The 72,089-nt window shown below is 37.0% G+C and overlaps 4 protein-coding genes across 4 annotated transcripts; 1 reads left to right on the top strand and 3 right to left on the bottom strand.

Annotated features, from left to right (window-relative positions):
* Positions 1-36,262: 36,262 nt before the first annotated feature.
* LOC110936469 (leucine-rich repeat receptor-like serine/threonine-protein kinase At1g17230) lies at positions 36,263-38,385 on the bottom strand. Its single transcript, XM_022178861.2, has one exon. It carries the CDS (start codon positions 38,118-38,120, stop codon positions 36,348-36,350), a length of 1,773 nt encoding a protein of 590 aa, XP_022034553.1. The 5' UTR covers positions 38,121-38,385; the 3' UTR covers positions 36,263-36,347.
* Positions 38,386-49,738: 11,353 nt separating this feature from the next.
* On the top strand, positions 49,739-53,418 carry LOC110933432 (KRR1 small subunit processome component-like). Its single transcript, XM_022176654.1, has 6 exons — positions 49,739-49,879; positions 49,980-50,018; positions 50,124-50,168; positions 52,968-52,975; positions 53,080-53,158; positions 53,263-53,418. Exons 1-6 carry the CDS (start codon positions 49,739-49,741, stop codon positions 53,416-53,418), a joined length of 468 nt encoding a protein of 155 aa, XP_022032346.1.
* A 2,075-nt stretch (positions 53,419-55,493) lies between these two features.
* LOC110936468 (60S ribosomal protein L7a-2-like) lies at positions 55,494-59,249 on the bottom strand. The gene is made up of 6 exons (XM_035989323.1): positions 59,246-59,249; positions 59,096-59,129; positions 57,380-57,413; positions 56,429-56,630; positions 56,057-56,090; positions 55,494-55,512 (listed from the first exon to the last, which is right to left on the bottom strand). The coding sequence occupies exons 1-6, from the start codon at positions 59,247-59,249 to the stop codon at positions 55,494-55,496; spliced, it is 327 nt and encodes a 108-aa protein (XP_035845216.1).
* Positions 59,250-61,852: 2,603 nt separating this feature from the next.
* LOC110933430 (retrovirus-related Pol polyprotein from transposon RE2) lies at positions 61,853-62,626 on the bottom strand. The gene has a single exon (XM_022176653.1). It carries the CDS (start codon positions 62,624-62,626, stop codon positions 61,853-61,855), a length of 774 nt encoding a protein of 257 aa, XP_022032345.1.
* Between the last annotated feature and the right edge of the window lie 9,463 nt (positions 62,627-72,089).

Below are 72,089 nucleotides of genomic sequence, written 5' to 3'. Positions count from 1 at the left end.
GGGTCAACAATAATGCTGAGTGAGTTCACTAGTTGTCCAGTTTTAATTTCCAAAAACTTGTTTCACCAGTTAATTTATCCGTTTATACATGCCATGGGGAGCTACCCCATAAGTTAGCGACTAAACTGTTTTCCAATACCGAACACTAGGTAACCGAATGCGTTTCCGCAGGATGCCCCGATGTCAATGTTCTATCATCATTGACGGATGCCTGAGTACATTAGTTCACGACTGATCCCATACCATGGCACGGTGTGAGGCTGGTAAAACCTAAATAGCGCTATCAACTAATAACCCGTTCGCCTGGCACCGGCGACTAATCGGTATTATGTAGTAGGGACTTGAATGATAGAGTTGCGTTTAGTGCCGTTAGTTGCAATCCGTATAAACAGTAATTAACTAAAAGGGTTTCCCAATACAAGGGAAGATAAAGTAAGTTTGTTCCCAATAACTAGGGAAGGAATGTAGACGGTATCCCCTTTGCAAGGGGATAGGGTTGTTTTAGTCTCGTGTCCCAAACCACCGGGACGCATGCTTTTAAGTTGTGAACTCACCTTGGGTTGCTCGGTATGATACGTTACTTGGTTAGGTATGTTGGTCACCACGTCCTAGCATGGTTACCAAGTATGGGTCAAGTTGGGTACAAGTAAACACATATAAATGCAAACACTACAGTAACGGGTATACATGCAGTAACATGTAAACAGTAGCAGATCAGTAAACAGCCCAAACAATTGACAGCCCAACAGTTAAGGCCCAAAACAGCAAAACAGTCAAAGCCCAATACACAAAGCAGCCCAGTCGAAACTAAGGTGGTTGCGACTCGCAACCGAGGTTGCGACTCGTAACTGCGGTCTCGGTCCGTCACGTTTTGGTTACGACTCGTAACCGGAGATTGCGACTTAGCAGGTGTGGTTGCGACTCGCAACCAGGTTTGATGCGTGCTGATTGCGACTCGCAATTGGGAGGTTTCGACTGGTCATGCTTGGTTTCGAGTAGCAACCAAAGGTTGCGACTCGCCACCGTGATAACGTGCATGGCAAACTTCTAGAATCTGCAGTGTACTATCCAATGAAATTGCATTTTCATGTAAATGTTGTACTATTTCCACTAAAACATGTTTGTTTGTCTGATCATTAGCCAAAACAGATCAAATATACACATTTCAACCATATTTCAAAGGCATTCAAATTGTTCTTCATGTTCATCATCATCATTTTACATAATCATTCAAGCAATAAGCTGAAAATCATTCAAATAAAGACATACTACTAAAACCCAAAACCGTGCACTTAAAACCTCATAATCAAGCCCTTAATATGACCATTCAAGCAATTAGCACCTATCCGAAACATACATTTTTAATGACCACAATCTATCCAAACTTCTTAACAAACTGAGATACACACAAACCGGAATCAACAATAATTTGCAAAACAATAAGCATCTTCTTAATCATCAACATCAACAAGCACAAACCAATAACCATGCTATCTAACATACCACTAATAATAATAATCAAGAACCATATTAATCAACAAAACACTAACCGGTAGAGATTCAAGGTGTGTGGGTTCGATGAATGAGCTTCCGGTTGGTGGTTCCGAGCTAAAGCCGAGTATGTTCTTGATTTGGTTGAACCCGAGAAGAAGAAGAGGGATTGTAGTGTTGTGCTAGGGTTTTAGGGTTTAGTGAAGAAGAGAGTGAATGAGGGAGAGTGTGATGAATGTTGTAAAAATGGTTAAGGGAGGGGTGGGTTGGTTTATATAAGGTTCCGAATGGGCTTAGGGGGTTCCGGGTTGGGTTTCTCGGTCACAAGGCCCAAACCGGCCTAAGTCTCGAGTCGGGTCTCGGGTTTAGTTGTGGTTTCGGCTCGCTAATATAACACCCGTATATATATATATATATATTATACACATTATTGGCACATAACACGAATCAATCAATAGATCAAATTTTCATTCAAAACACATATACACGTAAGCTACATCAAAAAGTTTCCCGGGAAAATCCGAAGTGTCACATCGTGTCTCATCGGTTTACGAAGAAACTCATTGCCAAACAATTTAATGATCGCGTTACAAAAGAAGTGCAAACATTCACGTGAAGTTATTACTGACATAGCTAAGTATTCATCAAATTGATCGGGAGGGTTACCTGTCGCTAGTTGGCGAATGGTGGATGCGCATTTTTGTGTTGCGTGAAACTTCGTTTGCCCCTCCCGTTGTAACCTTCTTGAAACCTTTCTTCGCTTGCTTCGACATCTGCTACAATCTTTAAAAATAAATATTTCAGTAAACGAAACGGATTCCTAAACGTTTCGGCATCGTAGACCGGATTCTCCACAAAATAACCCTTCATTAACACTTCGTTGGAATGTATACGATCACGATCCACCATTTTCTTCTTTAGGCGGCTCAAAGCTTCAAGTTCGTTATGCGCCTTCTCAAAAAAATCAAGTGTGTCATCGTCGGTAGACGAAGAGCTATCAGTGTCTAGCGGAAACGAGTCGGTTGGAAATTCCATTTTTATGTAAGAAAATGGTATAAAGTTATGTATTTGTGTGGGTGAAATATGTATTTGTGTGGATGGTATATATATAGTGTTAATCTTTTAAAAAACCCCAACGTAACCCAACCCTCTCAACGGTAACTTTCAACGCGTGGTCACCAGCACGCGTGGTCACCAGGACCGGCAGCGGTGTTCCACACGTGATCACCCATAAACCACGATACATCACGGGGCACCCCACCCCTTTTATAGAGAGAGAGACAAGTGTGGTGGAGTGGTGTGGTGTGTATCATCTCACCTCATGACCAATCAAAAGAAAAAAATGATTAGTATAAATGCGAGAGGAAGTAAAATGGGAAAATAATATAGGAAAAATATTATGCTTATGAGATAAATATAATAAGTAAAGTATTTGTATTAGACTATGTGAGATAAATATAATAAGTAAGGGGTAAGATCAAATAAAAAATTTATTTTGTCTAAGTAGAATTGGAAAATAATATAGGAAAAATATTATGTTTATGAAATAAATATAATAAGTAAAGTATTTGTATTAGACTATGTGAGATAAATATAATAAGTAAGGGGTAAGATCAAATAAAAAATTTATTTTGTCTAAGTAAGATGAGAAGAAATCTTAAGCATTCATTTTTCAAATCAATTGTTAAGATGAAAGTGTAGGAGAAAAGATGAGTGAAAGGATATTTTAGGAAAATTATATTTATGGATTTTCACTCTATATGCAAGGCACATGCCTATTTCACCACAATTTTTTAAAACTTTATAACTTTTTTATACGACATTATTTTTTCATAAAAATTTCACTGTAAAATCGAGCGTTTTTTTATCGTTAATTTGAGTACCATATTGCTATATAAAATATGAAGACTAAAAAAACCCACTAAAATGTGTTGTATTTCTATGTTGTATAACATTTTTTTGTGATAGATTTTTGTGCTGAATTTTTTTGTTTTAAATTTTTGTTTCTCAATTTTTTTGTGCTGGATTTTTTTGTACTACATTTTTTGGCTGAATTTTTTCGTGCTATATTTTTTTACTAGATTTTTTTGTGCTATATTTTTTGTACTAGATTTTTTGTGTTAGATTTTTTTTTGTATTAGATTTTTTTTTGTATTTTTAAAAAACAAAAAGGGTGCCACATGTTATTTTTACTCCTATTTATAAGGACCAAAATGCCCTTCATTCTTACTTATTAGGAGTGACACATGTCATCATCACAATTCTTCTTAAGCTACTTAGGCAAAATCCACATTTTAGTGGATCATAAGTATTTGTATTAGACTATGATTAGTTAAGGACATAGTAATTATAGATATATGAGGTTTTAGTCAAAACTAGGTTAAACCATTGTTAGACAAAGAAGCCTGAAACCCACACACCATACCACCACCACGTCGTTGGCTCCCGACCTTCGCTAAACCAGTGACCGGCCACCGTGTCAGCTTCCAACCAGACTTGCGAACCGATTCTTGCTGAACCATTATGACGCCTCACCTTGTTTTGTGTGCCATCTTTCGTGGTGTTTTCTGTGCATTCAAAAGTTGATTCTAGTCCGGGTGTTCGTGAGCTCGTCAACTAGCGTGACATTTGTCGATCCACCGTGTATTTCTACGTTTTTTGTCAAAAAGTACACAATCTGTAACACCCTATGATTGTGTAAATCGGAGTACACAATAGGTAGTGATTTGAAATTAAAATGAAACTGATCAATCTACCATTCGTTTAATGCAGAAACACCACATAAACCTACACTAGGGTGAACTAAAATTGGATTAAGATACAGATACATCACTTAATCCGCAATTAGACTTCAAAAACACCATTCAAGTTGCCTAACTTAAGCTAGCATTAAAACAATTAATCACCTCATAATCCAATGTGAAAACTAACCAAATGAAACTTTTTTCATAAACTCCCAGATCTCCATTCATCGACTTGAAGGTTTACATACAGAGATATTAAATGATAACAAACTGCTACCCACATTGCTATTTCTTAGACCATAGGGTGCGGTCATGACTCTCATGGTCATCATGACCCTTCACATCAGCGTTATGTCACCCACTTCTAATCCATCATCCAAAACCACTACCCTAAGGGTGTGGTCATGAGCAAAACCACTATTATCTTATTTTAATTTATTTTTGTGAAAAGAAAAATGAAACATTGAAAAAGGACAGGAGGCCCATGGTTTAGAGCAATGGGTAAAGATGAATATCGGGACAAAGATTCGATATCTAGCAAATGGACCGATATAAACAAAACTGTCATCAGTTCCAAGAAGTCTTCCAACGTACGAAGGACAACTGGGGAAGCGGACAAAACGATGCAAATATTTTAACAAGAGCGTTGGAAGAGTACAATCAAACGAGAGGCGGTTTCACAAACTTGAGATGTTGGGAGCTTTTACGTGGAAGTCCCAAATGGTCTAACGTACCGACCATGACGTCTAGTGGTAGACGTAAAGCAAAGCGGTCCAAAACATCATCGTCGGTTGACCCGGACACACCCATTTCCAATGCTCGTAACGTCGACTTAAACATTAATTTGGAGGACAACGAGGATTTGGAGTTGGAACGACCGCCCGGTAGAAGAAGTGGGAAAAAGGGGGAAAATGCGAAGTCCTCTTCGGCTAATCCTGACATAATGGAGGAAGATTTCGAAAAGATGAACTGACGCTTACAAGACATTCGAGATCTCGGTCATAGGCGTTTAGAGACTATGCAAGAAAGAAACGCCGAAAACAAAAAATTTGTCGCGATACAAGAATCGAGGCAAATGGAGAAAGACATAGAATTTTTGTCTAAACCGATCGATTATCTCGTAGGCGACGCGTTGATCCTAGCGCAAATGCATCGGCAACAAATCCGTGAAAAATACGAACTTTAGATTATTAGTTTTTTATTTAGCAATGTAACTTTTTATTTGTATTTTTTGGTATTTTTTTATTTTTAGTAATGTAATTTTTTTATTTATTGAAATTATATTAGTTTTAATTTAGAAAAATAATAATAATTGGGTAATCATTGATGGAACATTACTGGGTATTATACCACTACACCCATTTTAGAAAAAACGTCTCATAGTGCCCCATTACTGACTGAACTGCCACATGGCGCAAAACGCCCAAGGGTGGGGGCATTATTTGGGTCTTTTACTACACATGGTATAAGGGGGTAGGGGTGGTGATCACTTATCACTCACAACATCCAATCAAGTTCCGACATATCATCAACCATTATTCCATCACTCACAACCTTTTTTAGTGGAAATGGACATCACTAGTGACGGAATTCCATCACTCGCAACTTTTTTTTTATTTTTTTAAATTATAAATTAACAATAAAACACTAAAACTATAAATTATAAATTTCATTTAAATTAAAAGATACTAGTTCAATTACACATACTAGAAACTTTTAAACTACAATTAAAAAAACATACATAAAGAAACTCTACTCCTCGTCCGAATCAGGAAATTCCAAACCTAAAGAACCTACTAGTTCAATTAAATCTTATCTCAACCGAAAGTGAATTACTTCATCACGCAAGTCTTGTTGGATATTTTCGGGAACGTAAACTTGTGTAGGAGGATCCGGCACCTAATATGGAGATATTGCACGTCCGTCTTGTTTGATTAGCATATTGTGCAATATGATACATGCATATACTATGCTATGTATTGATTTCTTATTCATCGCATGAACCGGACGGCTTAGTATGCCCCATCTACCCTTTAAAACACCAAAAGCCCTCTCAACATCTTTTCCTGCCGATTCTTGCAACTTTTTGAACGCCTTTTCTTTAGTCTCGTCAGGAAATGAAGGAGCTTTCACAAAAACAGACCATGATGGGTAGATACCATCCACAAGAAGAAAGCATCGTCTGTAATATCGTTCGTTAACATAGAATGGACATAAGGGTGCGGTACCATCCGTTACGGTTTGGAACAACGACGACGTGTGCAAAACATTGATGTCGTTGTTTGAACCTAGAACACCAAAATATGAATGCCACAACCATAAATCATTCGACGTCACCGCTTCAAGTATGATGGTTGTTCTTTTGACGTTACCCCTAACATACGCCCCTCGCAACTCATTAACACTTCATTGGCATGTATAGGATCATGATCCACTATTTTATTCTTTGGGCGGTTCAAACTTCCTTCAAGTTCGTTATACACTGAAACGAAAAATTCAAGCGTCTCATTGTCGGAAGACGATTAGCTATCGCTATCGCTTGGTCCATCGGAAACGTCGAATCCGTAGGAAAATCCATTTTTGAAATATGTAGAATATGTGATATGTGTTTGTGTTTTGGTGTGGGTGAAATGGTATAAAAATTGTGAAGTATATATAGAATGTTTAAAGGTTTTTTTATTAAATCAAACGTTCAAAAAAATAACGGTCATAATGAACAAACGGTCGAATTTTTTTGTGATTTCACGTGTGATATTTATCACGCGTTAAAAGTTCCACGAGTGATAAATGATGGTAGCGGCGGTGTGCTAAAGTTTTTCATGAGTGATGGGGGTGTATCACTCACCACCCTGGGTCCCCTAAGGGTAGTGTAGTATCGGGTGGGTGACCATATCTTACCATTACCTTAACAATATCCAGACAATCAAATAACTTTCGTGATCGTGTAGTTAAGACCATGGGGTTGTCACACCCTGTCGTTTGCGGAAGCGTATGATGTGTGACTGGTTTAATATCATTGCATTCAATCGTAATTAACAACTACATGATCAAAACGATGTTCATCCATTCATAAAATTTATGTATTACAAACATTGTTTATTCAAGTTTTTAAAACACAACCTTCGACTAGGTTACAAACCAACAAAAGTGGATGACATCTAAACTTCTAGTTACGACACCTGCGTCCAAGATCCATCTTGTTACCTGAAATACATGTAATTTTGGAAAACATCAACAAAAAGTTGAGCGAGTTCATGCGTCTAGTTTGTGTACTGTAATTGTTGTAAATCTTTGAGAGACTCTTTTGTAAACAGGTATGAAAAACGTGTATGAACATGAATGTTTTACAAGAACTTTAAGGCATGTGAGGACATGGGGAGTACTTGTCATGACTCCTTGTCAGAATACTCGTTCTGATTCCTGGTCGGAGTACTCGTTCTGACTCCTTGTCGGAGTACTCGCTCTGACTCCTTGACTGTGTCGATAACCCTCGACTGTGTCGATTAACCTCGACTGGGACTCCGAAGCACTACTAGGTACTAGTTTTGACCATGAGTGGGGTTCGGCCGTACCCGTTAGATCTAACCCTCGTCTCTAATTAATGAATGTTTTTAATGGCTTGGTACTAGTTTTCACCAAGACTTTATGGCATTTTTAGTATTTAGTCTATGCTCACATGATCTAGTATTTCATAGGCATTTCATACCGTTTAAGTATTTGAACATGTATTTCACCCCGGAGAGTTATAAAACCAAAAACAGTTAAAGAAAAGGGGGAGCATGAACTCACTGTTTTGCGTCTTTAGTACTCGTAACTCGAATCTCGTCAGCAAATACGACTACCTACAATGTGCTAGGGTCTATTAGACGAGCGGGTCGTGCCTTGTCTTAGTATTCATGTTTTGAGTTACGTTTTCTTTATGTCTTTACATCATCCAGAGTTATAATACTTTTCAAGTATTTGTTTTCGCGTTTCTTTCCCAAAGATGGGAGTATTTCATACATGTATTCTCGTATTCTTGTATTTGTAGTTTCCAAAATAATATATTTTCACTTAGAAAATATACATAGGCTTGTTTTGTCCAAAAATAATGTATCGTCAAGAAAATATATATTTTTCTTCAAAAATCATATATCTTTTGAAATATTCTAAGAAAATTTATTTTTACTTCCAAAAGTAATATATTTCCTTTTTGTCGAAAATATGATATACTTTGTAATAATAACGAAAATCATATTTTCACCTCTTTTGTTTCCAAAATAATATTTACCAAAAATATATTTGTAATGGTATTTTCTGGAATATTTTATAAGTTACGTTCTTGTTCGGTTGTCAATATTTAAGCGTGTAACTTATATACTTTATTCCTTGTAATTTTTGATATTATTTTGGTGTTGTAAGTTCTTGGTATTTGTAAGGTTATAGGAAAATTTGTTTTTAATAAACCAACCTTTGCCCCATTGGTAAATAATAATCCTACCTACAGATTTGGTAATTAATAATCCTACGTTTCAATATGTTGGTACTCAATGGACCTCCGTTAGTTTTTTTTTAACTGAAGTTAGCTTTTAAGTTTTATTTATTACACAGACAGTCCCTGTAGTTATAATTTACTAGTTGTAAGTTTTATTTATTACACAAACAGTCCCTGTAGTTATAATTTACTAGTTTTAAGTTTTATTTATTACACAAACAGTCCCTGTAGTTATAAAAAAAATCATAAAAATAAAAAAAAATTTAAAAATCAAAAAAATTCAAAAAAATCATAAAAATTCTAAAAAAATCAAAAAAATTCTAAAAAAATAAAAAAAACATAAAAAATCATAAAAATTCTAAAAAAATCAAAAAAACTCTAAAAAAATCATAAAAAACCGTTTCGAACTGTACCGTTTCGACGCGAACCGTTTCGAACCGTACCGTTTCGACCCTGACCGTTTCGACCCGTACCGTTTCGACCCGTACCGTTTCGACCCGTACCGTTTTGACGCGTACCGTTTCGACGCGTACCGTTTCGACCCGAACCGTTTTCGACCCGGACCGTTTCGACCCAGACCGTTTTCGACCCGGACCGTTTCGAAAACGGTGGTGGTGGTGGTGGTGGCGGTGCTGTGGTGGTGGTGTGGTGGCGGTGCGGTGGTGGTGGTGGTGGTGGTGGCGGTGCTGTGGTGGTGGTGGTGGCGGTGCTGTGGTGGTGGTGGTGGCGGTGGCGGTGCTGTGGTGGTGATGGTGGTGGTGGCTGTGCGGTGGTGGGGGTGGTGGTGGCGGTGCTGTGGTGGTGGTGGTGATGGTGGTGGTGGGTCGAAACGGTCCGGGTCGAAAACGGTTCTGGTCGAAACGGTACGCGTCGAAACGGTACGGGTCGAAACGGTACGGGTCGAAACGGTACGGGTCGAAACGGTATGGGTCGAAACAGTCCGGGTCGAAACGGTACGCGTCGAAACGGTTCGCGTCGAAACGGTACGGGTCGAGACGGTTTTTTATGATTTTTTTTTATTTTTAGAATTTTTTTGATTTTTTTAGAATTTTTATGATTTTTTTTGAATTTTTTTGATTTTTTAGATTTTTTTTTACTTTTATGATTTTTTTTATAACTACAGGGACTGTTTGTGTAATAAATAAAACTTAAAACTAGTAAATTATAACTACAGGGACTGTTTGTGTAATAAATAAAACTTAAAAACTAACTTCAGTTAAAAAAAACTAACGGAAGTCCATTGAGTACCAACCTATTGAAACGTAGGATTATTAATTACCAAATCTGTAGGTAGGATCATTTTTTACCAATGGGGCAAAGGTTGGTTTATTAAAAACCAATTTTCCAAGGTTATATTATTTTCCCTAAAATAATATAACTACTTCACATAATCACACACAATGTCTTTAATGTAAATATATATTCTAAATACATATTTACCCGTTTTTATTTGTAAAAACCAACCTACAATACTTGTATTTTTGTTTACAAAAATTTATGGCAAAGTTTATATGGAAAATCATAGTTAAAAATACACTTGTAAACACTTGTTTAGAAAATATTTTCTAAGTGTTGGTATTTTTTAGAAAATTTTGCCATAGTTTCCCCTGAAAATGGAGGTTTCCATGCTTTCAAGCATATCATTTTCTTTTGTAAAATCATCACCAATCATCAACAAATCATTCAACACTTACCATATGTCAAAAATATGAAATTTACACTATGTCATGAACTTGAAAATTTACAAAAATCTGTAGTAACTTACTAGTGTGTTTAGTAAGCTTAGTTACCTTTTAAAGTGTGATTGTTTATTTAAAAACATCATTTTTGAAGAATTTAGATCTTTACAACTTGTAGAATATTTTTCTAAAAATATTTCTCCTTGCATTTTTCTTGTTAAATACATGTTTATACACTTGATTAACCACTAAAAATGTGATTGGTTTCTTTAAGAACCAAGTTTATGTAAATCTTGTAATTTAACTTAGTTTCTTGAGAAAACTAGTTTTGTAATCACCCATTTACAAGATTCATAACATGTTTCATACTTCATCTTACATAAAAATAACTCCATTTTTCAAGTTCATGTTTACATAAAGGATGACCATTATGATTTTCTCAAGATCTATCCTTATACTTGCTAGATCATGCGTCTAATCATCATCTAGCAAGGTTCTTATTATGATCAACATCATAAACACAAATAATCAATCATCAAGAAGCATAATAACACTTAACAACATGATTTCTTATGATTTTTAAGCCTATGTTTAAGTTTCATGTTCAAGATTCATAGTGTTTTTCAAGATTAATTACTTATATCATTCTTTAACCAACTAAATAAGATATAAAATGGAGTTTAGATGATCTTACTACTAGCTCAAGGCTAGGGATGATCACAAGATGAAGATGAGGTGGTTAATAGCACTAGAGACAGGTCCTTCAAGTTTCAATGCTTCCACACTTCTTCATTAAGCTTCTTACACCATAGAACATGCTTAGAATGGATTGAGATTGATTGAAAATGGAGAGTGTATGGTGGTGGTGTTGGGCCGTAGGTTAGAGAAGGGGAGGAGAGGAGATGAGTGGTGAAATGTGGTGATGAGAATGATGGTCTTAACCCTTCATATAATCTTTAATCTTTTGTCCAATGTATATCATGTCTCATAAGTACCATACAATATCTTATCTCACAAGATCAATCAAGGGATCTAGGAAGATTAGGGAAAATCTTGTGAGATTTTGGTAGTCCTTATGTGACCGTCCCATATATGGTGGGGGGGGTATTAGTTTGATTTCAATTGCTAGTTACAAGATCTAGTTACAAGTTAGTGTTAAATTTTGGTGTTTTAAGTGTGTTATATGTTTTAAGTAGTAATATGATGTTTAGGCTTCATAACTAGCTTGGTAACATTAAATCAATGCTTCTAGTTAAATTTTGGTGTTTCGGGTAGTGTCCGGTTGTTAGGTTAGATACCGGTTCGTTAAAGTGTCAAACTATACCGTTTAGTGTGCTTTATGTTGTCTTTTATGACAGTTTCGACTCCCGACACTTAGGAAAGCATTCTGGACCATTAAACCATAATTCTGCTTTATATTTTGGAGTTTAAATGCTGAAAATAGCTGAATTTTGGTTATTTTCTGCAAAATTCTGCACTTTTAGTGTGTTTTAGGCACTTTCCGGCCCTTTGTCTATCACTTAGGCATGCAGTTTTGTGGTCCTTACTTCCCTGCACACTATACTAGTGTAATACGTCATCTTCAGTTCATACAGGGCCTCAAAATATTGTCTGTTTATGTACTGAGCGTCGTCAGTATCTTTTTGTTTGTTTGTCTAATAATGGTGCCAATTCTGTTCTGTGCATTATTAGCACTATATCGTGTTGCATGTAGCAACGAATATGAAATACCATTGTATGTATATAACAGTAATCAAAAATTCATTTGTCTTGTAAACTAGATCATGCACAATTATTATAGTACAGATTACTGTTTAATTAGTGTACGGAATGTACGAAAAAGTGACGGTTGTCACAGTCTCCCCCTGTTAAAAGAATTTCGTCCCGAAATTCAAGCGACGCCATTGGTCGCAGGGGAGTTGTGAATTGAATGTGGTCACTTAGGTTCGTGATTTGTATCCATGTTCCCATGTATCTCTGGGTCATGTTATGAATTCTATCATACTCAAGTAAATCAATTATGTCTTTTCTGTATCTTGTGGACTCTTGGTCCATAACCTTAACAGGTTTCTATAGTATTGTGGACTCTTGGTCCAAAACCTTAACAGGTTTCTATAGTAATTCTGTCGTTTGTTATTGATGTGAATCTTATTTGTGGGAACTACGACTGTTCCTTGAGTCAGACTCCTTTAAAGACTAGACACATGAATGTGTCGCGATCACTACTGATCTTTTTCTGGAAGTTTTCATCTTGTGCGCAATGGTTCTGATCCCTACACCGGGGATTCACCCTTTTAGTTTTCCAAATCACATAATGCCTTCTCTAGGCGAGGCTCCCATTTAAGTCATACTTCTTATCTCAAATTCTTACGGTTTCTGCCGCTCATCGACGCAATCTTTCTGTATTCTGCGGGCTGTCTCGATATGATCACGTATCTGAACGACCTTGCCTCTAGTTTTTCCTGGACCATCTCGGACCAGTAGATTGTTTATCTTCGGTCTCGGTTCAACACGATGGGGATTGACTTATTACGTTCCATCTAACGCTTCACACGTAGCGGTTTAAACGGCGGTGTGATAAATACTGTTGTAGGAAGACTCCACTAAGGGCAAGTGAGTGTTCCAACTTTTCATCAAAGTTTATCACACAATTACGTATCATGTCCATACAGTTTGCATCGTTCAGTTGCTTAGTCCATCTATGTTAATATTTAAGTTCTTACGATCAACGATGTGCTGCAGTCCTTGTGATCAGTAGAGATCGTGCAGCGTTTTCTTTCAGGTAATGGCGTTAAATTTGCGGCGTGCTATACTGTATCTAGCTCAAGGTTTCTTCTTATGATTCCTTAATCAACGTGCCGCGTATGCAATGTTGTGGTCTCATTACATCGACGTACAATCGAGACTTTGTCGAGAAGCGTCACATAGTTGCAACTCTAGCTCCTTAGCTCTTGGTTGCAGGGTTGGCATGAATCTCATTCTTTATCCATCATTAAAGTTCTTCGAAATCCGCTTTTCGTAGCACATACTGTTCTTTCTCTAAGAGTTGCAAGGTAAATTACAGCTGTTGCTCACGACCTTCCTTGGTCGTTGGCCATGTAAGAATGTAGTATAATCATGATATATCCAGGTATGGCTTACACGTTCGATTCATGAGGTCCATGAATATTGTCGATGCATGTGTTAAGCCAAATGGTACGACCAGGAACTCGTAATGCTCGAAGCGAGTCCTAAAGGTCGTTTTAGGGATGTTTCCTTCTTGTATTCACAGTTATGGACATCCTGTCCTCAAGTCGATATTTGAGTGGTAACTAGAACCTTACGATTGGTCTGTTCATGTCATCATACTTGAAACTAGGCCAAGCAGTTTCTGAAGTTCTAAGCATGCAAGGTTAAAGTTGATGCCAGTATTAATTAAAAATAGATGCATAGGGTTGGTTAATAGGGAACGTACCCGTAACCGCATCTGGATCCTGGCGTGCTTCACGAGTTTCGATTGTGAAAACCCTTCCTTGCTTGTTTCTTCCTAGGACAGTCCTTCCTAAAGTGCCCTTGTCACACCCCGATTTCCACACGTTTCACCGGTGGGCCCGGTGGGGGATTACCGTGACGTAGTTGGCAACAATATAGTCAAAGAACACAATATTTAAATGCACAGCGGAAGCATAAAGATAGATATATTTCAACCAACAAATGTAATATCCAAGTATCACAAGTAGTCGAAATAATCCACAGGGGATCAAAATAAAATAGGAAATAATGTTCAACAGACAATGGCATCCAAGCTTGCGAGACTCTAACGATGCTAAGGAGTGGCCAGCCTATTTCGTGTAGAACCTGCATTTAATCTTTTTGGGGAAAATACGTCAGTTTACACTGGTAAATATATTCAACCGACACTTTAAAAAAGAGTTTAATAAAATTGATTTGAATGCACGTGGCATAAACTTTTATAACTTGGAATAATTAATCAAATCTAATCTTGTAAAAGAATTACATGTTCGTTATGCGTTCAGTCACCCGGTTCGTGCCGAGTTTAAGGTTAATTGACACACCACATAGTATAAAACCGTGGCAAGAAAAACCAACGGTTATACCTTTATAAATATGGACACATTGTCGGGTGTACGCCTACACCCGCGTGTCAAGGTCGTGGCCATTTCGTAAAATGATGCCAAGGATATCCGGGACATGGTCATTAAACTCCCAAAAGCGTAAAACAAACAAAACAAAATTTTTAAACGGGTCATCTTGATAATACTTAACCACTAATCGATTAAGGTCAAATGCCCGACCAAGCGGTACTTTATATACCGTACCCCAAGCCCGTATAAGGGAAAATAAGTTAAAAGTATTTACCTGAGCAAGTAATAACCACAACAAGCAAATGCAAGTATCTTTTACTGGTCTCCTATTCTGGAACGAAGGTTTATAATAACCTATTAGAATCCTAACGGGTCTTTTAATTTAGCCTAAGCTTAGATCGGTTAGTTTCAAAGGATAAATACGGTTTAATCGCATGAAAGGCGAAAACCGGGAATGGAATGTGGTTTGGACCCAACAAGTTTGGAGACTTGTATATTATGGGTAAACTAAACACATTCTGGATTTTGAGATAAAAATGACAAGGTTTGACCCGTTTCGGCTAATTTATGTAAACTAGTTACATAAACCGGACCGAACGCGTAAATGGCGTAATGGGTAACCGTAAGAGTCCTACACAGGTTTCCTAAGTTAATATGCTCTGAATAGGTTGTGGTATCAGTAGGATACCTTCCATTATGCCCATAACGAGTTTAATCCCAATATACGACCCGTAGGGGTATTTTGGTCATTTTAAAGATTATAAAAGAGATTTCCAGGTTCTACAGGAAATCTGAGTTTTCTGAACAGGTTATAAAGTTCAAAATACTTTATTTATTATTTAAAATCAGTAGCAACTGGATTCGGGTCAAAATACCATGTAGAACTCATTTTATGTTCGAAAAGGGTATATTCGGTATTTACCGAATCAACGCCATAACCGCAGGTTATGAGCAGGTTAAAAATAATCAAAAATCTTTAAAAATCCCAAAATATTATTTTACATCAGGGTGTAAAAGGTTTGGTGTCGAAATTTGGGTTTAGATAGGCTTTATGCTAATTGCGCCGTTTAATCATTAAAGTTTTCTTAATTGCGCTATTTAGCATAACTCCTATTCTAGACCTCGGATTGACATGAAATTTTAGGGATATGTTTAGAAATCAGTAACTAAGGTTATTGTCCTTTCGCATATCCAAAATTCTCGTTTTAAGGTCAAGAGGGCATTATGGTCAACTTCAAGCATATAACAGAAATGTGTAAACGACTCGGACAAACAACGAACCAGCCACAGAGGGTTATACCATCATGTAACCTGGTCCTAATAGAGTCCTAAGGCATATCTAAAACATACCAAATCGGGTCAGAACTGAAGTCAAAGCAAAAGTCAAAGTTTTGCGACTTTCGGTTCCGAACCGGGTCAAAACAGTAAATGGTCGGATCAAACAAGCTTAGACCAGTTATAATACTTATTATCAAGTTATATGAGTGGTAAAACAGGTTACATGCTATCTACATTGCTAATTATGCATTAAATCGAAAATTAGCATTTTGTTGACTTTTTCTAAGCAACTTTGACCCGACATTTGGACTAGTTAGAGTGGGAATCAGAGGGTGCCCTTTTAGGGTGCCCTTTTAGGGGGCCCTTTTAGGGGTTTAATGCCCACATAATTACCAACATATAACTACCTTTTATTCGACTAATCATTGGACCATTAGTGATTAATCGTTAAGTCAACCGTTAATTACGACGGTTTGACTTCTAAGCTAAAACTAAGCAAAAACTTAACTAAGAAGGGTTAAGCACACTTACTGAAGTCCTATGCACGACCAGAGATGCTTAGAGAGAACACTTGAGCTCCAGAAATGATTAGAAGTGTTGAAAGAAGGTGTGGTTACAATGTGTGCATCTCATGGCCTTTTATAGTGAATTTGTGAGCTTAGGATCATTACAACTAAGGCTACAAGGGTTCCCTGATCACCAACAAGTGTCCCTGAGTGCTAGGGGTCGTTTAGGGGGCGCCCATGCTCTTGTAATACTGTCTAGAGTCGGTTAAAACACCAAACAGTGCTTCTGTCCGCATTTTCTGCATCTGGGCCATTGACGCGGCCCGCGTAAGAGGTCCTGCAACTCTTACGCGGCCCATATGAATCCCCTTGTCATAGCCCATATCTTTTACTGCTAGCACGGCCCGCGTAAAGCCCTTGCTAACCTTTACGCGGCCCGCCTGAGACCTGCTGTAAGATTTTTCAAATCTTTTACAATCATTGCAGTTGGCTCTTGGATTTACGGAGGGGTAACTTTGCATTTTGGGCCTTTCTTATTTACATATAAGGGCCTCGGGACTTTTACCCAACTTATTAATCCTCGGTTATTTTATTATTACCCGAAAAGTCATAACTTTCAATGTTTGATGCTTTTCACCCCTCGCATACGAATTCGATCATAACTTTCTCATTTTATAACGGAACTTGATGAAATTTATATCGTGCATTCTAGTGAGCATATTTTATCGTTACAAAGCCTCAGGTTTGTAAAAGGGTCACTCAGAGGTACAATTTAAACATGTTGACACATTTAACCCTTGTAGCTTGTAATCTCTCACTTTCTTCCACATTTCGTTCCGTATGATCCATGATTCATTCGTTCGAAGGTACGAGCATCATGTAGGGTTACTGTAAAGTATATTTATCCCTTGTTGACATCTTGAACCCTTGAATTCACATACTTTCTATGTTTGTCAACTTTAGTCCCTCTTTAGTATTCTTTACCACGTGCAAACTTATGACACGTGTCATTACTTTATAGGACGCAAAATTTCGAGGTGTTACATCCTCACCCCCTTAAAAGAAATCTCGACCTCGAGATTTACTGAAACAAATGAGGGTACTTTTCCTTCATCGTGGACTCTACCTCCCACGTGTACTCGGGACCTCTACGGGCATCCCATTTTACCTTTACAATCGGTATATACTTCCTTCGAAGCTTCTTAACCTGTCGATCCTCGATCGACACCGGTTTTTCAACAAACTTTAAGCTCTCATCGATGTGTACATCTGTATGCGGTATAACCAGTGATTCATCAGCGAAACACTTCTTTAGATTGCAGATGTGGAAAACATTATGAATACTACTGAGCTCTTCTGGTAAGTTTAACTTGTAGGCAACCGATCCGACACGTTCGATTATCTCGAAGGGTCCAATGTATCTCGGGCTTAACTTGCCTTTCTTACCAAATTGCATCACTCCCTTCCAGGGTGATACTTTAAGCAATACCTTGTCACCTACTTCGAAGTTAAAAGGTTTACGCTTCAAATCTGCGTAGCTTTTCTGCCTATCTCGGGCAGCTTTCAAACGGTCACGAATTTGGACAATCTTGTCCGTCGTTTCAAAAATTATATCAGGTCCTGTCATCTGGACATCTCCAACTTCTGCCAAACAAACGGGCGTTCTACACTTTCTACCATACAAGGCTTCGAAAGGAGCAGCCTTAATGCTCGTATGGTAGCTATTGTTATATGAGAACTCGACTAATGGTAGGTGGTTATCCCAATTACCACCTAAATCGATCACACATGCACGAAGCATGTCTTCCAACGTTTGGATTGTACGCTCACTCTGTCCGTCCGTCTGAGGGTGGTAAGCCGTACTGAAGTTTAAGCGTGTGCCCAAAGATTGTTGGAAACTTTTCCAAAAGTGTGACGTGTATCTAGTATCTCTGTCAGAGATAATAGACACAGGCACGCCATGAAGGGATACAATCTTATCTACGAACAACTGGGCTAACATATCGGAGCTATGAGTCTCCTTAATGGGTAGGAAATGTGCTGACTTAGTCAGTCTATCAACTATTACCCATATCGTATCGTTTCCCTTCCTTGTCTTTGGCAACTTGGTGATGAAATCCATCGTCACCATTTCCCACTTCCACTCGGGAAGTTCAGGCTGTTGCAGCAAGCCCGACGCCTTTTGATGTTCAGCTTTTACTTGCGCACAAGTCAAACACTTTGCCACATAGGTGGCTATAGACTTCTTCAAGCCTATCCACCAAAAGTTTGCCTTCAAATCCTGGTACATCTTGTCCGCTCCAGGATGAACGGAATAACGGGAACTGTGGGCTTCCTGAAGGATAACGTCCCGAAGACCTCCATAAACAGGAACCCATATCCTTCCATTTAATCTCAGAATTCCGTCTTTGCCATAGGATAATTGTTCTTCAGTTACTCCTAGCTTTTCGTTAGGATAGTTAGCTTCTGACACAGCTTCCTTCTATGTAGCTAACAATCTTTCATTCAGACTGTTCTTGATTTCAATGCTCTTGGCATTGATCCTTATTGGTTTCACTCTTTCTTTTCTGCTCAAGGCATCTGCGACTACGTTGGCTTTGCCTGGATGGTATCTTATTTCACAGTCATAATCGTTCAGAATTTCCATCCAACGTCGCTGCCTCATATTCAAATCTTTCTGATTGAACAGGTGCTGGAGGCTCTTGTGATCAGAATAGATCACGAATTTAATGCCATACAAATAGTGCCTCCATAGCTTTAGTGCAAATACAACGGCACCCAACTCCAAGTCATGGGTGGTGTAATTCTTTTCATGCACTTTTAACTGACGTGAAGCATAGGCAATGACCTTGCCTTTCTGCATAGGCACACATCCCATCCAGGTGTGTGATGCATCACAGTATACTACAAATTCTTCCATTCCGTCCGGCAATGTCAACACAGGAGCATTGCTTAGCTTCTGCTTAAGGATATCAAAAGCTTCTTGCTGCTTAGGGCCCCAATTAAACTTGCTATTCTTGCGAGTCAGCAAAGTTAGGGGTGCTGCAATTCTTGAGAAATTTTCGATGAAGCGTCTGTAGTATCCTGCTAGACCTAGGAAACTGCGAATCTCCGTAGGCGTCTTTGGCTCCTGCCAATTCATGACGGCTTCAACCTTGGCGGGATCCACTTGGATACCACGCTCACTGACTACATGTCCAAGGAATTGAACTTCTCATAGCCAAAATTCACATTTAGAGAATTTGGCATAAAGCTTTTCTTAATAAAGCAGTTTAAGAATACATCGAAGATGCTTCTCATGGTCAGCTTGACTTTTTGAGTATATGAGGATGTCATCGATGAAGACAATGACAAATTTATCCAAATACGGCTTGCAGACGCGATTCATGAGATCCATGAATGCGGCAGGTGCATTAGTGAGCCCAAAAGGCATCACTAGGAACTCGAAATGACCATAACGAGTCCTAAATGCAGTCTTGTGCACATCTTCGTCCTTGACCTTCAATTGATGGTAGCCTGACCTTAGATCAATCTTGGAAAAGTAGCTTGCTCCTTGCAACTGATCGAACAGATCGTCGATCCTGGGCAAAGGATACCTATTCTTGATAGTAACCTTATTAAGCTCACGGTAATCGATGCATAGACGCATCGAACCATCTTTCTTTTTGACGAACAAGATTGGTGCTCCCCATGGAGACGAACTAGGTCTAACAAAACCTTTGGCTAGCAGATCATCTAGCTGCGTTCTTAATTCTTTCATCTCTATTGGTGCCAATCTATAAGGCGCTCTTGCAATAGGCGCTGCTCCTGGAATGATGTCGATACTGAATTCCACTTGCCTATCTGGTGGCAAACCAGGCAGTTCTTCTGGGAAAACTTTAGGGTAGTCAGAGATGACTAGGATGTCTTCAATCTTGGGTTTCTCCTCACCAATGGTCACCTGTGCCATATAAATGACACATCCCTTCTTCAAACATCTGGATGCCTTTAGCATAGACACTTGCACAGGCAATCCATGCCGAGTATCTCCCTGAATGGTAAGTGGTTCTCTAGACGGAGTCTTGATTACCACTTGTTTCTTGTTGCACACAATCTGAGCTTGGTTATGCGATAACCAATCCATACCCAACACTATGTCGAAACCAGCTAGCTTAAAGGGTAATAGGGATAAAGGAAATGAGTGGTTCCTAATGGATATGACACATCCATCTAACACAGTTGAGACGGTTTCCATAGTCCCATCAGCTAACTCTACCTCATAATTCACACTCAAGGCTTTAACAGGCAATTTTAATAACTCACAAAACTTACTATCCACAAAGGATTTATCTGCTCCAGAATCAAATAATACTCTTGCGAATACATCATTAATGAGAAACGTACCGGTTATGACGTTGTCGTTCTGGATAGCCTCTTGAACATTCATCTGAAAGACCCTGGCATTGGTCTTTTTCCCTTCTTCAGCCTTCTTCACCAGCTTTGGGCAGTTAGTCTTGATGTGCCCTTTTTCATTGCAACTATAACAAGTTGCATCCTTTAGTTTCTTGCACTCAAGAGTCCTATGCTCAGAGGACTTGCAAATCCCACATGCCTTCGGCTGGGATTTCTGTTCATACCTGCACCTCCCGAAATGGTGCTTCTTGCAAACCTTGCACTTGGGCCTATCGCCCGATTGTTGGTCATTCTTCTTGGTCTCAGATCCCTTTTTGTGGTCACGATTCCCCCAATGCTTCTTGTTTGACCGACGTGAATTATCATCTTCACGTTTCCTTTTCTCAGTGTCAGCATTTCTCAATGATCTCTGTCTCACTGCATCCAGTGTGAGAGACAGAGATATATCTGCTACGGATCTAAATGTAGCGGGCCGAGAGGCCTTCATGCTAGCTTTGATTTCTGGGGCCAGACCCCCAATGAAGCGCGCGATCCTTTTGGGTTCCGGGGTCACAAGGTACGGAACCAATCTGGATAGGGTGTTGAAACTTGTAAGATATGCCTGGCAATCCAAGTTCTTCATGACCAGTGATAGGAAATCAGATTCTATCTTCTCGACCTCGTCTTGAGGGCAGTAGTTTTCTTTGATGAGAGCAACAAATTGCTCCCATGACATGCTGTACAAAGCAACCTTTCCAGAGGCTTGAACCAATGACCTCCACCACGCTAGGGCTTCACCCTTAAATGACTGGGATACAAACTTTACCACATCCCTCTCAGCACAACCACTAATGTCCACAATAGTGTCCATTTCGTCCAGCCAGGTCATGCAATCCACAACGCCTCTTTCCCCAGTAAAATCTCGGGGCTTGCAGGAAACAAAATACTTATATGTGCAACCCTTGGCACGAGGTGCATCATCGAACACTATTTTCTTGGGGCGGACACTATTCTCATTTGATGAGTGCCGATCATCATCTTTCTTAGGTTTAGACTGGGTCGAGGGTGGTTTGCTATGAGATTCAGAATGGGTTCTTGGTTTAGAGTGTGGTGCAGATCGGGTCCTACTTCGAGACTCGCTATAATCTTCATACTGCCGTTCTAAGGCCGTTTTAACAGCGTCGTATACTAACGCTTTTAATTCAGCACCCGTTATATTAATTTGGGCGTTATCATTCTCATTCTCCTTTGGATGACTGTTATTTTCGTCCGAGTCAGCCATTGAAATCTTGATCTGCTACAAAAGATAATAACAGAAGTCTTATTCGGGAGTTTATTATGGAATTACCCTTATTGGGTAATTCATCAACCATGGTAAACATAGACCATATCTGGTTAATTTGTTACTCACATTTATTTAGGATTTTAATATAACTTATCCTAATTAAAAATAATATTGTTAGTGGCACAGAAGCCTAGTCACAGGGACATTTTTATATTATAAGCCAGGATTTCAGAGAATCAAGGCATGCAGGCTTGAACATAGTTCCTTACCTTTCTGACAGGGAGTCATAGACTACAGTTGTCCTTTGTCTTATATGACAATGAGTATAGCCTGTAGGCACTACATCACTAATGGATGTTTGATAAATGATCATCTACTTGATGGTGTACACCCATGATTTATAAATCATCAATTTAGGTTTTGGAATCCTTAGAAGGGTCCTTGTGTAAAATGACACGTGTGATTTTAACGAATCACGTCTGCCAGGAGTGTTAATATGTTTACAGAGGTTAACCGGAATCTGAATCCTTTAATCAGGTCTTACCATCTTGGCCGGGTCTTATAACAACACCAGGCTAGGTTTCACCACTAAGATTCTTTATTTAATAACTGGTAGGCAGATTAATTTAAAAGGAATGATTTTTGATTTATTTATTTCATATAATTATGCATATAATGATAGAGATGAAATTTATAAACTTAACATTCCAATACATGTAAAAGATTACACACTGCCCTAAACAGGACTTTTAAAAGACGAAATATCTACGCAGAGGTTATACAGGAAAACAAGTCCACGCAGGGACCAGATATGAGGATAGATGTCCACACAGGGACTGAAAGATAAGTCCACACAGGGACTGAAAGGCAAGTCCAAGCAGGGACTAAATACACAATAAATGTCCACACAGGGACTGATTAAAATAGGAAACACAATAGTACATATAGAGACTAATGATCTCGCTTCTTCTTCCCTTTTAACAGGTTTGCTAGGCCTTTGAGGAATCCACGATTGTTCTTACGCTCTTGCTCAAAGTCTCGTTCCACTCTGTTCAAACGGTGGAGGATTTCTTCCTGTTCTGGTGGGGAAAAACGCGGCTGCTGCGATAAGTGCTGAGCCGGAGGTCTAGCAGGTATTGGATACCCATGAGTTGAGTATCCCATTCCCCAAGGTGTTTCATAAGGTACTTCAGGATGAAGGGCGTGGTAATTTGCTGCCGCTTCTATGTATGGGTCGCCACCCATATAGTTGTAGTGAGTGTGAGCTGGCTGCTCAAATGGGTTGTACGTTGTGGAACCGGCGTACGCAGGTATCGGGTTATCATAGCCAAACGGTGGCGGAGGTGGTGCAACTGGTGCAGAATTCACCTCTGCAGGGTGACTCGAAGGTCCACCCATTTGTGGGTCTTCTGGCAGTGGCGGAAAATGACTGCCACTGGAGTGTCGAGGGGTACTGAAATGAAAATCCCCTCTTCGTGCAGATATCCGCATGCCTGATCTCCTACGCCTTGGCGGATCTGGAGGTGCTTGTTGAACTGGTGGCGGTGGAGGCGGTGGCGTAACTGCCACGAAACGTGAATCCTCGGAAGGGTCCTGTTGCTGCTGTTGTTGCTGCTCATGAGGCGATGAATGGTGAGAGGGTGTAAAGTACCACTCGCACTGGTTGAACCTTGCCTGATAGCTGTCTGGACCCTGATAGGGTGTTCCATGGAAGGATGACCCATCAGAGATCTCGATAGGATGGTTGGGGGTACCTCTTGCAGGTTCGATGGGATCCGTGTCCTCGTCCATATCCATCGCATTGTCTTCGGAGAAATGGTCCTCTGGTCCTAGAGGGTTAAAACCTACTGGTTCTTGGACATAGTCTGCCGGGTTGAACTGGCCTCGGAAGAAAGGAGTGGGGTCGCCAAAAGAACGGTGCGAAGCAGAACGCTGGTGTCACGGCCCCCGACCCGGTTTGACCCGTTTCAGGAGCCGCGGGACAGAAAATCCCGTGGTATTTATTTTTACAGCGGAAGTCTTAACAGGATCGTTTTAAACTTGAAAAATTGCCCGAGTATTATTTATTTATGTTTCGGGAGAAATCCCGTAAATATCATAATTTCATTATTTTACAAACATGTTTATTTAATTGAGCCACTATTTCAAGCTTGATGGTGCTCCGTAGCACGTGTACTGAAATCACAGTATCTCACTTGAAACATGTTGTAAAAAGGTTTTGTCAGCGGGGAAATACTGAGTGAATCATTCATTTTGATAAAAACGACACATAGTTATAATTTACAGCATAAGAGCGATTACTATGGCAGTATCTTAATTAATATCTGGTCTTGCCACCCGTGTGACGATGGTCATACCACTGTTGGGTCCAGTCACCCAATTAGTGACGTTTTGTCACTGTTAGGTCTTATTAGCCTAACCCATGTTAGGGCTTATTGCCTAACCGTGAGAAATTAGTAATGTGCACAATACCCCACTAACCAGCGGTCAAGATAACCACGACTTAATCCCTGTAATTATAAAGTTTTGAAAATACTTTGAGGTATTGTAAAATAGTTTGAGAAAAAGAGAATGACTCACAAACTGTGAGAAAAGAGTTTATAAAAGAGGAATGACTCACATTGCAGATTTAACGGGCAAGGTATAAGCCTACTGATTAGCCTTGATTTAACCTAATTTAATAATAATGCACACACAGTAGGTTAGTAACTTAATACAGCAGTTACGTCAATTCACGAGATTTAACCCTCACAATGATTAACAAGTGCAATACTTAATAATTCAATCGGATTCACAACGAATAACAGAGCATAGTCCGAATTCGAACAGCACTCAAATATTCAAGTCGAAATCACGACGAATAATCAAAGTAGAAGCTCAATTTGAGCAGCACTCGGACAATCGTTGGATAGTTATAATCGATCGGACGTTGAATCGTAATAGCGATCGAGTTATTACCCTGATTGCGGCAGCACCTCTTGATCGTGTGTGTGTGTTGTGAACTGATTTGTGTATAACTCGACGTACGTTCGTTTCAAGCACAGAAATCAAGTGCCAATGTCTGCTATTTATACACGAATTTGGAATCGCTTACGGACCGTAAGCCTAACCCTTTACGGTCCGTAAAGGATACAAACCGACTATAGGTTGCCACGCGTGGGACTAGCCTAGCTGAGTCAATGAAATTGACCAATCAGATCTACACAACGTTTAATTTGGATAGACGTCCAACTAGGGTTTACGCCCCTTGAGTTTTAGGGGTCCTGATCCTGATTCCGATTGTCCTGAAAATTTTAAGGCTAGTGCAGAATTTATTGGGTGTCTCAATTAGGGTTTTCTTATTGACTAATTATCATTCTAATTATCGATTTTAGTGACAGTTGTTACAGCTGGAGAGGTATAAATGAAGGTTGAGGGTTACCGGGCTCGTTCTCCGAATTCGGCCCAAAAGAGTGACGGCATGAAGGTGTCGAACTGTGCGAGGTAGACCGTCTAGCGGGCTCAAAGAGGTTCCTCCTACGCCTCTGAGGTTCTTCACTCCTTGTGCTGGAAGGAGCTCGCATGTGTGAAGGTCCGGCCTCGTGATCATTGTGGGTAGTGATTGGCCCTTTGCCTCTTCCTTCTCTTCTGATTGCTGGTGGCATATTTCCTGCTTAAAAATTTTAAATCAACAACAAACAATAAAGGACACACTAGAACAACAATTCGAATTCGTCCTACGTTCTTGTCTAGACTCGAGTAAGTGCAATTGTGTCATTGAGATTAAACACATAGGGATAGTGTTTAATTCACTCAACATTGGCTCTGATACCAACTTGTCACACCCCGATTTCCACACGTTTCACCGGTGGGCCCGGTGGGGGATTACCGTGACGTAGTTGGCAACAATATAGTCAAACAAGACAATATTTAAATGCACAGCGGAAGCATAAAGATAGATATATTTCAACCAACAAATGTAATATCCAAGTATCACAAGTAGTCGAAATAATACACAGGGGATCAAAATAAAATAGGAAATAATGTTCAACAGACAATGGCATCCAAGCTTGCGAGACTCTAACGATGCTAAGGAGTGGCCAGCCTATTTCGTGTAGAACCTGCATTTAATCTTTTTGGGGAAAATACGTCAGTTTACACTGGTAAATACATTCAACCGACACTTTAAAAAAGAGTTTAATAAAATTGATTTGAATGCACGTGGCATAAACTTTTATAACTTGGGATAATTAATCAAATCTAATCTTGTAAAAGAATTACATGTTCGTTATGCGTTCAGTCACCCGGTTCGTGCCGAGTTTAAGGTTAATTGACACACCACATAGTATAAAACCGTGGCAGGAAAACCAACGGTTATACCTTTATAAATATGGACACATTGTCGGGTGTACGCCTACACCCGCGTGTCAAGGTTCTGGCCATTTCGTAAAATGATGCCAAGGATATCCGGGACATGGTCATTAAACTCCCAAAAGCGTAAAACAAACAAAACAAAATTTTTAAACGGGTCATCTTGATAATACTTAACCACTAATCGATTAAGGTCAAATGCCCGACCAAGCGGTACTTTATATACCGTACCCCAAGCCCGTATAAGGGAAAATAAGTTAAAAGTATTTACCTGAGCAAGTAATAACCACAACAAGCAAATGCAAGTATCTTTTACTGGTCTCCTATTCTGGAACGAAGGTTTATAATAACCTATTAGAATCCTAACGGGTCTTTTAATTTAGCCTAAGCTTAGATCGGTTAGTTTCAAAGGATAAATACGGTTTAATCGCATGAAAGGCGAAAACCGGGAATGGAATGTGGTTTGGACCCAACAAGTTCGGAGACTTGTATATTATGGGTAAACTAAACACATTCTGGATTTTGAGATAAAAATGACAAGGTTTGACCCGTTTCGGCTAATTTATGTAAACTAGTTACATAAACCGGACCGAACGCGTAAATGGCGTAACGAGTAACCGTAAGAGTCCTACACAGGTTTCCTAAGTTAATATGCTCTGAAGAGGTTGTGGTATCAGTAGGATACCTTCCGTTATGCCCATAACGAGTTTAATCCCAATATACGCCCCGTAGGGGTATTTTGGTCATTTTAAAGATTATAAAAGAGATTTCCAGGTTCTACAGGAAATCTGAGTTTTCTGAATAGGTTATAAAGTTCAAAATACTTTATTTATTATTTAAAATCAGTAGCAACTGGATTCGGGTCAAAATACCATGTAGAACTCATTTTATGTTCGAAAAGGGTATATCCGGTATTTACCGAATCAACGCCATAACCGCAGGTTATGAGCAGGTTAAAAATAATCAAAAATCTTTAAAAATCCCAAAATATTATTTTACATCAGGGTGTAAAAGGTTTGGTGTCGAAATTTAGGTTTAGATAGGCTTTATGCTAATTGCGCCGTTTAATCATTAAAGTTTTCTTAATTGCGCTATTTAGCATAACTCCTATTCTAGACCTCGGATTGACATGAAATTTTAGGGATATGTTTAGAAATCAGTAACTAAGGTTATTGTCCTTTCGCATATCCAAAATTCTTGTTTTAAGGTCAAGAGGGCATTATGGTCAACTTCAAGCATATAACAGAAATGTGTAAACGACTCGGACAAACAACGAACCAACCACAGAGGGTTATACCATCATGTAAACTGGTCCTAATAGAGTCCTAAGGCATATCTAAAACATACCAAATCGGGTCAGAACTGAAGTCAAAGCAAAAGTCAAAGTTTTGCGACTTTCGGTTCTGAACCGGGTCAAAACAGTAAATGGTCGGATCAAACAAGCTTAGACCAGTTATAATACTTATTATCAAGTTATATGAGTGGTAAAACAGGTTACATGCTATCTACATTGCTAATTATGCATTAAATCGAAAATTAGCATTTTGTTGACTTTTTCTAAGCAACTTTGACCCGACATTTGGACTAGTTAGAGTGGGAATCAGAGGGTGCCCTTTTAGGGGTTTAATGCCCACATAATTACCAACATATAACTACCTTTGATTCGACTAATCACTGGACCATTAGTGATTAATCGTTAAGTCAACCGTTAATTACGACGGTTTGACTTCTAAGCTAAAACTAAGCAAAAACTTAACTAAGAAGGGTTAAGCACACTTACTGAAGTCCTATGCACAACCAGAGATGCTTAGAGAGAACACTTGAGCTCCAGAAATGATCAGAAGTGTTGAAAGAAGGTGTGGTTACAATGTGTGCATCTCATGGCCTTTTATAGTGAATTTGTGAGCTTAGGATCATTACAACTAAGGCTACAAGGGTTCCCTGATCACCAACAAGTGTCCCTGAGTGCTAGGGGTCGTTTAGGGGGCGCCCATGCTCTTGTAATAATGTCTAGAGTCGGTTAAAACACCAAACAGTGCTTCTGTCCGCATTTTCTGCATCTGGGCCATTGACGCGGCCCGCGTAAGAGGTCCTGCAACTCTTACGCGGCCCGTATGAATCCCCTTGTTAGAGCCCATATCTTTTACTGCTAGCACGGCCCGCGTAAAGCCCTTGCTAACCTTTACGCGACCCGCCTGAGACCTGCTGTAAGATTTTTCAAATCTTTTACAATCATTGCAGTTGGCTCTTGGATTTACGGAGGGGTAACTTTGCATTTTGGGCCTTTCTTATTTACATATAAGGGCCTCGGGACTTTTACCCAACTTATTAATCCTCGGTTATTTTATTATTACCCGAAAAGTCATAACTTTCAATGTTTGATGCTTTTCACCCCTCGCATACGAATTCGATCATAACTTTCTCATTTTATAACGGAACTTGATAAAATTTATATCGTGCATTCTGGTGAGCATATTTTATCATTACAAAGCCTCGGGTTTGTTAAAGGGTCACTCAGAGGTACAACTTAAACATGTTGACACATTTAACCCCTGTAGCTTGTAATCTCTCACTTTCTTCCACATTTCGTTCCGTATGATCCATGATTCATTCGTTCGAAGGTACGAGCATCATGTAGGGTTACTGTAAAGTATATTTATCCCTTGTTGACATCTTGAACCCTTGAATTCACATACTTTCTATGTTTGTCAACTTTAGTCCCTCTTTAGTATTCTTTACCACGTGCAAACTTATGACACGTGTCATTACTTTATAGGACGCAAAATTTCAAGGTGTTACAGCCCTGCTTCACCACATCTATAGCAACCTGGTACTTTCTTATTTCTTCCATCTGGGTCCTTCGCCCAACAGGCGTCCTTGTTGTGCCCTTCTTTTCCACACTTTCCACACTTAGGCCTCAGACATCGACCTTCATGGTGAAAATTGCATTCCCCGCACCTCGGCTTAGTCCCCGAGTAAATTTTACCACCAGCCTTATTAGTGGCTCCATCAGCCTTCCTGCCATGCGGCGGATTCACTTTCTTTCTTTTATTTGCTTTAGAGCTTCCATAGCTGACTTGAGTGCCCATCTTTAGGTTTAAAGGCTTCCTCTTCTTGTTGCCTGATGACTCCACATGAGTCTCCTTCTTGTTATCCTCAGATTCCGAAAAATTCCCCATGCGTAGAGCTTCTTCAGTAAGAGTGATACTCAAATCGATAGCCTCTGCAATGGTTGAAGGTCTTGAGGTAGTAACCAAGCTCCTACTTTGAGGTGCAAGTCCCCAAATGAATCGTTCAATTATTTTGAATTCTGGTTTGACTAAGTAGGGGACGACCCTAGACAAGTTGTGAAATCGCTGGACATATTCAGGAATCTTTGGTCCGTCCATTTTCAAATTCCAGAACTCCACCTCAAGCTTCTGGATTTCAGCCCTAGAACAGTATTTCTTTTCCATCATTTCCTTGAGCCCGTCCCAGCTCAGTGCATAAGCAACATCTGCACCAAGGGTTTGAAGCTGAAGGTTCCACCAGGAGAGTGCGCCATCTAATAATAACCCTGAGATATAGGTAACTCGCTGCTGGGATGAACAGTTACTCATCCTTAGAACGGAGTCAGTCTTTTCTGTCCAACGAACAAACGCAACAGCACTTCCTGTGCCGTCAAAGTTTAATGGCTTGCAGTTCAGGAACTGTTTATAGGTGCAGCCAGTTGAAGGGTTATTTTCGGTAGTGCCACCGCTGTGTTGAGAGCGGAGGGCTTCATGTCATGCAATTGCCTGTGAGATTCGTTCTTGAAGCTCAACTTCTGTTCTTGGTAACGTACTGGTGTCTGTGTCTCGTCTGGGCATTCTTTTCTGTCAAAAGATATGCGGTAGGTTAGACAATATTCCATAACTGTCTACGGGGTACATATTACCACAAGCATCATGTAATCACCCAATTTCACATGCATGTATATAGTCATTATTGTATGAGCGAGGAAACAATTACTGAGCCTTCACATAGGTTGGGCAACTTGGCTTATTATTGTTTGTAATAATGTATTCGAGGCTACATCGCCTTGGTCATACAAGTTTCATAAAGTGGTAGAGTGTAACGTCACTGAATCTTTCTGAATGCTATTCCTCCTCTCTTGCTTAAATATCGTTTCTCAAGCGTCTCGTACACTGGGAGATACGAAATAGGCAAGACGGGTTTCCTACTTTATAAAGTGCTAAAGCACTAATCTATGTATTGTTCCACCATATGAAGGTGTGAACACCTATAGATTATTTTTGGAGGGATGGTGATCTTTAACTTGACCCGCAGAGTCCACCAGGATTTCCATGCACTACAAGTCGTTATTACGTGGGCCCCCGTAATAATAATTTGTCTTGCACAGTTACCCCAGTTTTCTCTCATCCAAGCAGACGATCAATCAAGGAGGGGACACTACTGTCCTTATACCTCTTGTCATGGAAAGGCCGTTGCGGTGGTCCACGTGCTAACACTCATTATCGTTACGCGCGTATAGGCACAATGATAGGAATAAAGAGAATTCCTAGTAGTTGGAGGGGCACCTTTGAGATGAATACTTCATCTTCCTTTTCTGGTCAAGTATGTCGTCAATCTTACATCACATAAGCCGCAGGGATCTCGTCCCGTTGATTAAGAATTCGTTCAAGGTTGCCGCCTCTGCCTCGTCATCATCACCATAGTCAGGCACCTTCACGATTGAGAGGGAAGAGCAGCCATCTCCTACGGAAGCAAGCTCAGAATCTTGTCTGGTAATCACTCAAGCTATGAGCTTTGCAATGAACGCGAGGTCGATAGCTTCATCGTGCGAGTTACGTACAGCAATAGGAGTCGGAGTCGAAAGTATCTTGTTCACGTCAATAATTATTCCGTACACTTATTAGTATGTATTCACGTCACTATTTATTCCGTACACTTATTAGTATGTATGTATTGATAAACAAATATATTACTTAGCATAAACATGCATTTTGATCATATCATGTATAACTCTCGTTTGGGGGGGGGGGTCATCTTTCTAGTTGTCGATTCACGACAGAAATACTACTTGGTACTAGTTATCACCAAGAGTGTATTTTCTTTTCGGCAAGTCTATCTCGTGTAGACTATGCCTTAATTGGCACCTTATCTTGAGGGTATTCCCTACTAATGTCCTTGCCTAGTCTCTTTTTAAAAAGTGTTTGACTCATGGATCTTGACGCTTACGTGAATGCAATGAAAACCTTTTTGTAAAATGTTTTCGTGAGAGAACTCTAGTGATTATAGTCTAGACTCGAGAAGGAATCCTAGTTCACTACAATCGAAGCTCTGATACCAAACTGTCACACCTTGTCTTTTGCGGAAGCGTATGATGTGTGACTGGTTTAATATCATTGCATTCAATCGTAATAAACAACTACATGATCAAAACGATATTCATCCATTCATAAAATTTATGTATTACAAACATTGTTTATTCAAGTTTTTAAAACACAATCTTCGACTAGGTTACAAACCAACAAAAGTGGATGACATCTAAACTTCTAGTTACGACACCTGCGTCCAAGATCCATCATGTTACCTGAAATACATGTAATTTTGGAAAACATCAACAAAAAGTTGAGCGAGTTCATGCGTCTAGTTTGTGTACTGTAATTGTTGTAAATCTTTGAGAGACTCTTTTGTAAACAGGTATGAAAAACGTGTATGAACATGAATGGTTTACAAGAACTTTAAGGCATGTGAGGACATGGGGAGTACTTGTCATGACTCCTTGTCGGAATACTCGTTCTGATTCCTGGTCGGAGTACTCGTTCTGACTCCTTGTTAGAGTACCCGCTCTGACTCCTTGACTGTGTCGATTTCCCTCGACTGTGTCGATTAACCTCGACTGTGTCGATTAACCTCGACTGTGTCGATTAACCTCGACTGGGACTCCGAAGCACTACTAGGTACTAGTTTTGACCATGAGTGGGGTTCGGCCGTACCCGTTAGATCTAACCCTCGTCTCTAATTAATGAACGTTTTTAATGGCTTGGTACTAGTTTTCACCAAGACTTTATGGCATTTTTAGTATTTAGTCTATGCTCACATGATCTAGTATTTCATAGGCATTTCATACCGTTTAAGTATTTGAACATGTATTTCACCCCGGAGAGTTATAAAACCAAAAACAGTTAAAGAAAAGGGGGAGCATGAACTCACTGTTTTGCGTCTTTAGTACTCGTAACTCGAATCTCGTCAGCAAATACGACTACCTACAATGTGCTAGGGTCTATTAGACGAGCGGGTCGTGCCTTGTCTTAGTATTCATGTTTTGAGTTACGTTTTCTTTATGTCTTTACATCATCCAGAGTTATAATACTTTTCAAGTATTTGTTTTCGCGTTTCTTTTCCAAAGATGGGAGTATTTCATACATGTATTCTCGTATTCTTGTATTTGTAGTTTCCAAAATAACATATTTTCACTTAGAAAATATACATAGACTTGTTTTGTCCAAAAATAATGTATCGTCAAGAAAATATATATTTTTCTTCAAAAATCATATATCTTCTGAAATATTGTAAGAAAATATATTTTTAATTCCAAAAGTAATATATTTCTTTTTTGTCGAAAATATGATATACTTTGTAATAATAACGAAAATCATATTTTCACCTCTTTCGTTTCCAAAATAATATTTACCAAAAATATTTTTGTAATGGTATTTTCCGGAATATTTTATAAGTTACGTTCTTGTTCGGTTGTCAATATTTAAGCGTCTAACTTATATACTTTATTCCTTGTGATTTTTGGTATTATTTTGGTGTTGTAAGTTCTTGGTATTTGTAAGTTATATTATTTTCCCTAAAATAATATAACTACTTCACATAATCACACACAATGTCTTTAATGTAAATATATATTCTAAATAAATATTTACCCATTTTTATTTGTAAAAACCAACCTCCAATACTTGTATTTTTGTTTACAAAAATCTATGGCAAAGTTTATATGGAAAATCATAGTTAAAAATACACTTGTAAACACTTGTTTAGAAAATATTTTCTAAGTGTTGGTATTTTTTAGAAAATTTTGCCATAGTTTCCCCTGAAAATGGAGGTTTCCATGCTTTCAAGCATATCATTTTCTTTTGTAAAATCATCACCAATCATCAACAAATCATTCAACACTTACCATATGTCAAAAATATGAAATTTACACTATGTCATGAACTTGAAAATTTACAAAAATCTGTAGTAACTTACTAGTGTGTTTAGTAAGCTTAGTTACCCTTTAAAATGTGGTTGTTTATTTAAAAACATCATTTTTGAAGAATTTAGATCTTTACAACTTGTAGAATATTTTTCTAAAAATATTTCTCCTTGCATTTTTCTTGTTAAATACATGTTTATATACTTGATTAACCACTAAAAATGTGATTGGTTTCTTTAAGAACCAAGTTTATGTAAATCTTGTAATTTAACTTAGTTTCTTGAGAAAACTAGTTTTGTCATCACCCATTTACAAGATTCATAACATGTTTCATACTTCATCATACATAAAAATAACTCCATTTTTCAAGTTCATGTTTACATAAAGGATGACCATTATGATTTTCTCAAGATCTATCCTTATACGTGCTAGATCATGTGTCTAATCGTCATCTAGCAAGGTTCTTATTATGATTAACATCATAAACACAAATAATCAATCATCAAGAAGCATAATAACACTTAACAACATGATTTCTTATGATTTTTAAGCCTATGTTTAAGTTTCATGTTCAAGATTTATAGTGTTCTTCAAGATTAATTACTTATATCATTCTTTAACCAACTAAATAAGATGTAAAATGGAGTTTAGATTATCTTACTACTAGTTCAAAGCTAGGGACGATCACAAGATGAAGATGAGGTGGTTAATAGCACTAGAGAGAGGTCCTTCAAGTTTCAATGCTTCCACACTTCTTCATTAAGCTTCTTACACCATAGAACATGCTTAGAATGGATGGAGATTGATTGAAAATGGAGAGTGTATGGTGGTGGTGTTGGGCCGTAGGTTAGAGAAGGGGAGGAGAGGAGATGAGTGGTGAAATGTGGTGATGAGAATGATGGTCTTAACCCTTCATATAATCTCTAATCTTTTGTCCAATGTATATCATGTCTCATAAGTACCATACAATATCTTATCATATCTCACAAGATCAATCAAGGGATCTAGGAAGATTAGGGAAAATCTTGTGAGATTTTGGTGGTCCTTATGTGACCGTCCCATATATGGGGGGGGGGGGGTATTAGTTTGATTTCAATTGCTAGTTACAAGATCTAGTTACAAGTTAGTGTTAAATTTTCGTGTTTTAAGTGTGTTATATGTTTTAAGTAGTAATATGATGTTTAGGCTTCATAACTAGCTTGGTAACATTAAAACAATGCTTCTAGTTAAATTTTAGTGTTACGGGTAGTGTCCGGTTGTTCGGTTAGATACCGGTTCGTTAAAGTGTCAAACTATACCGTTTAGTGTGCTTTATGTTGTCTTTTATGACAGTTTCGATTCCCGACACTTAGGAAAGCATTCTGGACCATTAAACCATAATTCTACTTTATATTTTGGAGTTTAAATGTTGAAAATAGCTGAATTTTGGTTATTTTCTGCAGAATTATGCACTTTTAGTGTGTTTTAGGCACTTTCCGGCACTTTGTCTATCACTTAGGCATGCAGTTTTGTGGTTCTTACTTCCCTGCACACTATACTAGTGTAATACGTCATCTTCAGTTCATACAGGGCCTCAAAATATTGTCTGTTTATGTACTGAGCGTCGTCAGTATCTTTTTGTTTGTTTGTCGAATAATGGTGCCAATTCTATTCTGTGCATTATTAGCACTATATCGTGTTGCATGTAGCAACGAATATGAAATGCCATTGTATGTATATAACAGTAATCAAAAATTCAGTTGTCTTGTAAACTAGATCATGCACAATTATTACAGTACAGATTACTGTTTAATTAGTGTACGGAATGTACGGAAAAGTGACGGTTGTCACAGGGGTATGGTAGGGCGGGGGTTGGGGGCATGAGTTGACACGTGGAGTTCGAGCCCCCCACTGGCGAGTGACGTGTCCGTGGGGTATGGCGGGGCGTGGGTTAACCGCGTGGCTTGGCAGTTTATTAAAAAAATACAAAAAATTAAAAAAATACACACAACATTACAAAAAAGCCTAAAATTTTATTAAATTCTTAAAAATTACATACTTCCTAAAAATTAAAAAAAAACTAAAAACGATTACAAAATAAAAAAAACCCTAGAGCGTTAGGTAAATTTCAAAAAGCGCGAGCTTGTCGAACGGCTTTCGCTCCTTGCCCCGAAACTCAATGTTCGCCACCGCCACCCGGTCCTCGTGGCTTAACTCACCACTCGGAACGGCTTCGTAGTAGGCTTTGAAACGATCAAGCTTCGGCCGTAGCTCGCACCATTTATGTTGGCACGCGTTTAAGTTGTGCCGGTCGTGTCCGACGTTATGTCGGTAGCTTGCAAAGGCTTTCGGCCAATATCGGGGTTGACCGGGTTGTCGCCCCTTCATTGCGTCAACGACGCTCGTTACGAGAGCTAGCTCTTCTTCGTGTGTCCAAGAGGCCATCGATCAAGTGGGTTGGGGTAGCGGGTTCGATCAAGTGGGTTTTGGTTGGGGTAGCGGTGGACAGCCAACAAGATTGTTTGGGTTGGGGTAGCCGGTGGGGTTGGGGTTATATTTATAGCGATGTTGACTGTTGGGTTGGGGTGACCGCTTGGCTTGGCCAAACGGTTAGTTTTTAAATTTTAAATGCCCCGCTATGACATGGCCAACAAAGCGAATAGGAGTCGGCCACATAGGATCGCTAGCCTGTCCCACGCCCGACTTTAAACTCCCGCCCCTTGGGCCACGCCCCAACCCAAACCCACCCAGGGTGGTGGCTTGGGCGTTTTCAGCCAACCCACGCTCCAACCCAAGCCCCATACCCCATAGTTTAAACAAAGCCTAAAGTATAAGAAAATGACATCTGTTAAGATTTACATAAACAACTATTGCATTTCCTAAAATAGATGTCCATTCAGATCTATACTTTTTTTTTCAGTGGTTGATCCTATGAACCTTCCTTAAAACTATAACCGCCACAATTACAACTACCATAAGCTCAACAAGTGATGCAGTACTGGAAGCCACGACGATTCCCACAGACGCTGCGTTATTATTCTTCCTATCTACAGACGGGGACGTTGGTGGCGGATATAACAAATTTATATTCCCCTCAGTGGATACATTAACATTTTTATGGAACTGAGGAACCAGGCCTGTAAGTAAATTGTTGGAAAGTAGTATCTGTGTCAAGCTCCCCATTTGAGTCAAGAAATTTGGAATACCACCATTGAATCGGTTGTTTGAAAGATCCAAGATTTCGAGTGATTGCAATCTGGATAGAGATTGTGGTATCGGCCCTTCAAAGTTGTTTCTACTGAGATTTAAAGCAATCTGCAAGTTAGTGGGCAGAGACCTTATAACACCACCGAGTCTGTTCCTCCCGAGTTGAAGCTCCAATAGCAAATTCATGGTACCAAACGAGTCGGGAATTGGGCCGGTCAGATTGTTGACTTGCAAGTCAAGATTAATCAACTTCTGCAAATTTGAAAGTGATGGTGGGATGGAACCATTCAGTGAATTCCAACTCATGTTTAGCCTCACTAGAATCTGTAACTCACCAATTTCATTCGGGATCTCTCCGGTTAGATTGTTGTGATCAAGCTGAACAACTTGTAATTTGTTAAGATCACCTAACTCCCTAGGAACATAACCAAATAGTCTGTTGTGTGACAAGTCCAAAAGCGACAAATTCTTGCATAATCTCAACTCGGGTGGGATCATCCCGGTTAACCTGTTGTTACCAACTTCTAAATAAGTTAATGATGGAACTTCATTCCCGAATGACCACGACGGTAATCCCCCACTTAACTGATTGCTACCTAGCCTCAACCTAACCATACTTTTCGACACATTGACAGGTATCGAACCCTCTAGCTTATTAAAAGATAGATCAACAGTCAGCAGATTCGGCTGCGACAGAAGGTCACTTGGGACTGACCCGGTTAACCTATTATAACTCAGGTCTAAATAACTAAGATACCTAGTAATTCCCAGTGGGACTGCACCAGTAAAAGCGTTCTGATTCGCAGAAAAACGTTTTAAAGTATTGATTAGTGTGATGGGCGTTGGAATTTCACCAGTGAGGTTGTTTGCAGAGAGAATCAACTGTTGCAATCTGGACAGTTGACCAATACTAGCAGGAATTGACCCGCTGAGGCGATTGTAACTAAGATCAAGAACAGAAAGATTAACCAGTTCTGTAATTTGATCAGGAATAACACCATGTAAAAAATTATGAGAAAGATCTAAACGCTCTAAAGTAGTCTGAAAACTGGGAATGTTACCACTCAACATGTTGTTACTAAAGTTCAAAACCTTCAAACCACCACAAGAAGACAACAACAACGGAGGCGCGATTGCGGCCAGCTGATTGTTGGAAACATCAAGCTTTTCTAGCGTTTCAATCCCGCAAACAAGAGAAGACCAAGAATAATCATTGCTGATGTCGAAAAGAGAGAAAGACGAGAGCGAAAGCTCAGTGATAAACGAATTGTTTGGGTTGCATAAAACCCCTGTCCATGAACAGGGGTTTGTTAAGTCTTGCGAAGAAGAATTCCATTTGGAATTATGGTTGTGGGTCTGTAGCAGTTGAAGGAGGGTGTTCATGGTGGTTAACTGAAAAGATGGTAGCTCACAAGAAGCATACTGAATAATGACGAGAAGAAGAAGAAAAAGAGGGGGGCTCATGCGTACACACACCCTCATTTTAGTTGATGTTCAAAGTAGAGTAATGGTGGATCGGTGGTTCTGGTTCTCGAGGAAATAAGAATGGAGATGTGAGTTATTTTTTTTCTTTATGGAAATTCTGGTTACGTGAGCTATAATACAAGAGAGTTGACGGAGAAGATGACCGGAGGAGATGGGGATATCTTTGAATAACGTGTGGAAAATGGCGGGTTGAATGAGGGCACTGCTCTTTCAAACAACCGAATTTCGGATTGTAGTATCTTAGTTTCTTTCTCGCCCAGCTTGTGGTATGCACATATAATGTATATATGTGTGGGTGCTCGAGGGGCAAAAGTGAAAATGCACAAATTTTAACGTTATTTTATTAATTTCATGAAAATAACGTTAAAAGAGGGGGATGATTAATCATGCATCAAGTGGGGGCGTTGATAGCCGAAAGACAAAGAGGTACATGCACTAATTGACATTTGTCTCAATTGCTGAGTGTTATGTGCCTTATGTCCAAGACTTGATGCAAAACTACTTTCGAGCCGGGGGTCTTACTGGAAGCAGCCTCTCTATTCCTATGGGGTAGAGGTAAGGCTGTCTACATCTTACCCTCCTCAGACCCTACCTTAGCTTGCTATTGGTGGGATTTACTAAGTATGATGATGATGATGAGTATCTTAGTTTCTTTCGATCCTCGTTTTTAGTGAGGTCATGTTCGTGAGTTGGCGGGTCAAACTTTAACACTAACCTGGAAATTTAAACGAAGATGAACACATCAACATGACATAAACTTGATTTCTTGTATAACGAATTTCCGATTGTAGTATCTTAGTTTCTTTCGATCCTCCAATTACTTAAAAATGGGTCAACGAGGAGTTAAAACCTGTGCACTTAAAAATATTACATATAAAAATTGGTGTGTATATGAAACTAAAAATTACATATAAAAATCCCAATCCTGATTAATCCCTATTAATCTTGATTAATCGCTAGTCAGTACCTCACCAACTGACTAGTGTCTACCGATTCTTACAACGCTGGTTATTGTTAAAGCTGGCAATTTTGACCCATTTATGTGTATGAGTGAAACGCCCCAAGTCATTCTATTTCAAAGCATAGATTATCATCAAAAGTATTTAGTTTTCTATTAAATCTAATCGTAAACATTCCTTCTAATTTAACCATCATATGGAAGTTTGATGACTCATGTTGTGTGAAAGTTGTGACATTATAGAGGAACAGAGATGGAAATATAAACATCGTTTGAAAGTACAACAACAACAACAAAGCTGATGATCTTTTTATTTGCAGAACAAATTTTTCAAACGAAGGCAGCGGCTGATTGGGCCTGATTCTTCCACTCTAAAGGTTTGCATTACATTACAAAAACAATAATATTACAAAAAAATTATTGTAAGCGATTAACAATAAACTACTGATCGTGGTTGTATTCATCATACTCATGTGACCTGTTAGAGTTCAACATAACCTGAATCGGCTGATTCGTAGGTAAATGGGTTGGTTTGGGTTATTTTGCTGCCAACGGGTCAAATAACTCTATAGCATACTCTCGACTACTTACAACTACCTGAACATCTTTTGTTAAAAATAGTTTGATGATTAGTTAAATAGAGGAAAATGCAATTTGCGTCCCTATGGTATGTCCCAAACATCAATTTGATCCCCTAAATTAAATTTTTGGTTTTTTGAGCCCCTGACTTTATAAATTCATAACACTCTGAGTCCTTCTGTCAAGGTTCCGTCTGTTTGACTGTTTGACTATTGTTAAATGTCCAATATACCCTTAATGACCTTATACAAATAATCCCTTATCCCCTAAATTCATCAAACTGATTCAAAAGAACACTGATCTGATAGGAACCCTAACCCCAATTCCCTAATCGATCGATCCAGTCTTAAACTATTGTGAAGATGTCTCAAAAATCAGCTTCAAGCTCCAACAAGAAATCAGCTGGTGGCGAAGCTTCACAATTCCTGTGTTCTTGTGGTGCACCTACGTGGTACAAGGTATCAAAGACGGAAGCTAACCCAAATCGACACTTCTTATGCTGTGTAAGTTAAAATTATAGAAGAAAGATTGAAGTTATATGGCTATTTCCTGATTGATTTGTTTTTACAGAAGAAAGATTGTGGATTTATAAGGTGGGCTGATACACCTTCATCTCCACCTTCAAATTCATGCTCTACTTGTGAGAAGGTAATACCCGCATTGTTAAGGAGCATGGAAAAGAAAGATGGTTTTGCAATCAAGAAAGCTAACGAAGTGATGTTTTTGAAGATGTGTTTATTGTTTAGTTGGTTAATGATTGTGGTTGTTTATGTGTATTTTTAGTTTAATGTAAGAGTCTCCTAATGTAATGAATGTTGGTTATGTGTCTTGTTTTGGTTAATGTATGAATGAGCATTGAACAAGTTTTGGTTAGTATCACTTTAATGCTATGAATGTTGTCGTTGATGTGTAGAATAACGAATTGGTTGAGGAAGTGGCTGACAATGAGTTGGACTTAGTGCCGTCTGTGCTGAAGGAAGAGTGGTTTGATGACTATGATGCTGTGATAGAAGTGTTGAAAGCAGAGTATGAAGCATCTCTTCCAGATCCAGCAGCGGACTACGACTCAGAAGAGTTAGAAAGGGATAGGTGGGAATGTGCAGTTCAACCGCCGGAGGATGATTGGTACCATGATCCGTACCCGGGGGAGCATTCTTCTGACTCCGAATGGTCAAATGATGATGCTCATTGGAAGTAGATTGTTAGGGTTTTCCATGTTTGTATTGATACATTAACTGGATGTCTTTGTATTGATACGTTTAATGAAATTTAGTTGGTTGAGACTCAATGTGTATGATACATAAACTGCATAAACTGCAGCACAAACACAAACTGCAAACACAAACTGCATAAACTGCATACACAAACTGCATACACAAACAGAACCTGCACAAACTGCATACACAAACTGCATACACAAACAGAACCTTCACAAACAGAACTGCATACACAAACTGCATAAACTGCATAAACTGCATTTGAACATAAACTACATACATAAACTGCATAAACTGCATTACAAGTCTTAAACTGCATTACAAGTCTTAAACCATTACAAACATAAACTGCAGTCTTAAACCATACTTAAACCATACATAAACAAGTCTTAAACAAGTCTTAAACCATACATAAACAAGTCTTAAACCATTGAAATCAACCTAACTAAGCTTCACTCTCACTTGGTGCACCTTGTGATACAGTTTGAGATTCTTGAACATTCTCCCCTCCCTAGCCCTTTCATGTCCTACTGTTGTGACCCAAACTTCCACACTTGCTACACTTCTTCCTGGTTTTGTTTTCTCCACCTACAACTTGATTCTCATTTGGTGCATGTACAACATTCTCCACATTCTCCCCACCCTGCCCCTTGCATGTCCTACTGTTGTGTCCCAAATTTCCACACTTACTGCACTTGGTTGTATTGCCCTTCTTGGTCATTTTTCCCTCACTATCAAAATGAGCTTCAACTTCAGCCTCACCAACTGATTTCTTTCTCTTCTTTTGTGGCCTCCCAACCTGCTTATGGTGTTTGGGAGGCAGAAGTTTGGTGGGACATTGTGAGGGTATCCAATTCTCAGGCCCGGGAATTGGATTAATCATATTCTCATAAACCTTCTTCCATGTGGATAACCAATACACTTCATCAACCAATTCTTCTGGCACCCCTATTCTAATATCATTTCTGGCCATATCATTGATAGCAGCCACTGCATGTTTACATGGCATGCTAGTTAAATCCCACTTTCTGCAGGTGCATGTTCTGTTCTTCATATTAACAACACACTGGGATCTTGAGCTATTCACCTACACAAAATCAGTATCCAACATTCAAACATTGAGTTACTCACCTAGTAAAGGGTCTTATGAACTCTAAACATACCTGGTACTGTACTGCATCCACCATTAAAACATTGAGTTGTGAGGCTTCTTCTTTGATCTTATTAAACACTGCTTGAGCATGAGGAGTTAATGGACCATGAGCTTTAGCTTGAATCTTCTTTACATTCACAATTCTTTTGGTCATATACACTCTTATGAACTCTAAACATGTGATTACAGGTTTGTCTCTGGCTCCTATCAACTGCCTATTGAACACTTCACATATATTATTCAACAATATGTCACATTTGGCCCTACCTGAAAAGTGTGCTTTTGACCAACTGCTTGCTGGGATAGTTGATAGCTTTTCATGGAAACCAGGCTCTGCAATCTTCATTTCTTCCATTGCATTTTGAAAATATGGCATTGATGTCTTGCTGGCTACTCCATACAACAAGTTTTTGTACACATCACCAGGCCAATCCTTCTTCAGATTCTGGTGGATATGTCTTAAACAGAACCTGTGTTCAGAGTCTGGGAACACTTTGGATAATGCAGGCAGTAGTCCCTGCCTCATACAATGTAAGTTAGATATGATAAAATGGCATAATACATTTCAATCAGGTGTATATTCTTAATCATCCATGATATTTTATAATAGACAAAGAAAGTGTTCGCAGCCCGGATATTTGTTAAATGTTTATTTTTTTACATTTGTTACTCTTGTTTCGGACACACTTTCTTTCTTTTATGAACTTAACTAGCCTAAGACCCCGCGAGCTTCGCGGGTGGCTAAATACCAACTAAACACATAAAATAATTTAAACATAGAAGCGTTAAAGTGTGATTTGTTAAGCCTAATATTTTGAGAGATTTGAGCACGTCCCAATAGTACATCTACATGATGTTCGTTACACATTAAGTATTTGTATATGAAACCTTCATTATTTTTTAAATATTACAAACCGACAAAAAAAGAAATGAGGTCAACACATAACTTCAAATATTGTATTAAACCAATGAAAAAAGAAAATATAATAAGGTCTTTAGTTATTCAAGTTAAGAAGGATATAATATAAAAAAACTTGAAACAATAAAATAAAATTTTCTAAACTATAGGCGACATAGTGGTCTCGATAAATAAGGCTCCTTTCGGACCAGTGTAGTCATCAACATGTTCGAGGTACTTGAAAGATTCGTTGCAAAGGTCAACTTCAACAATATCACCCCAAATGCTTGTTATGAGCCACTTGTTGTCTTGAATTATATTAGTCCTTCGACGCCTTTCAATATAATCAACAATATGAGGCGTATTGAAAGAAAACACCTTGATCCAAGCCTCATCTTCAAATTTGAACAAATCAGCAAATAGCTTATCAGACCGTCCAACAACAATCACATGCAGCTTCATTGTAATGCTCAAAAAATGTCCTTGCCAAGGATTCACTTCCAAAACCTCGGGAAAAGAAAGAGTGCTGAACGTTTCGGAAAGAACATCGAAAGCTACTATGTGTCTCTCACCTGGTGGAAACCAATAACTGGAAACCATGAAATATATGTTTTTCCCCGAATAAATTCCGGGAGACCATGAGTAATATGTTGAAGCAAAATTAGTTACGTTCAATGAATTTATCATTCTCCATGACTCACGACGACGTGAGTAAACTCGAGCATTAACAAAATTACGCCAACGTCTGATGTGAAGAACTTTGAGATCGTTCGAGTCGTCAAAGTACATTCCACCAGTATCAGCGTTTCGCTCGAAATTACGATCAAAGTAGTCATCAGCCAAAAATTTAAAGCGCCTTGTTGTTGGATTCCAAAGTATGAGCTCACAACAAAACCTTTCATTGCAAATTAATAGCAGACCTTTAAAGGACACTATAACACGTAAGAAAGAAGGATGGACATTCAATGGAGAAATTCTGGTTTTGGTTGTATCGGCTTGCAAATTCCCGCCTGCTATGTTGTCAACAACAATTGAGTTATCTTTTAAGGAGAGAAGCTTCTTTTGTAGCGAACTTAGAATTCGCCGACAATGCATAATCTCAAAATTATCATTTGACAGTTCATTACAATAAAATTTGGAAAGACCTTTGAAACGGCCTATAGTTTTTGCAGGCAGCCTTGTGAAAATTTCGTCCACAATCAATTCAGACCCAAGCTTGTCCATTTTATGATATACTTTTGCTACAATGGAAGATATAAAAATTTATAATAGTTTATGTATATGTTAAAAAAATGTAATCAGAATTTCTATCTATGATGAGACTAAAAATTTATAATAGAAAGTGATTATGTGTAACAATAAAGGCAATTAACCTTAATATTAGAAACACGTAACCATCTTAAAAATTGTATTAAAACATATAAGAACGTTAATTTTACTTGTTACTTTAAACCATACATATATGTATAATAATGTCATTATAACAATGAAAAAATTAACAACAAATACGAATTGTAATTGTAATATACATTAAAAGTTTATGTATATGATAAAATAGATATAACAATAGAAGATATAACAAATCAAATAAAATAGTTTATGTATATGTTAAAAAAAGGTTGATCAGAATTTCTATCTATGATTAGAGACAAAAAATTTACCAAAACCAAAAAAAAAAAACAGATGAAAAGAAAGCATAATATGTTAGGTCGATATTAATATAAATTGATGAATGATGAAATGGATAATACCCATACCTTTGATCGTAATTCGATTCACAGAAACTCCAAATGTTAGATGTGAATGAAAGAAAACGAAAGAGAAGTATTTATAATAGATGGTGGTTAAAAATTTTAGCAATGAAATTTGAAATTTAAATTTTGATTCTGAACATTTACTAAATTAATCAAATCAAGGTAATCAAATTTATTTGATTAAGCAGTTCCCAAAAATAATGTTAATGTTAATAGTACTATAAAAGTGGTTTTTTAAACTATAAAAGTTAAACATATTAGGTAAAATCTTACTTTATAATAATACATTGTCAATTTGTAAACAAAATCATTAACTCAAATTAAAAAATAAATCTATGTATCGACTATGGAGTATACATTGGTAAACATACACGAGATACTCAAAATTACAGAGACAAATTTCAATAGTTTGTTTGATTTACAAAATATTTTATAAATTTATATTAACAAACGAAAAAGATTAAAAATACAATATAAATTATTAATGTTAAGTTTTTTAACAAATTCGAAACCTTAAAGATATATATACTTTGATTTAAAAAATAAAAGAAAGTACTAAATTTTACCTTATTGTGGTTTTTAAATTCAAATTTTTTGTTTTTAAGAATAAATTAATTTGGAAATTCAAATTGTCTGTGTAAAAAAATATTCATGTGTCTTTATTGATCAAATAAAACATTGTATCCAAATGACTTGTTTCCTAAATATCCTTTTAAAGTCCGTTGTAAAATTATTAGGTGGGTTGTATGTAAAATAATAGATGTTTACATTGCTTAGATTTATGCTTATAATTATAATGTCTTTACATAAATTAGGAAAAAAAATTTTAAAAATAATATGCACTGGATAGATCAAATTGATTTCCAAAACCAATTAAATTTAATTAATACCTTTAAATAACATGGCTTCATATCATGATTGAAACTTAATCTTTACTTTGATAGGTAACATTTAGAAGATATATATTAGTTATCATAACAAAATCCAATATCGCTTCATACAAACAAAATGGTATAATTAAGTTATAGACATACATATTGAAAACATCAATGAGTAGCATATCAACGCATACGATAATAAACATAAACAAAAGTACTTGTTCAAAACACAAACGTTAACCAACAAACAAAAGCTTAGTTCATATCAACCACCAGTTAACTACGAATAATAGATATATAAAGTTTTACTAACCGGATCAGACGTTTCTCAAGATTATGGTGTTTTTTGAAGTAACAAAGGTGAAATCAAGCATCACACCATCAATCAAGTTGTTGTCAGCCATAAATTTTTCCCAGTTAGTTGTCGACCGAATAACGTTTCGCACATCCGTTTTTTTCAGTCTTGGCTGTGTAAACAACAACATGTCCTTCCAAGTTCTGAACTTTCAATGAATGTTTCTTCTTCGTAAACCCGGCTCGATTAGCAACCTCGACAGGAAGACGTTGCATTTAACAACGTACATTAAAAATCAAAGCTGTTTAAAATTAGTTAATAATTACTAAAATGTAAATCAAAAGTTTAAGAAACGAAAAATCATACCAGCCTATATTCTCCTTTACGTGTAAAGTCAAATTTTTTAGCATCTACGGGAAAACTCCATGTTTGACCTTTCTTCGGGAGGATATGTTTCTTCAAACTGGAAGTGCCAACCGAGGGTACATTTTGCTTTACCTATATGATTGGTTAAACATATAAGTAATATTATTCTAATGACAATCATTAGGATTAAAATTTAGATAATCATGTGGCATTAATAATACAAAGTAAATCATTAACAAATGCTTGTCTTTAGTTTGACAAAAATTTGAAACAATTGATGTTTTAAAGTTGATGTTTTAAACTTATAAATTAAAAGGGAATTGTTCACAAATTGAATATATAGATTACCATTTCGGAGGCTTTTTTCGGTGCTTAGAACGCACACGACGACCATGAAAATAAGATTTAGCTTCTCGAATAAAAGAATTTTTCGAACCGAAGCACCTCTACATATCTTCAACTTAATATCCACCTACAAAATCCCAAAAAAAGGAAAAATAGTCAAATATGACAAAATTGTAATAAGTTAGAGTAAAATCCTCATAATTATATCCATCAAAATCAAATTCAAATTCAAATTATCTCAATTAAATGAGGTTTAATGCTCTTAATTGAGTAGCATTTTAAATAAATCAATCAATTCTACCGATCTATTTCTTCAAAATTTGAAACAATTCCAAAGATATCCCTACCAAGAGTCGTGTGTTGTAAGGCCATTCAGGTCATTTTGATTTTGAGAGCCGGCAAACATTTCCAACCAATGTACAAAAAACTAATGTACAAAAACTGGATTAAAACATGTTCAATAAACTTGGATTGAAGATGATAAATATACAAACCATAAGAACACTTGCAAAAAAAACATTAATCAATAACTCACTTGCAACCAACTACTGCAATCAAATGAAATTCCCCACCTGTATTATAAAGTAAAAACAACAATATGAATAAAAATAGATATGCAACTTGATATCATTTTTTTATTAATGTTGTTTAGAAGGTTGTTGTATGCAACAAAAATGAAGCAGTTGACATTCTTTTCTAGTTGTTTCTTTTATTTAAACAAATTTCCAATTACCTGATCTTGCAACTTGCACCAGCTCTGTAGAGATATTGAACTGAGATGAACAACGCCTAGCAACTTGCTCAGGATCAACTTGTCGGAACCATAGCCTTCAACATAAAAAACTCATAAATTAAAAAAAAATTGTTCACAAATTGAAGATATAGATTACCATTTCGGAGGCTTTTTTCGGTGCTTAGAACGCACACGACGACCATGAAAATAAGATTTAGCTTCTCAAATAAAAGAATTTTTCGAACCGAAGCACCTCTACATATCTTTAACTTAAGATCCACCAACAAAATCCCAAAAAAGGAAAAATAGTCAAATATGGCAAAATTGTAATAAATTAGAGTAAAATCCTCATAATTGTATCTATCAAAATCAAAGTCAAAATCAAATTCAAATTATCTCAATTAAATGAGGTTTAATGCTCTTAATTGAGTAGCATTTGAATTTGAAGTAAATCAATCAATTCTAACGATCAATTTCTTCAAAATTTGAAACAATTCCAAAAATAGCCCTACCAAGAGTCGTGTGTTGTAAGGCCATTCAGGTCATTTTGATTTTGAGAGCTGGCAAACATTTCCAACCAATGTACAAAAGACTGGATTAAAACATGTTCAATAAACTTGGATTGAAGATGATAAATATACAAACCATAAGAACACTTGCAAAAAAACATTGATCAAAAACTCACTTGCAACCAACTGCTGCAATCAAATGAAATTCCCCACCTGTATTATAAAGTAAAAACAACAATATGAATAAAAATAGATATGCAACTTGATACCATTTTTTATTAATGTTGTTTAGAAGGTTGCTGTATGCAACAAAAATGAAGCAGTTGACATTCTTTTCTAGCTATTTCTTTTATTTAAACAAATTTCCAATTACCTGATCTTGCAACTTGCACCAGCTCTGTAGAGATACCGAACTAAGATGAACAACGCCTAGCAACTTGCTCAGGATCAACTTGTCGGAACCATAGCCTTCAACATAAAAAACTTATAAATTAAAAAAGAATTGTTCACAAAATTGAAGATATAGATTACCATTTCGGAGGCTTTTTTCGGTGCTTAGAACGCACACGACGACCATGAAAATAAGATTTAGCTTCTCGAATAAAAGAATTTTTCGAACCGAAACAACTCTACATATCTTCAACTTAAGATCCACCTACAAAATCCCAAAAAAGGAAAAATAGTCAAATATGGCAAAATTGTAACAAATTAGAGTAAAATCCTCATAATTGTATCCATCAAAATCAAAGTCAAAATCAAATTCAAATTCAAATTATGTCAATTAAATGAGGTTTAATGCTCTTAATTGAGTAGCATTTGAATTTGAAGTAAATAAATCAATTCTAACGATCAATTTCTTCAAAATTTGAAAAAATTCCAAAAATAGCCCTACCAAGAGTCGTGTGTTGGAAGGCCATTCAGGTCATTTTGATTTTGAGAGCTGGCAAACATTTCCAACCAATGTACAAAAGACTGGATTAAAACATGTTCAATAAACTTGGATTGAAGATGATAAATATACAAACCATAAGAACACTTGCAAAAAAACATTAATCAATAACTCACTTGCAACTAACTGCTGCAATCAAATCAAATTCCCCACCTGTATTATAAAGTAAAAACAACAATATGAATAAAAATAGATATGCAACTTGATACCATTTTTTTGTAAAATATAAGGGTTTTTTTTTTCAAACAAATTTCCAATTACCTGATCTTGCAAGTTGCACCAGCTCTGTAGAGATATCGAACTAAGATGAACAACGCCTAGCAACTTGCTCAGGATCAACTTGTCGGAACCATAGCCTTTAACATAAAAAACTTATAAATTAAAAAAGGATTGTTCACAAATTGAAGATATAGATTACCATTTCGGAGGCTTTTTTCGGTGGTTAGAACGCACACGACGACCATGAAAATACCTGTTGAATATTGACCAAACATGAGATAGAGTGATGAACAAAACGACGATAGATTCTAGGGTTTCGAGAAGCAGCTTATTAGGTCAAAATCCAATCAGAATCAAAATGCATGAATCAACTACAAAAAAAATGATTAAACATACATCAAACATACAGTACCATCGGTCTTCAACATTAGGGTTTCCGAATTTTAAAAACCCCCCAAAATCCACACTACGATTGAACAAAAACATTAATATAACCTGAATCGAACTATAACGAATACAAAAACCGGATGAATTAGACAATAAGATGGATTGTATTTGTGGCTAAAAACTTACTGATTTAAGAATTCTTCGATTCACCAAGATACGACAGAGAATTGTGATTCAGAGTAACCTCAAAACTGCAGGATTGTGGCTAAAAACTTACCGATTTAAGAATTCTTCGACTCATCAAATAAGAGGATTGAAGAAATCAATTGAAGAAGATGAAATGTGCGGCGTTATAGATCTAGGGTTTTTGATCAGATGGAAACTCTTTTGAGAGAAGATGAGAGAATGATTGTGTGGGATTTAGGAAATTATTTTGGTCTGAGAAACAAAGAATACAAAGCGTGTATTCAATTTGCCGCTCAAAAGAAAAATTGGGGAAACAATACAAAGCCACGTGTCAACTGATGGGTTAAGCTAATGACAAGTGGCTAAAGATTATTTTGCTTTATTAGAAGTAGTAGATTTGCATGTCTGATATGTGCTTTTTGGAATGCAGGCACTTAAGATTTTGACAAACTGCGATATTCTTGTTCAGGTTTGACTTTTCGATGTTTATTAAAAAAAATTGTTTTTTTATAAAAAAACAAACTATTTATGTCTGATCTACCATTTATACTGCTTTTTACTTGTTGATGCACAGGGAAACTCGGTATCTGCTATGGGTTCATTTAAAGGCTTGAAACAAGTAAGAAAGATAGTAGAAGAATGTATGTTGAATAAAATGCATCCGCTGTGTAATATTAAAGTGAGTATATATATCCGGATGTTTTTTTGTCGTTTAAAAACACGACCATTCTTTACCACCGTTGATCTGATGCGCGTTTTCTGTATTTACCGTCTATGTTTTTCGATAGGTGCTCATGATGAATATTATTTGATCTAACCTTTTCAATTTTGGCCCGGTTATTTTTAAATACAATAACAACAACCGTACCCCAAAAATCCCATAAATATAGCGAAGCTACTAGTAGGGTTTCGGGAGGGTGAGATGTAGGCAGACCTTACCTCCAGGGGCGGACCTAGAGTTAGCCGTGGGTGGGCGGGCGGGCGCACCCCTTGATTTTTATTTTTTAATGTTATGCGTGAATGAAAATCTCAAGCGCACCCCTTGAAATTTTGTAATCGCACCCCTTGAACTCGGCAAATCTGTAATAAAAGTTAAAAGACAAGATTTATGATGTAATTTTTAAGAGTTTACCGGAATGCCGAGGTATTATTGTGCTCCGGTGAGTCTGAAACTTAGAAAGAAAAATATGGAAGATGATGATGGATAAAGAAAATGATAATGGTTTAGGTGAATATGGGATTCTCTCTCTTAACACTCTACGCCCCCTACTACTTTTTTATATTATATTTATTTCTTTATTACTTCTTTATCTACATACATGGTCATGTCTTTTCACCATTGGCACAATCTATATTTAACCATGAAGTAACTATTTCAACTAAAATAATTCATTTATCAAATATAGTCCTTATGTTAACTACAATTTTTAGTTTTGACTATAGTATTTTACGTATTATATATTGAATTTGGCTTAGATAATATAATATTTTATTAATTTATTTTATCACGTTATTATTTGATATATTTTTGCCGTTCTTTTTTGTTTTTCTTATGTAGGAAATTCTCTTCTGAAGATGTATTTTTATTTGATAAAATAAGCTAATACGTATTGAGACTTAATGAAATGATGTTTTGAATATATTTCAAAAATATAATCCGTAGGGTGACATTTTAAATATGTTTGTAATAACATTTGACGTGTTTTTGTTAATTATATAAATTTTAGCTTAATGTTCTTTTGTTTTACATGACCTGTCCCGACCCAACCCAACCCGATAAGAACCGAATTATTTTATATACCTCGGGGCCTAAGATTTTAAAAAATACTTCGCACCCCCATGAAAAAATTTCTGCGTCCGCCACTGCTTACCTCTACCTCTGGAGATAGAGAAACTGTTTTCAGAGAGACTCTCAGCTCCAAACGAATAGCGGAAAAACAATAATAAAATATATAATAATAATAATAATAATAATAATAATAATAATAATAAATAAATAAATAAATAAATGAAGTTACCAAGAAACAAAGAAAGTGATGAAAAAGGTAACATAATAAAATGGAAACATATAAAGCATCCTAAGACAACGTATCAAATAGAAACATATAACCCAATGACCCTTTGGTGGAATGGTGGAAAGGACTTCTGCCATGTGAGTGGTCCAGGGCTGTCTCCGAAAATCACAGAAATTTTTTTGGCCCTGTGCGAGATAAAAAATGTGGGCCCTGTTCATTAATCCATTATGTTTGTTTATTGATTTGGGCCAAGTCATTAATTCATTACACACTAAAGCAGCTGGCCGGGGGGTTTCTGAATTTGATTGGCAAAAATAGTTGGGCTTCGAAACAATTGGGCTTTAACATGTTTGGCTCATAAATCTAGGCCCTTTAAATGATCTATGTAAATGGTTAAATGAGAAAAAAAAAACCCTTACAAATTTAAACAACAAAACATGTAAACTTTTTCTATATAAATGGTTAAATGAGAAAAAAAAAGAACTTACAAATCAAAGGAAACCAAAATTAAATTTTGTGAAAATTCATAAATTTAAACAAGAAAATCTGTAATTTTTTTATGTAGATAGTTAAATGAGAAAAAAACTTACAAATAAATGAAGGTTTTGAAAATTCCAAGCTAGAGGTTAAAAATAAGTTTTATGGAGCCTTTCACCTTCTTATGGGGCCAAACAAAACATGAAGTAACCCAAGAAAAACAAAAAAGAAAAAACTAGAGCTAGTGGGATTCGAACTTGGAACCAACACATATATAACCAAGTGTTGCATCCATTGAGCTGAATAGTTATTTGTGTATGTCAGTTCTACAATACATTTATATACAAAATATACATATATCTTTTAAACATTTTGGGCCCTCTGATATTATGGGCCCTGTGCGGTGGCACCACCCGCACAGGCCCATAACCGGCTCTCTGGAGTGGTCTCAGGTTTGATCCCCACCTCCATCAAAGGTGAGGCATTGGGGTTATTCCCAACTTAAGGATGGTTAGGACTCCGGTTCAAGCCTGAGGGAACCCAAGTTTTCTATTACGGCGCATTTACTCTAGTGGGTCGCTCTTTCACAACAGGCGGTCGATTCGTGTGGAGGGTGCAACTCCTGTCAAGTGGCAGGGGGTCGGAAATTTTCTCGGAGAAAGCTATGTCTCATTTCTACAGAGGTGTGGATCCCGTTAAGACAACATAGTCCTTAGGACAGAAATGGGGCAGGCCTGCGTCTTACGGATATGTATTAACCGTCTGTTGTGAAGTACACCTTTCAAAAAAAAATAGAAACATATAAAGCATCAGTAACATGCAAAAGTAGACCTAAAAGTCTTGGAAAATCTGACCCTAATCAAAGGTAAGACCCATCTATACCCCGGTTATTTTTAAATGAGCTAGGTTATTCTTTTTAATTGTAGGTAAGAATGTAAGATATAAAAAATCTGCTTAAGAGAAATTTGGTCAAATGAGTTAATCTTTGCTTCTTTTTTTTTCGGTTTAAAAAAAGTTGATATTTGTTTTGTTCCTCAGGAAAAATGTTAAACAAAAGAAAGTTAAGACTAAAGAGAATAAAGAGTATACACCATTTTCTCCACAACCACCAAGCAAGGTTAGAAAATTTGATTTAGAAATCATCGTCATACTCAGTAAATCCCACCAATAGAAAAGCTAAAATAGGGTCTGATTTAGAAATAATTTCAATAACTGTTTCAGGTTGACATGCAACTAGACACTGGTGAATACTTTTTAAGTGACAAAGCAAAGGAGTTTGGTGATAGGAAATCTGCTAATGATGAAATCGATGCTGAAATGTACATCGCAGCATCAGGTCAGCCGTCGTCTAAGAAAAAACGGAAGAACAAAAATTAAGTTAGTACCATGCATCAGCAAAGTTCTAATGTTAGTTCTGGATGATTAATCATCAGCTTTGTTATGTACACGGGCGTGCATTACAAAAATTATTTATGTTTTCTTTTATATTTATCTTAAAATTTGCTAAAATGTTATCAAGTGTTATTGGCTTTATGGGCGGACCTACCTTACAATAAGGGGTAGCCTCCGCTACCTCTTTACGATCCGACGGTAGTGTAAATTTTAGAAAAATTTGACGTTTTTTCGATTTTGTTATCTTTTTTTGAAACGTTACCCCTATAAGAATTTTCTAGATCCGTCATTATTTGGCGTTCCAATATTTATGGGTAAATATGAAAATTTGAAGTTATAGGAGGGTAACATAGTCATTTAATGAAATGCGTTCAACAGTATGGGTGAATTAGGTCTATAAATCAATTGATGATCTCACAAGCCAGGTTGACTTGTGATGACAACGTTGCAACCCATTTATGTGAAATTAGGCCTAGGTGAAAAAAGAAACCAAGTTGGTTATCAGAATTCTTTTGAGATAATAATATGACCGTTTTAATTTTACAACTAAAAGTTTGTAAGATTAAATATATTATGATGTAATATTTAATCTAGTAGTCATTATAATCGTTTACATTATATAGATCAAAATATATAATAACTTATTAAATAATTAGTTGGTAATTGTTGATGGCCTTATTACCCTTATTAACTAATTAGGATTTCCTCTTGGGTGCAAATATAAGGAGACTTATGTAGAGGTTCTAAAGTTAGACACACAACTTAATTACTCTCATAACATCAATCGACCTCCCCTCCTCAACCGATTACCCTTTATCGGTTTTCATCATCACCATCATTAGATTGCACCCTAAGGAGGAACAAGACCAAGTTGACAATCATGTCAAACACTATTACTACGTCTCCATCTGGATTCTCCACTGGCCTGTAGTGCTGCAATCAGGTATGTTATTCATGTTTTCCATTATGCCTAAAACAGAACTGAACAACATGTGGTATCAGAGCATATGTTGATTAATCAATTCTGTTTTCGTATCCATTATTATGGGATTGAAATCTGGAAAACAGAATTTTAATAACTTAATAAAAAAAATTCAAAGAAAAGGTAAATGAATGGAATATTATATATATTCCTTTTCTTTTCGTTTAATGTTCATCTCGAAACCAGAATGGGAGACAAATGGAATATTATATGTTGATTCTTTTTTCGTCTGATGTGTATGCCTCCCATATTTAACTTCTAGATTTAATTTGTATATAACTAGGTTATCCCCCGTGAATACTTACGGGTTGTGAATCTTTTTATGTAAAAAAATAAATATAAATATATATTAATACATGAAAAATTGCATGATGAAGAAGGTGAATTAGTCAATGTTAACAACGTCTGTAAAAGAGATAACAACAACGTCGTCCATTGCAATCGTTTTTCATCATCTTTTATTCGAAGATCGATTTGCCACGTCTAACAACAACACCGCAACAGAATAACACGTGCAGTAACAATATTGCAACATCATAAGAAGCATGCACATTCGAATTACACTTGTGTTAGCCACAAACACCTACATATCTAAGTAAACATAAGCTTACCTAAACTGGGAATATGTTAATAACTAACTGATACATATATTTGAATTATATTTCAAACCATTATCATCCTTTGAATTTAACATATATGATAACTATTATTTAAAAATCATATCTATCTTTTTTATATTATGAAACCAAAAACATGTTTAACATCAATGATTAAGTACATAAGTTATATTTTTCTTTTTTCAACAGGTGTCCGTAAAGTATATTTCATAATAATTGTTGAAAAAATTAGATAACTAATCAAAATATGAGTTTCATAACCTAAGTTTTCATATATATATATATATATATATATATATTAGATAACGTCTATACATTCTAAAATGAAGAGCTATAAAATCCAGATACTATAAATTAAAATAGATGTGAGTTTCAACAAACAATACAAGGTATAACATATAAGATTAATACCCGCAACAATGAACTGACTAAGAACTAACAATGCAGCCTAATTCTTGTGTTCAAAATCCTTTAACGGTCCTGCAAATGCACAAAACTATACGTATACCAGATGATAATGTGTTAGTTGTTTAAAAGGCAGAACTTTATTGACAAATTATGTTTGAACTCCAGGGACAATTTATGTTTAGTTCATTTGTCCTTTGCTAAATTTCCAACAAAGTTGAAAACAATGGGGCCAATTGGCATGATCACACTACATACATGTAGAGATGAATTCGGTACCAATGGGTACCGAGAATCATAAAAAATGGGTACCAGTGTCAATATTTGAAGGTAAAAACCAGTACCGAACCAGTACCGTAGCGGGTCGGTAGCGAAAAAACTAAATGTCAGAACCGAATCAAGTCGGTTGGGAAATGCGGTACCGGTTCCGAAGCGGTACCCGGTACCATTTGCTCATCCACGTTACCCATAAATGGGTGAAAATGGTCAATTCATAAAAAAATTTAAACAAACTATTGTACTTATATAACATACCTTTGCTAACGCTTGTAAAGATAATTATACTACTGACCAAAGAACCATACCAAAGATTTTCCTCCAATTCCCCAGCTAAACTTACCTTCTTTTCACATTCCGAGCCAACCTTGCAATATCTATATCAAAAATAGCAAATAACCAACACGAAGTTAACAAAATGGCCGAACTTCAAACAACATATAAACTAAATTACATGCTCTTACAAAGAGATTCGATACCTTACAAAGACAAACCCATTGCAATTTCCTCAGACTTTGAGACCAAAAAAACTAATACAAAGTTTTCTAAAACAACTAAATATAACTTAACGAAACATCTTTAACAACATTCTATAGATATCATGAAGTTAAATATGTTGTTGAGTTTGCTTCTCAGTTTTCTTAAACCCTAAGAATACTACAAAGTAAATTACAAGCGATAATAAAAAATGCAATACAAACGACAAAACTAATACCTAGATTTTTGTCAAGGGTCTTACTAAACTGTTTCACAGCTGGTGGAACCTTCAAACGTTGCTTGAGGATTCTCCTTTTCCTCTGAATTTGATCAACTGGTGGCCATCTCACAAACATATGCACATCCTTTTTAGGAGGCAAAGCTCCCCCAATCCCAAACTGCTTTGGGTGTTTCTCAAACAACGGATTCACAACCTTCTTCTGAACACACACCAAAATTTCACATTAACTTCATACCAACCATAAGATGCACACACTATTAACGTAATTAGACTAACATGAACTTCAAAATCGATGTCGTTTGTTCAATTAGACTAACATCAACTTCAAAATCGATGTCGTGTGTTCAAAAATCATAAAAATGCAACCTCAAACTACCGGAAATAAACGAATTAGATTGATCAAAAACGATACCATTAGTTCAAAAATCATAATAACGTAAAATCAGACTACTGGAAAAAATGAATCAGCTTAAAAAAACACCGTTTTATACAAATCATAATAATCAACATCACGCTGCTCGAAAAGAACGAATCAACTTCAAAAACAACGTCGTTTGTTAACAAATCATAAAAACGCAACATCAAGCATTTAAGCTACTGTAAACAAATGAAAACAAAAAATAAATATCAATATTACAATTAGAATATACATAGATATTTAAGACACATCAATATACATCGGGATTCGAAACAAAATCAACCTGTTTGGCGACGTTCCAGACCACTAAACGAGTCAAAATGGTCAATTCATGGACAAATGGTACCCAATACCATTTGCTCATCCATGTTACCCATAAACGGGTGAAAATGGTCAATTCATAAAAAAAAAAGTTAAACAAACTATTGTAGTTATATAACATACCTTTGGTAATGCTTGTAAAAAGAATTATACTACCGAACCAAACAACCGCACCAAAGGTTGTCCTCCAATTCCCCAGCTAAACTTACCTTCTTTTCACATTTCGAGCCAACCTTGCAATATCTATATCAAAAAATAGCAAATAACCAACACCAAGTTAACAAAATGACAGAACTTTAAACAACGTATAACTAAATTACATGCTCTTAGAAAGAGATCCAAACCTTACAAAGACAAACCCATTGCAATTTCCACAGACTTTGAGACCAAAAAAACTAATACAAAGTTTTCTAAAACAACTAAATATAACTTAACGAAGCATCTTTAACAACATTCTATAGATATCATGAAGTTTAATATGTTGTTGAGTTTGCTTCTCAGTTTTCTTAAACCCTAAGAATGATACAAAGTAAACCACAAAAGACAATAAAAAATGCAATACAAACCACAAAACTAATACCTAGATTTTTTGTCAAGGGTCTTAGTAAACAGTTCAAAGCTGGTGGAAACCTTCAAATGTTGCTTGAGGATCCTCCTTTTCCTCTATTTAGACTAACATCAACTTCATAATCGATGTCGTTTGTTCAAAAATCATAAAAATGCAACCTCAAACAACAGGAAATAAACGATTCAAATTGATGAAAAACGATGCCATTAGTTCAAAAATCAAAATAACGTAAAATCACACTACTGGAAAAATGAATCACCTTAAAAAACACTGTTTTTTACAAATCATAATAATCAACATCAAGCTGCTGGAAAAGAACGAATTGAATCAACTTCAAAAAATAACGTCGTTTGTTCACAAATAATAAAAACGCAACATCAAGCATTCAAGCTACTGTAAAAAAAATGAAAACACAAAATAAATATCAATATTACAATTAGAATATACATAGATATTTCAAGATACATCAACATACATCGGTATTCGAAACAAAATCAATATGTTTGGCGACGTTCCAGACCACTAAACGGGTCAAAATGATCACTTCATCGGCAAATGGTACCCGGTACCATTTGCTCATCCATGTTACCCATAAACGGGTCCAAATGGTCAATTCATAAAAAAGTTAAACAAACTATTGTAGTTATATAACATACCTTTGCTAACACTTGTAAAGAGAATTATACTACCGAACCAAAGAACCGCACCAAAGGTTTTCCTCCAATTCTCCGGCTAAACTTACCTTCTTTTCACATATTTTGAGCCAGCCTTGCAATATCTGTATACTACCGGAAATAAACGAATTAGATTGATGAAAAACGATACCATTAGTTCAAAAATCATAATAACGTAAAATCAGACTACTGGAAAAAAATGAATCAGCTTAAAAAACACCGTTTTTTACAAATCATAATAATAAACATCAAGCTGCTCGAAAAGAACGAATCAACTTCAAAAACAACGTCGTTTGTTAACAAATCATAAAAATGCAACATCAAGCATTTAAGCTACTGTAAAACAAATGAAAAGAAAAAATAAATCTCAATATTAAAATTAGAATATACACAGATATGTAAGATACATCAATATACAGGGATTCGAAACAAAATCAACCTGTTTGACGACGTTCCAGACCACTAAACGGGTCAAAATGGTCAATTCATCGACAAATGGTACCCAATACCATTTGCTCATCCATGTTACCCATAAACGGGTGAAAATGGTCAATTCACAAAAAAAGTTAAACAAACTATTGTAGTTATATAACATACCTTTGGTAATGCTTGTAAAAAGAATTATACTACCGAACCAAACAACCGCACCAAAGGTTGTCCTCCAATTCCCCAGCTAAACTTACCTTCTTTTCACATTTCGAGCCAACCTTGCAATATCTATATCAAAAAATAGCAAATAGCCAACACCAAGTTAACAAAATAACAGAACTTTAAACAACATATAACTAAATTACATGCTCTTAGAAAGAGATTCAAACCTTACAAAGACAAACCCATTGCAATTTCCACAGACTTTGAGACCAAAAAAACTAATAGAAAGTTTTCTAAAACAACTATATATAACTTAACGAAGCATCTTTAACAACATTCTATAGATATCATAAAGTTTAATATATTATTGAGTTTGCTTCTCAGTTTTCTTAAACCCTAAGAATGATACAAAGTAAACCACAAAAGACAATAAAAAATGCAATAAAAACGACAAAACTAATACCTAGATTTTTTGTCAAGGGTCTTAGTAAACAGTTCAAAGTTGGTGGAACCTTCAAATGTTGCTTGAGGATCCTCCTTTTCCTCTAATTAGACTAACATCAACTTCATAATCGATGTCGTTTGCTCAAAAATCATAAAAATGCAACCTCAAACAATAGGAAATAAACGGTTTAGATTGATGCAAAACGATGCCATTAGTTCAAAAATCATAATAACGTAAAATCACACTACTGGAAAAAATGAATCACCTTAAAAAACACTGTTTTTTACAAATCATAATAATCAACATCAAGCTGCTGGAAAAGAACGAATTGAATCAACTTCAAAAAATAACGTCGTTTGTTCACAACTCATAAAAACGCAACATCAAGCATTCAAGCTACTGTAAAAAAATGAAACCACAACATAAATATCAATATTACAATTAGAATATACACAGATATTTCAAGATACATCAATATACATCGGTATTCGAACAAAATTAACCTGTTTGGCAACGTTCTAGACCACTAAACGGGTCAAAATTATCACTTCATCGGCAAATGGTACCCGGTACCATTTGCTCATCCATGTCACCCATAAACGGGTCAAAATGGTCAATTCATAAAAAAGTTAAACAAACTATTGTAGTTATATAACATACCTTTGCTAACACTTGTAAAGAGAATTATACTACCGAACCAAAGAACCGCACCAAAGGTTTTCCTCCAATTCTCCAGCTAAACTTACCTTCTTTTCACATTTCGAGCCAACCTTGCAATATCTGTATACTACCGGAAATAAACGAATTAGATTGATGAAAAACGATACCATTAGTTCAAAAATCATAATAACGTAAAATCAGACAACTGGAAAAAAAATGAATCAGCTTAAAAAAACACCGTTTTTTACAAATCATAATAAACAACATCTAGCTGCTCGAAAAGAACGAATCAACTTCAAAAACAACGTCGTTTGTTAACAAATCATAAAAACGCAACATCAAGCATTTAAGCTACTATAAACAAATGAAAACAAAAAATAAATATCAATATTACAATTAGAATATACACAGATATGTAAGATACATCAATATACATCGGGATTCGAAACAAAATCAACCTGTTTGGCAACGTTCCAGACCATAAACGGGTCAAAATGGTCAATTCATCGACAAATGGTACTCAATACCATTTGCTCATCCATGTTACCCATAAACGGGTGAAAATGGTCAATTCATAATAAAAGTTAAACAAACTATTGTAGTTATATAACATACCTTTGCTAATGCTTGTAAAAAGAATTATACTACCGAACCAAACAACCGCACCAAAGGTTGTCCTCCAATTCCCCAGCTAAACTTACCTTCTTTTCACATTTCGAGCCAACCTTGCAATATCTATATCAAAAAATAGCAAATAACCAACACCAAGTTAACAAAATGACAGAACTTTAAACAACGTATAACTAAATTACATGCTCTTAGAAAGAGATCCAAACCTTACAAAGACAAACCCATTGCAATTTCCTCAGACTTTGAGACCAAAAAAACTAATACCAAGTTTTCTAAAAAAACTAAATATAACTTAACGAAGCATCTTTAACAACATTCTATAGATATCATGAAGTTAAATATGTTGTTAAGTTTGCTTCTCAGTTTTCTTAAACCCTAAGAATGATACAAAGTAAACCACAAAAGACAATAAAAAATGCAATACAAATGACAAAACTAATACCTAGATTTTTTTGTCAAGGGTCTTAGTAAACAGTTCAAAGCTGGTGGAACCTTCAAATGTTGCTTGAGGATCCTCCTTTTCCTCTAATTAGACTAACATCAACTTCAAAATCGATGTGATGTCATTTGTTCAAAAATCATAAAAATGCAACCTCAAACAACAAGAAATAAACGATTTATATTGATGAAAAACGATTCCATTAGTTCAAAAATCATAATAACGTAAAACACACTACTGGAAAAAATGAATCACCTTAAAAAACCCTGTTTTTTACAAATCATAATAATCAACATCAAGTTGCTGGAAAAAAACAAATTGAATCAACTTCAAAAAATGACGTCGTTTGTTCACAAATCATAAAAACGCAACACCAAGCATTCAAGCTACTGTAAAAAAATGAAAACACAAAATAAATATCAATATTACAATTAGAATATACACAGATATTTCAAGATACATCAATATACATCGGTATTCGAAACAAAATCTAAAAGAGTTTATGGTGTAAATTTCTGAATGAATTCCATTGAATAAGAGAACCCTTTAAATAGGGAATGATACACCCGTAAAACAGGAAACATAAATATATGACAGCTATACACCAAATCAAATACAACTAATACTAATATTCACAAGATAACAGCCAATATAATTGGCTGATTATATGTATCGCTAAGACACCCCCTCAGATTGAGCGGGTGGTGGACATACGCTCAAGCTGGAGCGAAAAGACTGGAACAGCTGCCGTGGAAGCCCCTTGGTGAAAATATCCGCATATTGCAGTGAGGAAGGTACATGAAGCACCCGAATGTGACCGACGCGAACCTTGTCCCGAACAAAATGTATGTCGATCTCGATGTGCTTCGTTCGCTGATGCTGCACTGGATTATTGGAAAGATACACAGCTGAGACGTTGTCACAGTATACGACTGATGCATGTTGAAGAGGAATGTGTAGCTTAAGCAGTAAATTGCGTATCCATGTGGCTTCAGCTACGACATTAGCAAGACCCCTGTATTCGGCCTCGGCACTAGATCTAGATACAGTAGGTTGTCGTTTAGAGGACCAAGAGATCAGATTATGACCAAGGAAAACACAGTAACCTGATGTGGAGCGCCGTGAGTCTGGGCAACCACCCCAGTCAGCATCAGAGTACGCCACCAAAGAATGAGATGTTGATTTAATGATACGTATACCATAATCAAGTGTTCCTTGAATATACCGGATGATTCTTTTCATGAAAGCAAAGTGAGAATCTCGAGGCTCATGCATAAATAGGCAGACCTGCTGAGCAGCGTAGGAGATGTCAGGTCTCGTGAATGTGAGGTACTGTAAAGCTCTAGCAAGGCTTCTATATAAAGTAGGATCCGAAAACAGGGGACCGTCGGTACTGCTTAGTTTGGCCGAGAGGTCGACGGGAGTTGTGCAAGGTTTACATGAAGACATCGAAGCCCGAGCAAAAATATCCTTTGCATATTGTGCATGTGAAAGAAAAATACCATGGGATTGTTAGGAGACTTTAATTCCCAAAAAATGATGCAATCGTCCCAAGTCAGTCATAACAAACTCCTGTGATAGAGTGGCAATGATATCATACAAGAGAGTGTCATTAGATGCAGTAAGAATAATATCATCGACGTACAATAGTAAATAAGCAATGTTAGACGGATCCCGATTATAAATAAACAGAGAGTTGTCGCAGGCACTGCTACGAAACCCGTGAGAAGTAATATAGGACGCAAAGCGGGTGTACCAAGCCCGGGGTGCTTGCTTGAGCCCATAAAGTGACTTCTTCAGACGACACACAAAGCTCGGAGCCCGTCTATCATAGAAACCTGGAGGTTGATGCATGAAGACAGTTTTATTAAGTTCCCCATGTAAGAAAGCATTCTTCACGTCCAACTGATGGACATGCCATGACCGTGAGACTGCGAGTGATAGAACTGTCCGAATGGTCGCCGGTTTTACAACTGAACTGAATGTATCCTCGCAGTCAAGGCCCACTGTCTGAGAATTCCCATTAACAACTAGTCTGGCCTTATAATGTTCCAGTGAACCATCAGCTTTAAACTTGTGGCGGAAAAGCCACATACATCGGATGACTGGACGATCCGTAGGTCGAGGAACTAGTTCCCACATTTCATTATCCTGTAAAGTAGTAAATTCGGCTTGCATAGCATTTAACCGATTAGGATCCGATAGGGCCTTGGCATAAGTTGTGGGTATGGGAGAGATGTTTGTGGTAGTAAAGGCCGATTGGGTTGTGGACCGAGATTTGGAGCGGGTGGTCATAGGGTGTGAGTTGGTTGGGGGAATAATGGGAGGTGGATGTGGTACGGGCTGGCCGGATGTGGGAGGATGAGTTGGAGGGTTTGGGCCGGGTCCAGGGAAGGAAGATGGGGTTGTTGGGTTTGGGTCGGGTATATGTGGGTTGTTTGGGGCAGGCTGTTGTTGGGCCGAAGGTGGTCTAGGGCGCCGACTATAGGTAATGGGGTAAGGGGCTGTAATGGATGGCTTCGGCTTGGGGATAGGCTGATGAAAAGTAAAGCCCGGGGGAAAGGTGTCGTCCAAAAAATTATATGCGGTAGGGCTGTTGAGGAATGGTGTAAGGAAAAACGTGCTTATTGAAAGTCACATGGCGAGAGATGTGTACATTGCCAGTGGTTGAGTCAAAGCATCGATACACGAGAAAGTCTAGTGGGTACCCAAGAAAAATGCATCGAATAGAGTGTGCATGCAATTTATGTGGTTGGGTAGCGGAGGTGTTTGGGTAACAAGCACACCCGAACACTCGTAGGTGTTCATACTCGGGATGACGAAGGTAAAGGGCAAAGGTAGGGGTATAAAAATTTAGACGTTTAGTAGGTAAAATATTGTGCAAGTAAACGGCCGTGTGTAGGGCTTCCACCAAAAAAGAGGGGGAGATTGGCATGAATGAGCATAGCGCGGATGATGTCGTTAAGGCGACGAATCATCCGTTCTGCCCGACAATTTTGGGAAGAGGGTTTGGGGACACGCAAACCGAAATAGAAGGCCGTGTTGGTTTGCAAACTCTTTAAAGGCTAGGTTGTCAAATTCACCCCCTAGGTCGCATTGAAATGTTTTAATTTTACGATGAAATTGTGTTTCAATTAGACGGTGAAATCTGGCAAAGGTAGGAAATGTGTCAGACTTGTATTTAAGAGGATACACCCACACGAAGTGTGAAATGTTATCGATGCAAACCATATATATTATTTGTATCCTGTTTTACTCGTGATTGGAGATGTCCATAAGTCACAATTGATTATATCAAATGGGGCAAATGTAAAAGTATTAGAAGCATGAAAGGGCAATCGTTTACTATTAGAAAGTTGACAAGAATTGCAAACATGTGAGTTTTTACTCTTATTACAATGAAAATTAAAAGTACGATTTAAAAGGTCTAAAACTTGAGCCCCTGGGTGACCCAGACGATCATGCCAGGAGAGACTGGTTGAAGCAAGAAACGTGGCTTGAGGAGGTAGTTGCGGCTGAGTGAAAGGATAAAGATCTCCAGTGCTGTTGTGGCGGGATAACAACTTCTTAGTTTTGAGATCCTTCAAGGAAAAACCAAAGGGGTCAAACTCAACAGAAACTTGATTATCACGAGTAAAACGTCTGACAGAAATAAGATTTTTGATGACTTGTGGGCTGTAAAGAACATTGGGTAGGACATAGGTGCGGTTGGGTAGGGAGTGGAAACCCGTTCCCGATCCGTGTATTGGTAAAAAAAAATTGTCATTGCCCACCAATAACTTACTACAAACAGGAGAAGAATGTGGGATTAGTAACTTACCTTGATTGTTCGTGACATGTGATTTGGCCCCTGTATCCATGAGATCTGAAGCCCAAGAGGATGAGGGCTAATTCATCTGCATATTGCTGAATGCAGCGCTAAGGTCCGAAGGGCTCAGTGCATTGTAGACTCCATGTGGGGATGGACTGGATCCTCCAAACTGCTGCTGTGGAACACCGGAAAAGTGGGCCTGGGTAGGAGCTGTAGGCTGCTGAACGGGGCTGCTGTTGGGCTGCCATTGCTGCCATTGTTGTTGGGTCGGATAAGGACATGGTGGAGGTGTCCACCAGGCCCAGTTGGGATACCCAGATTGTTGCTGCTGATGACCGGGCCACGGTGTGTAAGGTGGTCGTTTATTGCCTCGTCCCCTGCCACCCCAACGGTTCCAAGACCCACGGCCCCGGTTCCGTCCACGAGTGGAATAAGAGTTAGGGTCCGAAGGCTGTGAGTTTTGGTTCGAGTGGTTGGTTGGAGGTGGGGGGTATGAGGAGATGTGGCGGCCAAGACAGTAGATTGAGTACCTTTTTGTGCTTCCAAACGCAAGACCTCATCATTAAGCATAGTCACGGCTTGGTCCCAATCAACACCATTCTGATTGATTAGCGACGCTGTGGTATTGTATTCAGCAGGAAGGCCTCGTACTAGTTGAAGAACTAGACGAGAGTCGGTGATAGGGATGTCTACATCGGCTAATTGGTTGGCCAAGTCAGTCAAACGCTGACAATAGTCCTCGATGGAGGAACACGCTGACAAGGTGAGATTGCAGAGCTTTGTTTCTAGCGAAGCAGCCCGTGCCTTCTTGTTACTGAGAAAAATTTTCTCTAGTTTTGTCCAAGCAGCATGAGCCGTAGCTTTGCTGTCCAGGACACGTTTCAGAAGGTCATCGGATATTGTACTGTATATCCATTGGAGAACCAATGCATCGATTTCTTTCCAGGCATCATGGTCAGCAGATGAAGATGCCGGAGCAGCAGTCCCGTCGATATGATCAGAAACTTTGTAGGCGACGACATGGAGACGAAAAATCTTTACCCATGTAGAATGGGTAACATTTGTGCCGTCTAGGGTTCTGATTTTGGTTTGGATGTTTGTTACGGAATAGGATGGGTGAAGGGATGGGTAGTTGGCTGCTCGACAGTTTCTTTAGACATGATTATGATCGGACGTATCCGAGAACAAGGAAAAAAAGAACGGAAGAGAGGAAGGTGATCAGAATTGCTCTGATACCATAAAAGAGTTTATTGCATAAATTTCTGAATGAATTCCATTGAATAAGAGAACCCTTTAAATAGGGAATGATACACCCGTAAAATAGGAAACAGAAATATATGACAGCTATACACCAAATCAAATACAACTAATACTAATATTCACAAGATAACAGCCAATATAATCGGCTGATTATATGTATCGCTAAGAAAATCAACCTGTTTGGCGACGTTCCAGACCACGGCAAATGGTACCTGGTACCATTTGCTCATCCATGTCACCCATAAACGGGTCAAAACGGTCAATTCATAAAAAAGTTAAACAAACTATTGTAGTTATATAACATACCTTTGCTAACACTTGTAAAGAGAATTATACTACCGAACCAAAGAACCGCACCAAAGGTTTTCCTCCAATTCTCCAGCTAAAATTACCTTCTTTTCACATTTCGAGCCAACCTTGCAATATCTGTATAAAAAATAGCAAAAACCAACACTAAGTTAACAAAATGACCGAACTTCAAACAACATATAACTAAATTACATGCTCTTACAAAGAGATTCAATACCTTACAAAGACAAACAAATTGCAATTTCCTCAGACTTTGGGACCAAAAAAAAACTAATACAAACTTTTCTAAAACAACTAAATATAACTTAACGAAACATCTTTAACAACATTCTATAGATATCATGAAGTTAAATATGTTGTTGAGTTTGCTTCTCAGTTTTCTTAAACCCTAAGATTAATACAAAGTAAACCACAAATGATAATAAAAAATGCAATACAAACGACAAAACAAATACCTAGATTTTTGTCAAGGGTCTTAGTAAACTGTTTCAAAGCTGGTGGAACCTTCAAACATTGCTTGAGATTCCTCTTTTCCCTCTGAATTTGAACAACTGGTGGCCATCTCACAAACATGTGGACATCCTTTTTAGGAGGCAAAGCTCCCCCGATCCCAAACTGCTTTGGTTGCTTCTCTAACAACGGATTCACAACCTTCTTTTGAACACACACCAACAATTCACATTAACTTCAAACCAACCACAAGATGCACACACTATTAACCTAATTAGACTAACATCAACTTCAAAATCGACGTCGTTTGTTCAAAAATAATAAAAATGCAACCTCAAACTACCGGAAATAAACGAATTATATAGATGAAAAACGATACCATTAATTCAAAAATCATAATAACGTAAAATCACACTACTGGGAAAAGCTTAAAAAACATCGTTTTTTTACAAATCATAATAATCAACATCAAGCTGCTGGAAAATAACGAATCAACTTAAAAAACGACGTCGTTAGTTCACAAATCATAAAAACGCAACATCAAGCATTCAAGCTACTGTAAACAAATGAAAACACAAAATAAATATCAATATTACAATTAGAATATACACAGATATTTCATGATACATCAATATACATGCGGATTCGAAACAAAATCAACCTATCTGACAACGTTCCAGACACTAACATTTATGATCTTGCAGCGGTAACAACATATTTGAAGTGGCGACGATTAGGAAAGATTGTGACCGAAACCTAAGAATCAGACCATATGCATTATCAAATCGGACAAAGCCGTTTAATATAGCCTCAAACTTAATCGTAACACAAAACAAGAAAATAATCAAAAACTTTGAAATAAAATATGTTAGGGTTTCATAAGAAAACCTTAATGAAAAAAAAATCGTAACAAATGGAAGCATTAAATGGATTGAGAAAAAGAATAAGAAATATTAGAAGGATTGCTAACTTGGTCATCATCTTGAATAAGAATGGGTAAAATAATACGATTAGATTCAGAGATATTCAATTGACATAGCTTTGTTACCCATTGAAGAACTGCGACAAAAAGAAGAACCGTATGTGGACATTGTGTGTGTAGGGTTTATGAGATCAAAAACAAAAACAAAAAGTACGATTAATACGATTAGATTCAGATAGAGTAAAATGCACGGATAGTCCCTGTGGTTTGGTGAAATTTCACCTTTAGTCCCCAACTTTTCAGAATTACACTCTTAATCCCTGTGGTTTGACAAGTTATTACTCAGATAGTCCCTAAAGCGGATGAAGGTTACTCAGATAGTCCCTGTGGTTCGACAAGTTGTTACTCGGATAGTCCCTGTGGTTTGACAAGTTGTTACTCGGATAGTCCTTGTCATTTCACACCCACTTAACCAGAAAAACTAACCTCCATCCGCTTTGGGGACTATCCGAGTAACAACTTGTCAAACCACAGGGACTAAGAGTGTAATTTTTAAATGTTGGGGACTAAAGGTGAAATTTTACCAAACCACAGGGACTATCCGTTCATTTTGCATTCAAATAACAAAAACATTAAAGATTAAGAACGAAGAACATATATGTGATGAACATTGACGAATTGCTAAAGGAAGAACATCTTCTAAGTAATCTCATAACAGCTAAACTGAACTGAATTACATACTTGACTCTAGCTTCTGTATGCACAAGGAAAACTTTCAAATCTAAAAAAATCAAAGAATCATATACAAACAGAAACTATCTACATCAAAATTCAACAAATAATATACAAACATAAACTTTCAGATCTATAAAATAAAAACTATCTACTCAAAATTCAACAAATAATATACAAACATAAACTTTCAGATCTATATGCACACAAAATTAAATCACCAAAACCCAAGATATATACCTTTATCTCATAATCGTTCATCAAACAACACAAACAAAGTCATTAGATCTTATCAATACAAATTATACAGATATGAAACATAGATTATACAGATCTGAAACACGCGGACCATCCAAGAAAAACTTCCCTTCATTAGGAGATCGAAGAACATGGCGGCGGATTCAGCAATCTTGAAACATTAGAAACATCACAAAGTTGCAAAGATTGAAGATTTCGTACCTAATTCATAAATCGACTGGAGAAGAAATTTAATGGAGAAAAATAAGAACTTAGATTGCAAGAACGGACCAAAGGAAAAGGGGAATTGAAGAAGAAGATGCGGTGATTGAAGAAGGTTGTGTCTAGGGTTTTGCAAAACCTGTTGCTAAATCGTTAATGGAGATGAGAAAGAATGCAGATGAAGGCTGCTAGGGTTTTGCAAAATAATATATAAGATCCATTTTAGGAGGTGGATGATCCAAAAGTCCGACCTAATTGTTTCGGATCCCGCGTCCTTTTGTAATAATATAGTGAATTTAGAATTCTATTCTCAATTCCATCCTAAACTCACAATCCACCTCCACTATAGGTTGCCACATCATCAAAAAGCTCCAAAATCACATGCCACATAGCCCAAATCCATCTCATTTATATATATATATATATATATATATATATATATATATATATATATATATATATATAGGGGGCTGCTAGAATGAGAACCACCCCGAGTTGTAAGAACCGCGAGAACTACACCCCACGGAGCGCCGTTCGCCGCGATTTTTTTTTTACAAGTAGATGTGTGCATTATAAACACGGCCGTAAAAAATCACGGCGAACGGCGCTCCGTGGGGTGTACTTTTTTACACCTCAAGTTTGGTGTTTTTTAATTTTTTTTCTTTTTTCTTTTTTTTTTCACCAAACTTGAGGTGTAAAAAAGTACACCCCACGGAGCGCCGTTCGCCGTGATTTTTTACGGCCGTGTTTATAATGCACACATCTACTTGTAAAAAAAAATCGCGGCGAACGGCGCTCCGTGGGGTGTAGTTCTCGCGGTTCTTACAACTCGAGGTGGTTCTCATTCTAGCGGCTCCCTATATATATATATATATATATATATATATATATATATATATATATATATATATATTCCATTTAAAGAGCCCACAATCCAAATTTCATGAGAACTTACTGCACTTTCATGGCCCACCTAATATCCATGCAAAGATGCTCATAATTTTCGTCCAGAATAATTCACGTCCACTTTGAAATAGTAACCTTAATGTTCCGAAATCTGTTCTAGAAGCCTTAATTTCAGGTTTCGGGTTCCAGAATCATGTTTTATTTATTTATTTATTTTTTTAGGGTTCATCATGTGTTCTTAGGAAAATTCGAAATTCCTTTATGTTTTGGAATGTAATTAGGATTATTGAGTGTTTTCCTGTTTTGATCCAATTTTATCTTCTAAGTTTTTTCGAAAACTGTTTATTGATAACCAGATTATAATTTTCGAAATATTTGATAAAATTAGATCAGCACTAAAATAGGAAATTACATCTCAAAATCCCTAAGAATTCGAATTTTTAGTTATGTTTTCACGATAACAACTGTTTACAGAAGGTTCGAGATCATCCTTAACGAGTCGAGACCATAAGATTTCGACTCGAAATCATAAGGGTTTTCAGTTTTCATGACTCGAGACCAAGATTTCGACTCGAGACCACAAGGTTGCGACTCGAAATCATAAGGGGTTTCAATCTTCACAACTCGAAACCATGGTTCCAACTCGAGACCACAAGGTTGCGACTCGAGACCTCATTATTGAGTCGAGATCTCGTAAAACTTAGTACTCGAGACCTCGAGATTTCGACTGAGGTTGCGACTCAAGACCTTAATGACTCGAGACCTCATAATGTTTCAAGATGAGTCGAGACCTGACTCGAGATCTCACTCGAGACCTCATAACTGAGTCGAGATCTCACTCGAAACCTCATTATTTTAAGCTGTTAATGTGAACTAAAATTTGGTTTTGTAAATACTTAATTAATCAGATAATTTTGCAAAAACCAAAATAGCTTAACTTGAATGAGCTTTTGATGTATCATTTCTGGTCAAAGCTGATTTAATACATCTATTTATTGTTCAAGTATTACGAAAGCTATGTTGAGTGTGCATTACAAACGTGAATATCTTAATATCTGGCCAAAGCTGATTTAATTCATTCATGTATAGCATACTTAACAAGTGCATAACTAAAGTATTGTCTCATTCCTGGCCAAAGCTGATTTGTCACGATTACTATGCACACATTCTTAAATGATTACACTTCTGGCCAAAGTTGATTTGTCTTCGTTTAAATAGAATTTTAACTAAGTCTATTATTTTGATGTTAGTAATAGACATATCACAACCTCTTCACATAATGATCCTTCATTAATTTTATGATCATTTAGTCTGCCTTTTTTTAAGTACCCATAACTTTTCTCACTATAATTTTCTTCCTAAAAATTCTATATCTCATCCACTCTAATTCCTAAACCTAAAATGTTTTGTTGTATTTAAAGTTTCTATAAGAATTAGCTCTTAAATTAAATCTTTGATTATCTCTTAAGACATGATAATCCTACTGCTTTTTTCTGATAAAGATACTACAGAAGAACATTAGAGCATGATGAATAGGATAAATCGAACATCATGTCTCTTATGATAATCAAGAACTCTCTAACATAATTGCTATCACTAAAGTTATTCCAGATTAAGTCTTTCCTAAGACTAATCTATTATTGTGGAATAATCACAAGAACTCCTAAGATGCATGCCTTCATTTAAAATTCTGAACTATAAAGTTAAGTGGTATATGTGAATACATTATAATGTACAATACCATGACCCATAAAGTTAAGGGCTTACGCATGGAAATAAGTACAATTTTTCAGTACATTACATACTAAGATTTACATTTGTACAATTTTGATGCCTTATAAATCAACTATAACACTCAAAAGTACCAAAGTATAATGAGTGTGTTGATAAGCAACATATGTACAGAGAAATAAATGTTGGAAACTGGAAAATAAGATGTTATTCACCTTACAACCACTAATACCCTAAAAGAGGATTGTTCTAAGGTCCATACTCAAAATACAAGTACAAAATCCCAACTCTAAGATTCTTCAAGGGAAAATCTCACTACATAATTATGCCAT

The sequence above is a fragment of the Helianthus annuus genome, chromosome 4 (assembly GCF_002127325.2).
Source record: "Helianthus annuus cultivar XRQ/B chromosome 4, HanXRQr2.0-SUNRISE, whole genome shotgun sequence".
NCBI lineage: Eukaryota > Viridiplantae > Streptophyta > Magnoliopsida > Asterales > Asteraceae > Helianthus > Helianthus annuus.
This window is presented reverse-complemented; position numbering and strand designations above follow the sequence as displayed.

Bases quoted from the DNA above. Each gene is read 5' to 3' on its own strand.
- LOC110936469 (XM_022178861.2), bottom strand. From the start codon at position 38,120: ATGAGGGTGTGTGTACGCATGAGCCCCCCTCTTTTTCTTCTTCTTCTC.
- LOC110936468 (XM_035989323.1), bottom strand. The intron at 56,631-57,379 runs GTAAGTTTAGCT...GTGTGTGTTCAG, and splicing joins GCTCGAAATGTGAAAAGAAG to AAGAAGGTTGTGAATCCGTT. The intron at 56,091-56,428 runs GTATTAGTTTTG...TTTTTGATATAG, and splicing joins GACCCTTGACAAAAATCTAG to ATATTGCAAGGTTGGCTCGG.
- LOC110933432 (XM_022176654.1), top strand. From the start codon at position 49,739: ATGGAAACTCTTTTGAGAGAAGATGAGAGAATGATTGTGTGGGATTTA. The intron at 49,880-49,979 runs GTCAACTGATGG...TTTGGAATGCAG, and splicing joins GAAACAATACAAAGCCACGT to GCACTTAAGATTTTGACAAA. The intron at 50,019-50,123 runs GTTTGACTTTTC...GTTGATGCACAG, and splicing joins ACTGCGATATTCTTGTTCAG to GGAAACTCGGTATCTGCTAT.
- LOC110933430 (XM_022176653.1), bottom strand. From the start codon at position 62,626: ATGTCTTCATGTAAACCTTGCACAACTCCCGTCGACCTCTCGGCCAAA.